The sequence below is a fragment of the Neovison vison genome, chromosome 12 (assembly GCF_020171115.1).
Source record: "Neovison vison isolate M4711 chromosome 12, ASM_NN_V1, whole genome shotgun sequence".
NCBI classification, from domain to species: Eukaryota; Metazoa; Chordata; class Mammalia; order Carnivora; family Mustelidae; genus Neogale; species Neogale vison.
In genome coordinates, this window is record NC_058102.1 from 97,883,562 (window position 1) to 97,955,650 (window position 72,089).

General features: G+C 35.0%; 3 protein-coding genes and 2 pseudogenes across 3 annotated transcripts; all 5 read right to left on the minus strand.

Annotated features, from left to right (window-relative positions):
* Window positions 1-5,626: 5,626 nt before the first annotated feature.
* On the minus strand, window positions 5,627-6,547 carry LOC122892079 (annotated as a pseudogene).
* Window positions 6,548-21,499: 14,952 nt separating this feature from the next.
* Window positions 21,500-22,439, minus strand: LOC122891301 (olfactory receptor 6C2-like). Its single transcript, XM_044226853.1, is given in 2 exon segments — window positions 21,500-22,138; window positions 22,140-22,439. Coding segments are annotated over 2 exon segments (939 nt in total).
* A 6,856-nt stretch (window positions 22,440-29,295) lies between these two features.
* On the minus strand, window positions 29,296-30,230 carry LOC122891317 (olfactory receptor 6C2-like). Its single transcript, XM_044226874.1, is given in 2 exon segments — window positions 29,296-29,813; window positions 29,816-30,230. Coding segments are annotated over 2 exon segments (933 nt in total).
* Window positions 30,231-41,800: 11,570 nt separating this feature from the next.
* On the minus strand, window positions 41,801-42,734 carry LOC122891762 (annotated as a pseudogene).
* Window positions 42,735-67,804: 25,070 nt separating this feature from the next.
* LOC122891293 (olfactory receptor 6C2-like) lies at window positions 67,805-68,743 on the minus strand. Its single transcript, XM_044226841.1, has one exon. It carries the CDS (start codon window positions 68,741-68,743, stop codon window positions 67,805-67,807), a length of 939 nt encoding a protein of 312 aa, XP_044082776.1.
* Between the last annotated feature and the right edge of the window lie 3,346 nt (window positions 68,744-72,089).

A 72,089-nucleotide genomic window follows, 5' to 3' on the forward strand; every position in this document is an offset into this window, starting at 1 on the left:
AAAGACAGCCTCTTCAATAAATGGTGTTGGGAAAATTGGACAACCACATGCAGAAAAATGAAATTGGACCATTTCCTTACACCACACACTAAAATAGACTCAAAACGGATAAAGGACCTCAATGTGAGAAAGGAATCCATCAAAATCCTTGAGGAGAACACAGGCAGCAACCTCTCCAACCTCAGCCGCAGCATCATCTTCCTAGGAACATCGCCAAAGGCAAGGGAAGCAAGTGCAAAAATGAACTATTAGGATTTCATCAAGATCAAAAGCTTTTGCACAACAATGGAAACAAAAACCAAAAGACAACTGACAGAATGGGGTATAAAGGGCTAGCGTCCAAAATCTATAAAGAACTTAGCAAACTCAACACCCAAAGATCAAATAATCCAATCAAGAAATGGGCAGAAGACATGAACAGACATTTCTGCAAAGAAGACATCCAGATGGCCAACAGACAATGAAAAAGTGCTCCATTTCACTTGGCGTCAGGGAAGTACAAATCAAAACCACTAGATATCACCTCACACCAGTCAGAATGGCTAAAATCAACAAGTCAAAAAATGACAGATGCTGGCGAGGATGTGGAGAAAGGGGAACCCTCCTACACTGTTAGTGCGAATGCAAGCTGGTGCAACCACTCTGGAAAACAGCATGGGGGTTCCCAAAATTTTGAAAATAGAACTACCCTATGACCCAGCAATTGCACTACCGGGTATTTACCCTAAAGATACAAACCTAGTGATCCAAAGGGGCATGTGCACCCGAATGTTTATAGCCGCGATGTCTACAATAGCAAAACTATGGAAAGAACCTAGATGTCCATCAACAGATGAATGGATAAAGAACAAGTGGTATATATACACAATGGAATACTACGCGGCCATCAAAAGAAATGAAATGTTGCCATTTGCAATGATGTGGATGGAACTAGAGGGTATCATGCTTAGCGAATATGAGGAAGTGGAGATGCAACATGGGGAGTTAAGGGGGTAGGAGAAGAATGAATGAAACAAGATGGGATTGGGAGGGAGACAAACCATAATCTCACAAAACAAACTGAGGTTTGCTGGGGGAAGGGGGTGTGGGAGAGGGGGGGTGGGGTTATGGACATTGGGGAGGGTATGTGCTATGGTGAGTGCTGTGAAGTGTGTAAACCTGGTGATTCACATTCCTGTACCCTGGGGATAAAAACACATTATATGTTTATAAAAAAAAAAATACAAGGGCACCTGGGTGGTCATGATCCCAGGGTCCTGGGATCAAGCCCTGCATCGTGCTCTCTGTTCAATGGGGAGCTGCTTTCTCCTCTCTCTCTGCCTACTTGTGATCTGTCTGTCAAATAAATAAATAAAAATATTAAAAAAATACATTCTGTTACATCTTCTAAAAAACAAAACAAATCAACCAACCAAACAAAAACAACAACAACAACAACAACAAAAAAAAAACCAAAGAGGCTAGCCACGGAATGAGAGAAGATATTTGCAAATGACAGTGCAGAGAAAAGACTGATATCCAGGATCTATAAAGATCTTTTCAAACTCAACACTCACAATACAGCTAATCATATCAATAAATGGGCAGAAGATATGAACAGACACTTCTCCAATGAAGACATACAAATGGCTATTGACACATGAAAAAATTTTCATCATCACTATCCATCAGGGAGATGCAAATTAAAACCACATTGAGATACCACCTTACACCAGTTAGAATGGCCAAAATTAGCAAGAAGGAAACAATGTGTGTTGGAGACAATGTGGAGAAAGGGGAACCCTCTTACACTGTTGATGGGAATGCAAGTTGGTGCAGCCACTTTGGAGAACAGTGTGGAGATTCCTTAAGAAATTAAAAATAGAGCTTCCCTATGACCCTGCAATTGCACTACTGGGTGTTTACCCCAAAGATACAGATGTCGTGAAAAGAAGGGCCATCTGTACCCCCATGTTTATAGCTGCAATGGCCATCGTCACCAAACTGTGGAAAGAACCAAGATGCCCTTCAACGGACGAATGGATAAGGAAGATGTGGTCCATATACACTATGGAGTATTATGCCTCCATCAGAAAGGATGAATACCCAAATTTTGTATCAACATGGATGGGACTGGAAGAGATTATGCTGAGTGAAATAGGTCAATCAGAGAGAGGCAATTATCATATGGTTTCACTTATTTGCAAAGCATAACAAATGACATGGAGGACATGGGGAAATGAAGAGGAGAAGGAAGTTGAGGGAAAATGGAGGGGGAGATGAACCAGGAGAGACTATGGACTCTGAAATACAGCCTGAGGTTTTTGAAGGGGCAGTGGGTGGGAGGTTGGGGGAGCCAGGTGGTGTGTATTATGGAGGGCATGCACACATGGAGCACCAGGTGTGGTGCAAAAACATTGAATTCTGTTATGCTGACAAAAAAAAAAAAAAAAAAAAAAGAAGTGATAGATTTCGGATAAAGAAGTACATGGGTTTTGAAGAGCAGGATCCACACTGATGACTGTGATGATAAGGAAGTTGCCCAACAAAGTGACTGTATAGATGACAAGGAACAAAATAAAGAGGGAAACTTGCATCTCAGGGTTATTTGTAAAACCGAGAAGAATAAACCCAGTGACTCTGGTGTGATTTTCAAAAATCACATCTTAGAGTATTTTCTCTGTAAGAATCAAAAAATATATATCAAAGGATAATGTTTAAATACATATATAACTTTAAAAATATCAATAAAAGCCATAACTGCATCCCTGTGCTTGCATTTCTCACCATTCTATTTCTCTGAAGCAGAAAGAATGTTTGAAATAAGGTAAGATTAAGAAAAAATATCTTTTTTTTTCATTTTATTTTATTTTATGTTATTTCTTTTCAGTGTTCCAACATTCATTGTTTATGTACCACACCCAGTGCTCCATGCAATACGTGCCCTCCATCATACCCACCACCAGGGTCCCCCAACCTCCCACCCCCACCCCTTCAAAACCTCAGATTGTTTTTCAGAGTCCATAGTATCTCATGTTCATCTCCCCCTCCATTCCCTCAACTCCCTTCTCCTCTCCATCTCCCCATGTCCTCCATGTTAGAGTATATCTTTTTTTAATGGGTTATATACATTTCTATAATATATTTCTAGTCATAATATTCAATGTTTTGTTATTTATTTATTTATTTATTTATTTATTTCTAAAGATTTATTTATCAGATGGAGGGAGAGAGTGAAAGGAGTGGCAGAGGGAGGAGTGGGAAAGAATCTCAAGCAGACTGTGGGGAACCCAACATGGGGCTTTATCTCATGTCCCTGAGACTATGACCAGGGTCAAAAACAAGAGTTGAGCACTTTACTGACTAGTCACTCAGTTTGCTAATCTATGAAACAAAGATTAAAAACCAACTCCAGTGGTCTTTGGAAGATTATCCATAAAAAAAAATATGCATGTGCATGTGTGTGTATTAAAGTAAACTCATAAAAAAATAAAGTAAATTCATAGATAGATAATATTGTAGCTCATGTAAAGTTAGCCTAAATTGATCTCTCAGTAAATGACAACTTTTGTTAATTTTTTTCCCTATCTTAAAATCGAAATCAAATGTAGCAGGGTAGTTAAATCTTGATTTAAAGTTCTTTAAAAACCTATAGCATATTTAACCCATTTGATTCTTTCATGAAATTTTTTGACAGAAATTATCATTTTTCTTTAATAAGTAACAATTTTTTTCAGTAATTGTGATGCTTTCTCATTCAGTATATTTGAAAATAATATATTCAATATCATTTATTTACTAGGTTTTATATATAGTAAAGTATGCATAAAAGTAGAGTTTGCCTTTCTAGAAGATTTTAGATACACAATATAAACAATATTTTAGTGAATTAGTACTAAAGAAGAGAAAGTTTAGGTCAAAACAGCATGTAGGATAAAGAGTTTCTCCAGATTTAGTTTGTATGTTTGTGTGGTGGGACAGGAAGAGATAGCCTATAAATAGATGACATTCATGTTGAGACCTAAGTGAAAAATAGAGGAAATGGAATGAAAAAAATGAGGAAGAGAGACTTGTTTTTTTTTTTTTTTCTTTTCTTTTTAACAAAGGCAACTGCAAGTGCCATATTCTAGAGATACCAGTCCAAAAGAATGGTCATTAGACCTGGATGCCAGAAAGCCAAGAGAAAACTTACCAATATGAAAATTTACATAGTAGTTTTATGAGCTTTAATTTAAAAATAGAAGAAATTTTAAGTAAAACTAATGTACATTTTGTGGACTTCTAATCTATATGCCATTTACTTCATGAAAAGAATGTAACTTTTATTTTAATTATAACTTTTCATTTGGAATTCCTTTTCAATTATCTTAGACTTCCATGTATATTGATAATTTGTTTTCTAGATTTCTTTTGAAATTCTGTTTTCATAATATAAAAAATTTATTGGTTAATTTAACTACCAATAATTTAACTAATTTAAGTACAATATTTGTACTTTAAACAATTGAATATTTTTCATAATTTTAACAACTTCTTTAATTCCTCAATAGCAATTAACATTTTGACACTGAACTTACCATAACTTTTTAGAAAATAGCTTTTTCTCACATTTAAAACATTATGTATTTTGTATAGTCTGTGAATCTTTTACTTTTAAAATTTTAGCATTTTATATGAGTGTGTGTGTATTTACAAATAAACTCCAGGATCCTAGATATCAAATTCTACTTCCACTTAAGACACATTTATTTGGAATGTATTTATTCTTATTTTCTTTACTTTTCAATTATATCATATTAGTTTTTGCCAGTAGTGCCTTTTTTTTCTTTTTCAAGTTTTTATTTAAATTCCAGTTAGTTAACATATAGTGTGATATTAGTTTCAGGTGTAGAATTTAGTGATTCATCACTTACATATAACACCCAGCGCTTATCACAAATGTCCTCCTTAATACCTGTCACGCATTTAACCCCTTCTCCCACCACTCACCCCCAACTGCTGCTTTAAAAAAAGAAAAATACTGAGCTAAGTACAATCACGTATATTACTAATTAAAAATTTCTACATAGAGCAGTGGTTTGGTGGCTCAGTTGGTTAAGCCTCTGACTCTTGATCTCAGTTCAGGTCTTGATCTCAAGGTCATGAGCTCAAACCCTGTGTTGGGCTCCATACTGTGCATATGACTACTTAATTTTTTTTTTTTTTTTTGCTTAGAACTTGACCTGCCAACACTAGGTACTCAATAAGTTTTATTAGTCAATTAAAATTCAGCAATACTTAGATTAGATGATTAGAAGAGTACTTCAAATCAATTATTTAAATATAAAATAAACTATTTATTTCCTTGCTTGATACTCATTTGTTTTATTTTTCTATATTGCAATTTTGTTTGTGAGATTAGAAGTAACATCAGGATTATAGTTAATAGAAAATTATTATCATGTCTTCTGATTGGGATTCTTGGGTTTGTTTGCAGGGTGGGGAGTTAAAGGAGTGAACTCAGGTGGTGAAATATATTAATTCCGGAAGAAAAAAATGTTTGAGAAAGTTAACCTAAATAGAGATCATGTTAAAAAGAGACAAAGAGATTAAGAGTTTGATGGTTTATGCTTAGCTTGTTATTTTATTTATGAACTTGAGCATTCGTTTACTTTTTTGAGACTAATGCAAATTTTCTGAAGGACTCACTGAAGGCTTGTCTCACTTGTTTGTTTCTTAGAGTGTAAATGGATGGGTTCAACATGGGAGCTATGAATGACATTAACACTGCCACTACCTTATGAATAGTCATCGATTCCTTTGCTGAAGGTTTGACATAGATGAAGATACAGCTTCCATAGGTGATGGAAACAATAATCATGTGAAAGGAACAAGTAGAAAAAGCTCTTTTCCTTTGTTGGGCAGAGGGGAATTGTAGAATGATCTTAATGATGTGAATTTAAGATAGAAGAACACACAGAAGGGTCAGAATGGAGGTCAGCACAGCACAAACAATAACCAACTGCCCTATGAGCCATGTGTCTGAGCATGAAATCTTCAAGACTGGAGATGCATCACAGAAAAAATAATCAATGACATTTGAATCACAGAATTTCAAATTTAGCAACAGGGTAAGTGGTGGGAATATGATCAACAAGCCAGTCATCCAACAGCAGAGGACAAGCCTCTTGCAGACTCTGTTGTTCATGATGGTCACATAATGCAGGGGTTTGCAGATGGCTACATAGCAGTCATAGGACATTGTAGCTAAGAGAAAAAATTCTGTTACTCCAAAGATGTTGATGAAAAAACTTGAATAACACAAATATTATATGTAATTGACCTTGTCACCTGTTGCTATGTTGTACAAGTATCTAGGGATATGAAATTTCTAATAAAGCAAAATTCTGTAGGAAAAAGTACATTGTTGTTTTAAGGTGAGAGTCAACTAAAGTGAGGGATATGATGGTCAGATTGTCAGTTGTACTCAACATATAAGTGAGAAATAGAAATATAAAAATTGGAATTGAAGTTGAGGATCATCTGTCAGTCCCAATAAGATGAAGGTTGTTACTGTGTGGTTTTTCATCACTGACTACTAATTTTATTCAATTTGATGTAAAATTTAGAGATATTTTATTTGAATGGAGTGTGTCAAAGCTAGATGGCAATAAACAGTGACTACCAGAGACAGCATACAAAGGAACATGTGGTTTCTTCTATAAATTAGTAATTGATATTGCCAATACTCTAGCTACTTAATTGTTTATTTTATTTTATTCTTTTGGCAGTTTTGTGATAGATTTTTAAACATATTTAAAAAAAATTATTCTACCATCTCATTTTCTTTTCCCTCACAGCTTTAATCTATACCCAAGAATGGATTTTCTCATGTGATTAGATTGTGATTCAACAAAATTATGATTTATTCTTATATCTAGCATTTCTTCTTTATTTCAAAGATGAATATCTCAATTTAGTTTGTTTTATGCCTTTTCTTAAAGATTTGATCATGATAAAATGTAAATCTATAACAGCTGATCTGGGCTCCATCAGGGCTGCTGATCCATCTGTGACTTGTATTTTGCATCGTGGCACAATGACGAAGCATGTGTTTATGTCTTGTTTCCTGTTTCAGCTTCTAAATTGTTGGATCACTCCTCTGACTCTCTTAAGTTTCTCTGGTGGTATGTAATTTAGACTCAGCATCCACCGGATACATGATACAGAGAGTATTTTAATGCACAATTTATCTGCTTCATATGAAGAAATGTTGGGACCAATGATACACAGCTGGAAAAAACCCTCACCTATTTCAGTCAGTTTAAGTATGGAAAACATTGTAATACCTCATTATCACTAAGTTCAGAATCAAATTAAAAATACTGAATATACTCCCTACACACCTGTCTATACTCTCATTCTCACTCTAAGCTGTAGTGGCAGCATCATGCTGATTAAGAGCACACCTGTTGGAGACCTCCATCATGCAATACCTGGCTTTCCTGCCCACATTTCTATGACTTCAGGCAAGTTTCCCAACCTCTCAGGCCTTCCGGGTGTTTTAATCACTAAAATGGAGATAATAAGAGTATCTACCATATACAGTTAAAATGATTAGATGAGGTAATGTATTTATGATAAAATCGGATGCATAGTATATGCTTCATATATGTCAGCTACTATTATCTCTGTCCTACAGATAATTCATGTGACATGACCTAAAATTCACAAAATCTTAAGTGGGATTTATGGTCTGTGTAAGTGATACCTTCTTTCTACTCCACATTTCTTATAGTAAGAGGAATAGATTATATTTACTGAGAATTTATCATGTCGTAGGTCTTGTGTTAAGTGGTTTACAGGTAATCTATCTGGGAAAAAAAAATCTCTCCTTCCACATCTCTCTCTGTCCTTCCACATTCCATCTTTACTTCCTAGTCTCCAAAACAACCCAGGTACAACTCCTTATTTGTGATTTTCACTTTGAGCATCATTTCTACTGAGAAGTTTTCTCAACTTCAGGTCTGTATTGACTGGTCCTTATTTGTGCTCTCATAACAAATAATTGTTACTTCCATTTTAGCACTTTCAGTGAGAAGGTTAAGTTTGTTGAAATCGGGGACTGCTGTCTTTTTTACTGGGATAGCTCTAAAACTAGCAATCTTAGACTTATAGTCAATGGTAAGACATATTGTTCTATAGATACATATATATCTTATTCATTTGCCTACATATTCAAAGCTATCTTCTGTCCTATTTGGGTTTCATCTTGAAACTGCTTTCTAGGGCACCTGGGTGGTGCAGTCGGTTTAAATGTCTGACTCTTGCTTTTGGCTCAGGTCTGATCTTGGGGTTGTGGGATCAAGCCCCAGGTCAAACTCTGCACTCAATGGGAAGTCTGCTTGAGATTCTCTCTCTCCCTCTCTGCCCCTACCCCCCATTTTCTCTCTCTCTCAAATAAATAAATAAATCTTAAAAAAAGAAACTGCTTTGTCACTAATTTTAATTATTAAACTTTTATATATGCCAGTATCTAACATTAATAGTTCAGGCAGCATGAAAGGTAATAAAGCAAAGAGGGTGGTGATTTCATGATATGCACGAATGTTATTACCTTTCATGTTGGCTGAACTATTAAATGGCATCTGTGACTTGCTTTAGCTCTCAAACAGGTAAATAGTTGTATTTTTCTTGGTAGTTGTTTGGCTTTCTTGAGGACTCTGTCGGTAAGATATTCAAACTGGAGGTAAAAAATTTACATATTTAAATAATAATTTTTCACATGTTATTTTTCTTAAAATATAAATATTTTGACATTTCTATTATAAAATATACTTCATTTAATTCTATTTAATTTCAGTCCACTGTATTTATGTAATTCCAGTTTTTAAAATTTAATGTAATTTAATATATATATATTTTTTGGTGTTCCAAAATTCATTGTTTATGCACCTCACCCAGTGCTGCATGCAATACATGCCCTCCTTAATACCCACCACCAGGCTCACCCAACCCTTACTCCCCTCCCCTCCAAAATCCTCAGTTTGTTTCTCAGAGTCCATAGTCTCTCATCATTTGTCTCTCCCTCCAGTTTCCCCCAACTCACTTCTCCTCTCTATCTCCCAATGTCCTCCGTGGTATTCTTTATGCTCCACAAATAAGTGAAACCATATGATAATTGACTCTCTCTGCTTGACTTATTTCACTCAGCATAATCTCCTCCAGTCCCATCCATGTCGATACAAATTTGGGTATTCATCGTTTCTGATGCCCTTTATTTTGGTAAATTCTTATTATTTAAAAAAACTTGCATGAAAATAGCTAAAGTTTTGAGTCAATTTCCAACACCCTTTTATGAAATCTTTGTTTTCTACAAAGGTTTAAATGTCTCCAAAAAACAGGTTTTTATGAAAATTATTGCATGATTTTGTAATAATTCCTGCAAATGAAATTTCAAGGAAAAAGATACTCACTTAGAAATTTTGTATACATTTACAAAGGTATCATCTACAAACTTCATTCCTATCGTGGTTTCCTTCAACTCACTATGCCACTTTAATTGTATCTGTGCTAAAATTACGGTAATGTACTGTGTCTTTTTTCAAGATTATTAATGCATATTTTATAAAGGCCATTGGGTGTTAATTCACACAACTTACACCACAAAATAGTCAACTATTCAGTTTACATTTAAAATTTTTTTTATTTGTATTTATTTGACAGAGACAGATCACAAGTAGGCAGAGAGGCAGGCAGAGAGAGAGAGGAGGAAGCAGGCCCCCCGCCGAGCAGAGAGCCCGATGCGGGACTTGATCCCAGAACCCTGAGATCATGACCAGAGCCGAAGGCAGCGGCTTAACCCACTGAGCCACCCAGGCGCCCCTTCAGTTTACATTTAAAACTATCATTCTTGTCTTCCGCAGAGAAAGATTTTTTCCTCTTAAATTTCCATTTATGTCTAATGCATATTTTGAAACTGAGGTTTAAGAACTCGCTAATTTTTGCATTGGCTTAATAGTTGTTCTATAGTTTTTCATTAGCTATCACACTTAGTGTTACTAACATCCTTAATAACTTTTGGTTTTGAGTATCTCTTATATAAATGGATAGAAGGCAATATGCTTTTCAATTTCCTGGCAAAAATCAGTTAGATTGTGCTGTAACTGGCTTTCATTTGTCCTGTAAAATACTCACTTTCTCCAAAGATGAGGGCAGGATCATCTCTCACTGTATGCCCAGTTACTACAACTAAACCCCAAGGTTTACTGTCATCTTCACTGGACTCCAGTGACAATGATTTTTTGAAGAACTTTGATATTCCAAGGAACTAAAGGGGAACACCATAATAACTATAATAGATAATTTTAATGAAGTGGAAAGATACCCTCAAGCCTGCTTAACTTTCTCAATCTGTTATTCCTCACTCCAGTGGCTCCTAGAGCTTTACATGGTACCGAGCTCTTTCCTGTACCCTCTAGGTGGTAACCCTTGTTCCAAAATGTTTTTCATTTATTCCATTCGTTAATGCTGTCTTTAAGAGACATAGTTTAAGGGGTGCCTGGGTGGCTCAGTGGGTTAAAGCCTCTGCTTTCAGCTCAGGTCATGATCTCAGGGTCCTGGGATCGAGCCCCGCATTGGGCTCCCTGCTCAGTGGGGAGCCTGCTTTCTCCTCTCTCTCTGCCTGTCTCTGCCTACTTGTGATTTGTTTGTCAAATAAATAAATAAAATCTTAAAAAAAGAGAGAGATAAGGTTTAAGAAAATAGTTTTCATCTTTAAAAATATAAAATAAATAATATAAAAGATAATATAAAAAATAAAATAAAAAATAATATAAAAATAAAAATATAAAAGAAAATAGTTTTCATCTTTTATATTTTAGGGGCATATAGGTGGCTCAGTGGGTTAAGCCTCTGCCTTTGGCTCAGGTCATGATCTTGGGATCCTGGGATCAAGTCCCTCATTGAACTATCTGCTCAGCAGAGAGCCTGCTTTCCCCTCTCTCTCTGTCTGCCTCTCTGCCTACTTGTAATCTCTTTCTTTGTCAAATAAATAAATAAAATCTTTAAAAAAATAAAAAAACAAAAGAGTTTTATATTTTAAAAAAGATCTAGGATAACAAACTTTGTCAATATTATGTAAGTTGTTGTATCAGTGATTTTAATGTAATATACATTTTCTCTTTAAAGAGAAAATGAGAGTGTGGCAGAGATAACTTTTCACCACACATAACTCTACATTATCTTTATGTAAACTATAAAAAGCAGCATCGAAAAATACATCTCAGAAAGATCTGTGTCTTTATATAATAAATATTTTTTACATCTGATTTTGGTAAATCATGTTACATTTGCTTTTCAGAGAAAAATTAACTTGTAAATTTACCAAAGATGGAAAAAGATGAAAGTACAGATAAAAAGTAAAATGAAGTGTCCCCTATAATTACCATTCTAAGGGTTAATTTTGCCTTCAGTTAATTATTTAACAATGAGCCCTAAAAGCTCATTTGATGAAGACGATCTATTAGAAAAGGTTTGTGTGGGATTTACTAGGTTCTCAGTTTATGAATCTCCGTACCCTGACTGATGCTCTGGGAGAACCTGGAACTCCTTGTATTTTTCATCTTCAACACATTGAGATTTTCAGACCAAGAATTTCGGTTCTCTTTGTGCCTAGGAAGTATTTTCTAGCTCTCTCTTGTTTGAACATAAAATGTAGTTAAAACATTTCCCCCTCTTGTTTTGAAGTTGCCATTATGACTTCTCTGGAAAGGATAAGAAACTTTTACACTATCAAGATTTATATTTGATTTATTTGCTAAATTTCGAACTAAATAATAAACAACTAAGTCCTTGGTGACCCAGTTTCAAACATCACTAATTAGCTTTTGTAATGAATCTGGGCAAAAATCCTAAAAGATGCCCCAGTGGGGGCAGTGTCCTTAGAGACACAAAGATAAACAATAGCAACAGACACAGGTCAAGAGTAAAAAACCAGATGGTCAAGAAGTAGTCTGCATTTTCTGCCTTTCTTCCCTAAAATATATGGAAGGTGAAAGATCACAACTATAATCCAGTAATTATTTTTTTTCAATCATTACAAAAGATAAAATAGGAAAACATTAGAAAACTCAAAGCAACTAATTCTTTTTAATATTTTAAGGAAACAAATGAACATACATGAATATTTAAAAAAATAAAAATACATTTTTCATCCTCCCCTTTCAGCACTTCCTAAGTTGGGTATATATAGAGTATATATAGTTTTTTTTAAATTCATGTAAAGATGTGTTTTCTTTCCATAATAAACTTAATTATTTAAGTTTAATTAATTAAGTTTAATTAGTTAACTTAATTATCATATATAGTTATCACATCAAGCTACTATATTTACACAATAAACAGGTTTGGGCATTCACTACTGCTTTTCATTTTCATATTATTTCCTTGGATTAATCCTGTGCACTTAGGAAAAAAACTATAGTTTATGCTCTAGTAATTTCTTGAGATCTGGGTTGTAATGGTAACTTTTCTTTCATCTTACAATAATATGTAACATATCAAAATGTGTGCAGTATAATTGCGTAGAGGGAAATTTTTACTTAAATATAAAATTTAGAAAATTTAATATATTGGAAAACCAGTGACCTAAACATTCACTTTAAGAGACTATAAGAAGAACAAGCTAAAATAAAATAGTTAGAAGGAAGAATAATAAAAATAATAATCAGTTCTATAGATAATAAATATAAAAATATAAATGCAATTAAAATATTTTTTAAGAAAATTAAACTTGTCGGTATAGTCAAGAAGAAGCAAAAGAATAAAAATGGGAAATTATCCAAATGAAAAACAAGAATATCAATACAGATGAAACAAATATTAAAAGAATAATAAAGTATGTCATAAAGAACATTAAGCCAGTAAAACTGCTTACCTAAAATAGCATACTAATTTATGTTAAAAACACAACTAAAAGAATTAGAAAGAAAAAGAAAATATAAAGATATGTCAATGTAAGTCAAAATCATTGAATCCATAATTAGTAATCTCACAAAGAAAATTCAGGGCCAAATGGCTTCACTAGTAAATTATTCAAAATATTTAAGGAAAAATTATACTAATTTTATATAAACCAATCCAGAGAAGAGTAAAAGGAAAAATAATTCTCAACTTGGTTATGGGGGCAGAATAACTTTCATGCCAAAACTGGAAACAATTTTGCAAGAAGTTAAATTACAGGTTGATTTTAGTTATAATAATGATAAAAGTCCTTAAATATGAATTATCAAGTTAAACAGAGTGTTAGAAAATGATATGTGTAACCATAAAGTGAGGTTTATTACAGAAATTCTAGGTTGGTTTAATCTTTGAAAATCCAACACAATCCACCACGTTAGTAGAATGGAGGAAAAAATATGATAATCTCAGTAATGTAGAAAAATGCATTTTATAAACTATAATTACCACTCATTAATAAACATTCTCAGCAAACTAGGATTAGAGACAAAGTTTGTTAGTCTGATAATGGGAATCTAGAATATATGTTATTAATTTTTTTAGTGATATATAATTGACATACAACATATTATTATTTTTCTGGTGTAAATTACAGTGATTCAATATTTTTATATATAAAAAATGATCCTCATGATAAATTTAGCTATCATCAGGCACTTTACAAAATTATTACACTATTTTTGGCTATATTGCCTGTGTTGTACATGGCCATGATTCATTTTATCACTGGAAATTTGTACCTCTTAATAAAATATATAATTATATGTATTATATAAATAACCTGTAATGGATTATTACCCAGCCATAAAAAAGAATGAAATCCTGCCATTTGTGACAACATGAATGAACCTGGAGGATATTACACTATATGAAATAAGAGAAGGAAAAATACCATATGATTTCACTTATATGTGGAATCTAGAAAACAAATGAACAAAAAAACAAAACAGGGGTTCCTGGGTGGCACAGTCAGTTGAATGACTCTTGGATTTGGCTCAGGTCATGATTGCAGAATTGTGAGATCAAGCCCCACATTGTGCTCTGTGCTCAGCACAGAGTCTGCTTGAGACTCTCTTTCTCTCTCTTTCTGCCCCTGCCCCAAGTCCTCTCTCTCTAAAATAAATTAAAAAGTCTTAAAAAAAAAATACAAACAGACTCATAGATAGAAGACTCATAGATAGAAGAAGTTTCCAGAAGAGTTAGGGGTTGGGTGGCAGGTGAAAGAGGTGAAGGAAATTAAGTTATATAAATATAGTAACATGTATATATAATATATATTATAAATAATATATCATTTCATACATTATATATATCCTACCTTCTTTATCCATTCATCTATCAGTGAACACATAAGTTGCTTCTATATCTTGGCTATTGTAAATAATGCCACAGTGAACATAGGGGTGCAGTAACATGTCTCTTCAAATTGGTGTTTTTATTTTCTTCAGATAAATACTCAGACGTGGAATTGTTCGATCATTTGGTATTTCTATTTTTAATTTTTTGAGGAACCTGCATTCTATTTCTAAAGTGGATGGACCAATTTACATTTCCATCAACAGGGAACAAGTTCCCTTTTCTCTATAACCTCACAAATATTTGTTACTTTTTGTCTTTTTGATGATAGCAATTTGACTGGTATGAGGTAGTATATCATTGTGATTTGGTTTGCATATCCCTGATGATCAGTGAAGTTGAACATGTGCCTGTACATCTGTACATCTTTGGGAAAATGTCCATTCAAGTTCTCTGTCCATTTTCTGACTGGGTTGTGTATTTTTTTTTATATTAAGTTGTGTAGCTTTTTTACATATTTTGGATATCAACCTCTTATCAGATGTATGATTTGTAAGCATCTTCTCCTATTCAGTAGTTTGTCTTTTTGTTTTGTTGATATTTACTTCACTGTGCAGAAGCTTTTCAGTTTAATGTAATCCCATTTGTTATTTTAACTTTTGTTGCCCTTGACTGAGGACCCCTCCCTAAAATTGCTGAGACCAATGTCAGAGAGCTTATTGCCTTTGTTTTCTTCTAGAAATTTTATGACTTTAGGTCTTACATTTGAGTCTTAAACCCATTTTACATTTATTTTTGTATATGGTTTAAGACAGTGGTCCAATTTTTTTTGCACATAGCTGTCCAGTTTTCCCAACACTATTAATGAAGAAATTTCTTTTCCTCATAATAATATATTCTTGCCTCCTTAGTCATAGGTTGATTAACCATTTGTTTGGATTTATTGCTGGGCTTTCTATTGTATTCCATTGATCTTTTTACCTGTTTTCATTCCAATGCCACCACCCTATTTTGATAACTATAACTTTGTAATATAACTTGAAATCAAGGCATATGATACTTATAGGTTTTTGTTTGGTTGGTTGTTTTTGGGGGGGGTTAAATCGCTTTAGTTGTTTGGGGGCTTTTATGGTTCCATACAAATTTTAGGATTTTTTTTTTTAACTTTTTAAAACTTCTTTTCAGTGTACCAGAATTCATTGTTTATGCAACACACCCAGTGCTCCATGCAATACGTGCCCTCCATAATACCCACCACCAGGCTCACCCTACTTCCCACCCCCGCCCCTTCAAACCCTCAGATTGTTTTCAGTTCTTTGCTATAGTTCTGTGAAAAATGTCATTGGTATTTTAATGGGGATTGCATCGAATCTATAGATTGCTTTGGGTAGTATGGGCATTTTTACAATATCATTTTTTTCAAATCCATGAGCATCAAATATCTTTCCATTTATTTGTATCTTCAATTTATCTTATCAGTGTTTTATAATTTTCAGAGTACAGACTTTCACTTCCTTGGTTAAATTTATTTCTAAGTATTTTATTCTGAATGCTGAAATCTTTTCTGTTTAGTTGAGGAATATAAAAGGATGTCCACCCCCACCATTTCTATAATTAATGAAGTTGCTAACACTTCACTAGTTTTTTTTTTTTTAAAGATTTTATTTATTTGACAGAGAGAGATCACAAGTGGACAGAGAGGTAAGCAGAGAGAGAGAGAGGAGGAAGCAGGCTCCCTGGGGAGCAGAGAGCCTGATGTGGGACTCGATCCCAGGACCCTGAGATCATGACCTGAGCTGAAGGCAGAGGCTTAACCCACTGAGCACCCAGGTGCCCCCCACCATTTCTATTTATCATTTTACTGGGAGGACTTAGAGCAATAAAGAAAAAAAAATATAATAACCTGTCATTATTTGCATATTATTTGATTGTGTGTTGACATATTTAAAATATACCACATGTAAATCACTAGAATTAATCACTAAATTTAAGAATTAGTAATTACTAAATTTGGGAAGATTACTAGATAAAAGTCAATATTAAAAAGCAAGAGTACCTCTAAAACTAGAAACAAACAATTAGAAAATAAAAATTAGAAAAGTACATGTAAAATAGCAACATATTATCAAAGGCTGAGGAATGAATCTATCAAATACCAGTAATATGTCTATCAATATTGTGCATGGCCTCTATACAGTTAAAATGAAAATATTTTTAAAAGTAATTAAAGACACAAATGAGACTGTTTTAGTGGATTAGAGTTCTTAATGTTACAATGACATTAATTTCCCCCAAATTGGATAGTTGGTTCAATGCGATCTTAAAATCACTGAAGATAATTTTTTACTTGTAGAAATTGCCAAGGTTTTTAAAGTTTTATGAAAAACAAAGGACTGATAAGAACAAAGTAAACTTGAGGAAGGAGAAGACAGTTATTTGGATTACACTACTCAATATGAAAACTTATAAAGCTACTATAAATAGAATAGTATAGTGTTGGTTCAGAGATAAGCATATCAGTGGAATTAAATGATGAAACCTCAAAAAGATTCACTCACATATCAACTGATGATGACAAAATTGCCACTGAATTCAAGGAGAAAAAGGAATCTTTTCAAGAAATAATTCTGTTATGTTGATATTCAAATGGAAATATAGACCATCATTCCCTATCTCAAACCATAGAAAAAGTCAATTTCACATAGGCCATTAACCTTAGTTTGTAAGAACTGTGAGTGAAACTTATAAAATAGAACATAGTTATCTACCTTTATGATGTTTAGTTAACAAATATTTCTGAAACAACAAAATCCCCAAAACAAAACAAAAATACAAAGAACCCTCTATCAACAACAGAAATGAAAGGATGGATTGGACTTCATTAAAGTTAAAATCTTTTGTTTTACAAATTTAATATAAACAAAATGAACAGGCAAGACATGGATAAGAGATAACTTCAGCATTTGCCACTGACAAAGGACTGACATATAGAAAATTAATAAAACTCCTAAAAATAAATTCAAACAAAGAAATCTAATAAGGACAAATTATTTGAATAAGCATTTCACAAAATAGGATGTCTGATATCTGAAAAGCATATAACAGGGTATTGAACATAATATGGCTAAATTTAATAGGTCTGACAAAGTTTCATGTTGGCAAGAATATGAAGCAATTATAGTCCATATATATTGCTGATAGGAAGATAAATCAGTACACTATTTTTGAGTGTTGTTTGACAATGTCAACTAAGCTAAACATAGGGCTAACAGATAGCCTAGCAATCCACTTTTAGTTCTATATTCTACAGATATGAGTGTTTATGTCTGCCAAAAAAAGGTGTACAAGAATGTTCTTTGACCTTTATTTATAAGAGTCACATATAGGAAACAACCTAAATATTTATTAATAGGAGATGGCTAAATTAATTGTGCTATATTTCTATAATTGACCAGAACTTATAAATTGCTAATACAACTTGGACCACTCTACAGACACGATGTCAAACAAATGAAACTAGACCTCGCAGAGTATGTTCTGTGTATTCCTATTAATTTGATGGTCATGATTATACAAAACTGAGCTTTGGCATTGTAAGTCAGCAGAGCAGATGCATTTGGGAGGATATTGACATTGAGTGGTATCAAAGAGATGTCTTGGGTGCTTAAAATGTGCTGTATCTGGATCTGTGTGATGGTTACATGAGTATCAGTGCTTAAGAAAACTCATCAAGATGTACACAATGAATTATGTGCTATATTACATATTATCATCAATGTTTAAAAATTTATATTTTTAGAGAGTCATACTGAAATGTATATAAAATAATGTATGTATATGTTTCAAATAATCAAGTAGGGGATGGAAGGAATAGACCTGTTTATAGATGAAATAAGTTGGCTATGAATTGATACTTGTTGATGTGATTGAGACAGTACTGTGCATTATGAAATTTTCTCTATGTAAGTTGAAGAGAAATGAAGTGTTTAACATACAGCTTGGGGTAGAATAAGCACTCAAAAATATTTGTTGTTGATATTAAGATTTTTTAAAAGATATTTTTAACATTTTGGACATTTTAAGGAATTTAGGAGACTAGTTGTAATTACCCTTGGGCTGAAAAAGCCTTAGAACAAGACCTATTGTCTAAGAACAAGACCTGGAGGACTATAACTTCTCAGTCTGGGCCCTCAGGTAAGCTACTATTAATGGGCCTGAGCAGTAGGGACTTTTATTCCTATAATGCAGGCCTCCTCTAGCAACTTGTCTCAAGACAGGTGAGGGTTATTATTGCAATCTAAATTCCCAGAAACTAACAATTTCTAATAACTTAGTCATTAAGTCCACTCGTCTCTGGAAACACCCAGTTTGTCAGATCAGGGGCTCTGGACGAGGAGAATATAATTCTTAGTATTGTCTCCTTGGGAGTGAGGGCATCTACTAGACCAATGAAGGAAATCAGAGAAGGCTGGGCAAAGGTGAAAAAATGATGTGGAAAAAATGATTCCACCGGAGTCAGATCTTTTGTATGAACTGGAGTTAATGCTATAGAATAATTGATACAGTGAGTTGCCAAAAAGCTCTGCCTGCATTAGAAGGAGCTTCCCAGGGTTCCTGACCTCATTGCATTCAGCAGTCCTTCCTGCCTACTCAATGCCAAGGAGTATTGCTCTAAAAAACCACATTGCTTACGTATTCAGATTTCCATTTTTTAATCTTAATTTATATATATTTAAAAGTTCAACACTTTTTAAAGGAAAATTAGAGTTATGTTATGCTAGTGATCACTACATTTATATTTTCTTTTGAAAGTTCTTTTCATTCTTAACCCACAGATTAATTTCATTTGTACATTATTAATCTTACATTAAAAAATGTAATGCATTTTTTTAAGATTTTATTTATTTGACAGAGAGAGTGAGAGACACAAGCAGGCAGAGCAGCAGAGGGAGAGGGAGAAGCAGGCTCCCCACTGAGCAGAGAGCCCGACACAGGGCTTGATCCCAGGACTCTGGGATCATGACCAGAGCTGAAGGCCGTCAGTTAACCGACTAAACCACCCAGGCACCCCAAGATGTACTGAATTTTATAGATTAAGCCTATATGAGTGTTTTTTAATATTAGAGTTAATAATTTTAAATGTTACTTATACTGATTTCATTCCATGTAGGTTTGGCTTGAGAAGTCTCTTGAAAATATCTTTTTTGCTGAAAGTGTTTCTTTGGTGAGGTTTTCTTAAATCAAATACAGAATTTTGGGTCTAATAAACAGAATGAGTCCACTACTAACCAGCACTGCTTAAATATCTGAAGCATTCCAATAGAAAGGTGATGTAAGCCACGTATTTAATTCAGACATTTCTATAGCCATATTATAAATTAAAAATAAATCAATTTAAATGGTATATTTTATGTAATCGAGTACATCAAAATATTATTTCACAATCAAGGTCCATGAAATGTTATTATAATTTTGTTTTACTTCCTTGTTTCTCAAGGTGTCAATGAAGGGGTCCAGGAAGTAGTTCTAAATGTAAGAAGTAGGGATCCTGTCATGCCCTTATTAACAGCCACTGTTTCCATGGCTGACTGTGTAATATAGATGAAAGTACTGCTTCCATAGATTTTCTTCGAGTTGTAGTCATTTCTGCGCCTAATTTAGATACATTTCATGTTTTTACTTGTTTTCTCTTTTTTACATGTTTCTCAACAACCAGTGCATATAGTTATAAAGGTATAGAAACCAATAAAGATGCAGATATATAACCACTGTCTTTAGAATTTTACTTGTCTTTTAAGAAGAATTGTTAGCACTTTTACTTCAAATTAACCTGCTAGTCAGTGATGTGTTGAGTATTCAAAATTGAAAGAGGTTACATTTTATAATTCAGCTTTGGCATTAAGAGGCAAACATTTGTCATAGCTTCCTTTTTTTTCACTTAAAGATATTTTTGTTGTTTATAATTGTGAAAGGTGAAATAAAATGGAGTCATTGATGTCAAGGGGTTCTAAATCTGGGATGCCATTAAAAAGATGGGCTGTATGCTTGTCCTCATCAGGTAGAACCATGAACTTCTGAACTGGGCCTAATCCCAAATACCTCAAGGACTCTGCAAGAATATTTACAACTTGCTACAGTAATGGACATTTGCTTAGTGATGGCCTTAGCAACCAGTTATGTTCAGCCAAGATTACTTTTCTGCTGCTAACACCAATCAAAGTTTCTGTAGACAACTTATACAAGCATTCCCTTTTTGTCTTTAAAACCCCTGGTTTTTGCTTCCTAGTGGGACATTGCTGCCCAGCTCTGGTACCTGAATTATAATTCTTTGATCCCAAATACACACTTTTGCTTGACTATTGCTTCCTGACAATTGTAGGTTGACAGTGATGTTCATATTTTATTTAATGCACTAGTCACATATCCCTTCTAAAGTGTAAGGCATTTAAGGGCAAGAAACCTGTAGGTTTTCTATTCTATCTCCAGTGCCTGAAATGGTCCCTGACATCAAAAACGCTCTTAAAAGCTAGAATTATAAGGGGCGCCTGGGTGGCTCAGAGGGTTAAAGCCTCTGCCTTCGGCTCAGGTCATGATCCCAGGGTCCTGGGATTGGGCTCCGCATCGGGCTCTCTGCTCAGCGGGAAGCCTGCTTCCTCCTCTCTCTCTCTCTGCCTGCCTCTCTGCCTACTTGTGATCTCTGTCTGTCAAATAAATAAATAAAATATTAAAAAAAAAAAAACCTAGAACTATAAAATGCAATACACAATTACTCTATCCAAAATACACAATTAACTTATTGGTTCTGCTTATTTTGTCTTGTTTTGTTTGCAGTTTTGTAAAGACTTGTTAAGATGTGAAGCATTCTTTTGTTTCCTAGAAATGTATCACATTTTCTTTTAAAGGGAGCTTTGCATGTGTGGCTCAGTTGGGGGTCTGCCTTGGGCTCAGGTCATGATAGTCCTGGGATCAAGCCCTAGTCAGGCTCACTGCTCAGCAGGGAGTCTGCTTCTCCTTCTCCTCTCCATCTACCCCTCCCCTAACTTGTGCGCTCACATGTGCTCTCTCTCTCTCTCTTAAAAAAATAAATTAAAAAAAAATGTTTTTAAAGAAAGCTTTCTGAAATAGACTCTTTGCTAGAAAGAAATGACTTAAAAATCTAAAGATATATGCTTAGGAACTAATGATATTTTTATGAAAATGTGGTTCCCTACTTGAGCAAATTCTATTACTTCGTTGAGAATAATGCAATTCTTTTGATTGAGTCTTTGACAGCTTGTTTTACTTGCTTGTTTCTCAAAGTATAAATGAAGGGGTTCAGCATAGGAGCAATGGATGTAGTAAGGACTGCCACACCCTTATCAATGGCCACTGATTCCTTTGCTGAAGGCTTAACATAGATGAAAATACAGCTTCCATAGGTGATGGAGACTACAATCATGTGGGAAGAACATGTAGAAAATGCCTTTTTTCTTTGCTGGGAAGAAGAGAATCGTAGAATAGCCTTGATGATGTATATGTAGGACAGAAGTACACATATGAGGGTCATAATGAAGGTCAACACAGAACAGGCTATGACCATCTGCTCTATAAGCCATGTTTCTGAACATGATATTTTTAGGAGGGGGGATGCATCACAGAAAAAATGGTCAATAACATTACAGTCACAGAATTCCAGATTTAGGCCCAGGCTAAGTGGTGGGAGAATGATCATCAAGAAGCTAGCTGTCCAGCACCCGAGGATGAGTCTTCTACAGACCTTCTTGTTCATGATGGTCACATAACGCAGGGGTTTGCAGATGGCAACATATCGATCATAGGACATGGTGGCCAGGAGAAAAAATTCTGTTACAGCAAAAATATAAGTTAAAAAAAATCTGAAGGACACAATTGTCATATGTGATTGTCTTGTCATCTGTTGATATGTCGTACAAATATCTAGGAATACAAGCAGGGGTAAATGACATCTCTAAGAAGGAGAAATTTTGTAGGAAAAAGTACATGGCATTCTGAAGGTGAGAATCTATGAAGGTAAGGGAGATGATGGTCAGGTTCCCAGTTATGCTTAACATATAGGTGAGAAATAGAAAGATGAAAACCATAATCTTCAATTGTGGATCATTGGTCAGTCCCAACAGGATAAACATTGTTATTGTGTGGTTTCTCATCATTGACTTCTGACTTCAATTCAATCTGCATTTAGAATTCAGGTATATTTGATATACATGCGTTGGTAATTAATGGGAGAAAAAACTAAGCAAATAATCACATGCATTTACAAAATTTTCATTTACAAATATTATCAATACACTGGTATTCTAGGTTCTACAATTGGGTGTTGTTTTGGTAAATTCAGGAGATATTTTAAAAAATCAGAAAAATCTGTATCATACTACAAAATATTATGGGTGCTTCCTTCTCATTACATTTTATTTGCAATTTATATATTTTTTACTTATACCTGGAATTTGATTTTTCCTGACAGATAGATTTGACTGCTTATGTTTTGTGAGATCATTTTGTCCCTGTTCAGAGACTGAATCTTAAAGGTGAATCTTAAACTTTCATTATCACCTTCCTACGTTTCCTTGAAGTTTTGTTTTAATAAGGAACAGATCACAAATAGTTTGAGACTCATTATATAGGCTCTGCATATCCATTACTGAAGACGATGAGCTCTAGTATTATAGTTTTAAAAATATGTGTTTCCTTAAACAACTCCTTCCTCACTCACCCATTTCCCTGACTTTCATATTTTCTGTTTAGAATTACACTAATTTCCCACTGTGGTATGGGAAGACAGGAAGTATTTTGATGACAAATATATTGTATCGAATGAAAATATGTATGTGTTGGATGTAAGATATATAGGGATGTAAAAAATAATTATAGATTTTCTTAGTTTTCCAACTGTTAGTTGAGGTTGAAACACATTTCAAAATATTGTTATTAATATCACTAACTACAAAAAATTTCAGATTGAGCTATTAAACACATTCTTCAAGTATGGCTTGCTTTAACTGTGACTCAGTTTTTATCATCTACAGAATGGAATAATATTTTCCTTCATCAAAAAATTAAAGACTAATATATAAAGTACTTAGAAAGTACATGGCTGATAAAGAGTGTGATGTCTATTTTAACTACTTCAATTACCTTGTCCAGAATGATTTTCCTTTTAGTTACCTTACATTCAATCATCAATATGCTATAGTCCTGTTTTGTTCTCAAGAACCTACTGAAATACTATGTGCCAGAATTTATCACTTTTGGGTTTTTTTTGCTTTTAAAGTTTAGGGAATTTCTAAGCAGAATGTGTACCTTCAACCACCCACTATTCATAGCATTCTCTCTTAACTTATCTTAATACCACATACATGTTTACTTGCCATCTTTTTGCTTTCTAATCTCTCTCTCTCTCTCTCACTCTCTCTCTTTGATGTGGTACTCAATTCCAGGACTCTGGGATCATGACCTGAGCCAAAGGCAGATGCTTAATGGATTGCATGAACCATGTGTCCCAGTTGTTAATACTTTTTTACTTCTTTTTTTTTTTTTTAAGATTTTATTTGTTTATTTGACAGACGGAGATCATAAGCAGGCAGAGAAGCAGGCAGAGAGAGAGGAGGAAGCAGGCTCCCTGCTGAGCAGAGAGCCCAATGTGGGGCTCGATCCCAGGACCCTGCGATCACGACCTGAGCTGAAGGCAGAGGCTTTAACCCACTGAGCCACCCAGGCGCCCCAGTACTTTTTTACTTCTTAACACAATGCTCCCTTTGAGTGTTTTCTTGAACTCCTAATTTCTAAAAATGATTGTGCTTCAGTTACATAAACAAATGCACTCCAGACATAAAAAGCCAAAATGAAACTCTTAATTTTCTATATTCTCATCCTATTTCTCCCCCTGTGTGTGTGTGTATTTTTTTTAATAATCTAACTTGTGTATTTATTGAATTTTTACTATATGTTAGATACTGAAACAAGCATTTTACATGGATGATCTATCTGGAATAATCTTCCCTCCACTGTGCTGTGTTTCCCCACCCAATCTCGGTTTCCTGTCTCCAGTTTTGATGGGCATGCACATCCTCAGCCAGCCGCTGGTTAATAGTTTTTAGTTCCCAGAATTTGCATTTGTGAGACCTATCATTTTGTCATGGCATTCAAATTATGGAACTCTTAGGTGACGTTTTATTTATTGTTGCTTAAACTAATCTTATCAGTAACTATATACTATCCAAGAATAAAGTGCTCTAAAAATGATGTTTAATACCCAGATTAGAACTTACATTGCTAAATTTTTTAAAAAACATTTAATTTATTTTAAAGAGACAGAGAGACAGTGTGTGAGGTGTGGTAGGGGCAGAGGGAAAGGAAGAGAGAGAGAGAGAGAATCTTAAGCAGACCGTGCATTCAGCACAGAACCCAAGATCCTGAGATGATGACCTGAGCCAAACCCAAGAGTTGGTTGCTCGACTGACTGAGCCACCATGGTGCCCTTCCATTGCTAAATTTTATACAATGAATGTGACTCAAATCTCAAAACAAATGTAACTGAAATGACAGAATTCATAATACTTACACTCTGGCAGTTAATCATAGCTTCTCTCTATTAAGTTAACTACAGTTATTCTTATAGCTACAACTTGAAGATGCATATAATGTTGAAAACTAGCAAGAAGACTTCTGGTCGTTAATGGCTGAGTCTGGCCACTCCTGCAGTAACAGCTCTCAGGAGTATACATAATTTCCTTGCAGTTTTTATCTTCAGGTGATTGTATCAATTCCCGCACAATAGCTGTAATGCCATCACAAGCCTAGGAAATAGTTTTGTTTTGTTTTTTAAACTCTCAGACATTGAGAAGAAAAACAGGTTCAAGGGCACGAAAGAGTGGATGTTATGAACTGCTTTGCTGAGAGAAGAGAATTTTCCAGTTTCCTAACCTTGATATTTATTTGCCATGTCTGCAGCAAGAGTCCTTGGTGACCCAGGTTCAAAAATCGCTAATGAGTCATCTGTGTAATCATCTCATATCATTTGACCTTAGGGTAAAAAAAAATAAAATAAAATAAACTTAACTAATGCGTAAACAAATTTTTCGACATTTGTTTACAATCAAATAAGCTCATGTTATCTCAGTGTTCTATAATTTGTCAATGAGACAAATAACAAAATGGTGTTTAGCTGTTTAGTGTTTAATCCAAATATAAATATAATTGTTATGTTAAACAAGTTATTTAAATTAATATAAGATCAAAGTTTATACTAAGTTAAACTAAATAATGGATATTTGTTAAATATTTAAATTACTTACAAATCAGAGAAACATTAACTGTTAAACATAAGTTGATTTACTTTTGTCTTTTAATATTTACAAAAAATGTATTATGAGGAAAATATATTTCTAAAAATTTCAGATGTTTTTAAAAGTTTACTAATATACTACAGGATGCTAATTTATTATGGTCCCCAATTGCTGGTTTCCTAGTTTTCACTGAAAAGGAAAGATTACAAATAGTTAAAAAGGTTGGAAAAAGAGCTAATATTACAAAATGAACCAGAGAAAATGTTAAAAGAGAGTAATAAGCATAAATTAACTCTGTGCAAACTGTGTTCATTGAGGCTGAGAGAACGCAGACAAGGCCACAGGCGCCTCTTTAGAAGATAAGGCACATTGAACTTCCACAGAGTTTTCTCACCCTGTGGAAGGATTTGCTGTAACTTCTCATTTTTCAAACTAAGGTCACAGACCATTGATGAGTTATGGTTAATATTTATTTAAATAAAAAATACACAATACCTATCAATGTAGATGGATGGATGATATATGTGTCTTTAATTTTACCTATAATTTACAGATATTATTATAGATTTATTACCTTTATATAAATAAAAAAGAATAATTTTATAGAATGGAAAATAGAGTATGCATGGCGTATACTGAAAATATATACATGTCAGGAAATACTTCCTGAAAATATTTCCACGTCCATTTATTGAACTTTTATTTCTGTTACTTATATGGTTTTAATGTGTATGTATGTCCTGGGACATAAATATATACTATTTCTTGCTGTGAAATGATCCAGCATGTTTGAAAGCTACTGGTTTTATACCACAGTTAAATGAGCAACAAAAAGGTCTGTGCAGCTGGCTGAAAAAGTCAGTATAAGAACAATCACTCTTCTGCCCTGTACACACACAGTCGTAACTTCTTGAGGCCAAGCTGTAATCACTCTTTGATTGCCTCATAAATAGATTGTCTTTTCAGACTTACAGCCACCCAACAATCTGTGTTCAAAAGAACTCCCTTCATTTTTTTCCCAGTTACTTGCAAGGCTGGGAATTCTGGTCATGACATCACAGATATTGATAGTTCTGTCATCAGTTCTGAAGTTGGCATCCCATCTTTCAAGTTTTTACTCTCTGAAAACCTTCTTCAATAGTGATACAGGGATCCTGTTGCCTCTGCTTATTGCATCATTTCTAGTCTGGATAAAACTTAATATTTTTAAGTTTTGAACAATGTCAGGATAAAACTTAATATTCTCTCATTTGCTAAAAGGACAAAGTTTTCCTGTACTATTGGTCTGCTTCTGATAAGAGATTATGAAAGAAAAGCAAAGATTTTGTGTTTTATTGGAGTAATTTTCTGTGCTTTATTAGGTCTTTGATAGGTTTTTCACACAATTCTGTAACCTTCTGGTATTTGCCTATAAAATCTTTATTGTCTCTGGTCAAATACACAGTTAAGTATCTTTTATAATAATCTGTGAGAGTATTTACTCAAAAGCTCAAAACTTTTTGGTATTTTTGACAAAATTCTGTCTGCATTGGCAATTATCAAGACTTTTGGACATTCAAAATTAGATTTGTTGCTTTTAGTTTCTTCTAATTTTGAATGTCCAGAAGTCTATTGTGCCATTCTGGCAGCCCTAGAAATATCTCCCACCAGTATTGCTTCATGACATTTACAAGTTTATCAGCTTCCCAGTGGGTCATCTGATAAGTCATTTCCATCAGAGGTCACCCAATTACCCCATCCCCCCACTACTGTCCCCTCCAGCAACTTTCAATTTGTTTCCTATAGTTCAAAGTCACTTGTGGTTTGCCTCCCTGTCTGTTTTCTGAGTCCGACTTATAATAATCAAACTCATTATTGTTTTATGTATATAGAAAAATAAGATGCTCTTATATTCAGTCACACAATTCCAGTAAATCAGATTATCATGTACTCTGTGAAGATGATTACATTTTGATCATGGGATTTCTTCCTTTGAAACTGAGAAAAGAGTCTGGACAAAGGGACCCACTTATGCTGTGTCCCTAGAAGGTTCTGGATTTTTGTGTGTCCATGGCATCAGTATTTACTTCGCTCTTCTTATTAAATGGAAAGGACATTATGGGATTATTGATTTTGCCTGTGATGCTACCATTAGACTTGTCCCTCCACTGCTCCTTTAACCAAATCTGGGATCCTTCTTATAAAAAGACCTTGGTGAAGCTGGGAAGGTTATAATTTTGAATGTGTGCCCATTAATAACTCAATCTAAGATAGAAGGCGGCTTGGTTATACTTTTGCCCAAGCCTTTTTTCCCCTTGGACTGGAATAATAGACATAGAAAAGGCAATATGCACCTTATCCATAGTCATCACCAGCACCTTTAAAACTGTTCAATTCGAATTATCAACAAACTGAAGTTAGTAGCCTGGCAGAAGCTGTCTTAGAGACTTTCAAGGGCACTTGATATCTTAATGGAGCAACAAGAAAGCTCTTGTGCCTTAGTGGGAGAAAAATGCTATTTCTATAGTAATTGATCTGTGAAGTAACATAAGAACTAAAATTTAGGGCACCTGGGTGGCTCAGTGGGTTAAAGCCTCTGCCTTCGGCTCAGGTCGTGATCTCAGTGTCCTGGGATTGAGCCCCACATAGGGCTCTCTGCTCAGCAGGGATCCTGCTTCCCTCTCACGCTCTGCCTGCTTCTCTGCCTCCTTGTGATCTCTGTTGGTCAAATAAATAAATAAAATATTAAAAAAAAACAAACTAAAATTTATAGAGGATAATATCAATGTATTAGGTGAAGTAGGACATAAATTGGACTTGGAGATTATTTCAATTTCTTCAATTGTTTACCATCAGAAATAGGATCATGGTTAAGAATGATAGGACAGACTCATTTATCACTATTAATCTTAATTATATGTGTTCCTATGTTAACCAGATGTTTACTAAAAATTGAATCTTATGCTGTAAATTGCCCAATTGTGCAGCTTATGTCTGCACAGAAGACTATGTCAGATAATTTTAATTGGCATGGATTTTATAGACTAGAATACTTGGAGAAATTAGTCACAGGACCTCCCCTTACTTGATCCCCAGAACTCTGTCACATAGGGACTAGATGGAACCAGGGAAGGTATTGAAACTATACTGGCCTTTATTTTTTTAAATAATTTTGTATTTGTTTTATATGTACATTAACATATAAGGTATTATTAGCCACAGGGGTATTTTCTTTCTTTAATATAGAATTGTATCTGTTTTGCTCTGAGGGTACATGGAAGTAAATTTCTGATTTATTCTCTGTTGTTAGTGCTTAACATAGTACCTTACTCAAGGAAACTACCAAATTCATATTCATTAAGTGAGTCAAGGGATAAATCATTTGAAAGCTTTGGATTGGAAGAAACAATGACAACCATTACTTAGTCTTTAACTGGAAAAAGTAAAAGTTTTAAACTATATTTTCCTCTTTTAATATTTTCTGATTTGAAGATATACTTCTGTTTAATTTGTTGTGTTTTGTTTTTTGATTTTCCTAATTTGGAGGTAAAGCTAGGATTTAAGTTTTTAAAAGCTAGTAACATGCCTGTTTGTGGAAGGATCTTAAAAGGTATTTGTGATGAAGATGTTACTAGAATAGGATGAATGAAAATGTATTGAATAAAATAACTTGACTATGAAATTTGGCCCATTATATTTGGTTCATTATATTTATTTATTTATTTGGCTTTACATTCTCTTATTTCCTGGAAAATATCACAATTTTTTTGAGTGAGTTATTGAAGGCTTGTTTGACTTGCTTATTCCTCAGTGTATAAATGAAAGGGTTCAGAACTGGAGCGATAGAGGTAGTGAGCACCGTCACGCCCTTATTAATCGCCACTGATTCCTTTGCTGAAGGTTTGATATAGATGAAGATGCAGCTGCCATCAGTGATAGAAACCACAATCATGTGGGAAGAACAGGTAGAAAAGGCTTTTTTCTTTTGCTGGTCAGAAGGGAATCCTAAAATTGTCTTGATGATATAAATGTAAGACAGAACTACACATGTAAGTGTCATAAGGAGGGCCAGCACAGCACAGATTATAACAGTCTGTTCCATGAACCAAGTATTTGAACAAGAGATTTTCAGGAGGGGAGATGCATCACAGATAAAATGATCAATGGTATTAGAATCACAGAATTCCAGATTTAGGCCGAGGCTAAGTGGGGGGATTATAATCAACAGACCAGCTACCCAACAACAAAAACACATCTTCTGCAGACAGTACTACTCATGACGGTCACATAATGTAAGGGTTTGCAGATGGCCACATAACGGTCATAGAACATGGCAGCCAACAGAAAAAATTCAGTTACACCAAAGAAATCAGTAAAAAATACCTGACTAGCACAGGCATTGTAAGTAATGACCCTGTCACCTGTTGCTATGTTATATAAATACCTGGGAATACAAGCAGATGTGAATGAGATCTCTAAGAAGGAGAAATTTTGTAGGAAATAGTACATGGAAGTTTTAAGGTGGGAATCCAGTAAGATGAGGCAGATGATTGTCAAGTTCCCAATTATACTCAACATATAAGTGAGGAAGAGAAAGATAAAAATTAAAACCTGCAGTGGAGGGTCATCTGTCAGTCCCAGCAGAATGAATGTTGTTACTGTACCATTTCTCATTGCTGATTCCTGATAATCTGTTAAATCTGCATGTAACATTGAGACATTTTATTATAGATTATTTTAGCAATATGAACTCTATCATAGTCAGGTTTTTATTTAATATTATTAAAAATGTTTGCAATTTAAGTGTACACTCTGTAATGGACTACTTTTGACTCTTATGGGTCTCTCATTTCATAGGAGAAAGATGTTTTTGCTTTTCAAGAATTCTTTGATGTATTTGCTTGACATATTGTTCCTTCTTAAAGTACTAATATGTCAGACACGTTGGGTTTAATGCATATTCTGTAGTCACTTGAAGTCTCTGTTCCAGCTCTATGATTAAAGAATTTTGCTTTCTGTCTTTATTGCATACAAGCTTTCTCCCATGCATATCTCTAAACTTCATCGTGCATGCAGTTACACACACTCACCCATACACACACACACAATGTCTTTACCTCTGTCTCTAAGATTTGTATGTCCCTAAGTAATCACCTATAATTCAGAGTGGAGCAGAATATATAATGTCTTAATGTGCAGTATACTTTGCATGAGATACTTTTATACTTTCACAAAGTGCTCTGATCAACCAACTTCAAAGATATTACAAATGATCTGTTTTTCTGATCCTTGTATATATATATCGGTGTTTTCTTCATTTCCCTTCATTTCTTGCCATAATATTTCCTCCGTAGTTGCATCAGTTCCTATGTTTTGAAATACTTCAAGTGGTCTTCACTAAATCTGTATCTTTAGTTTATAATTGTTCTTTCTCATTCTCAGATGCAACCTAACATCTGTTTGGATATTTCACATGGACTTGTATCACAAATGAAATATAATCTCCTTCTCTCTTCCACCTCATCTTAATATGTCTTTTTTAAGAAGGATAATACACTACATTTATTGAACACATTCCATGTGATCAGTATTTTAGTAAACATTTCTCATGAAACATCTGTTCTGTCTTCAACTCACTGAGTAATTCCCATTCATCCTTAAGCCCTATGGAGTTTCCTAAAAGTCTAATGACTATGCTGTCTTTCAATCTCATCACCGTGTTCCCATAGAAAACAATGCTTTCTACTATTTTTAACACTCAAAAGAGAATACTAATCTGTGAAGATCATAATGTGTTTTTTTCACCATACAGTTAACACAGCTCTATATACATTGTCAGCCATCTAATGTTTCTAAGTGAATTTAATTATAGTGTGCTTTCCAGACACCTATGCAACTATTTTCCTATTTGGATTTCTAATTCAAAGCACTTTGATAATAATTTTGTTCATTGAAATTTTCTATTGGAATCTATTATTGGAATTTTTTTTTTTTTACTTTTAAAGAAGATCAAGTTTTTTTTTTTTTTTTTTTTTTGCTTTTGTTTATTACTTTCATAGAGGATAGAAGAGAAACTGCCTTCTCTTTGCCCTATCTTCTTGTAAAATTCTGTTGATGCAATTTTTGGCATGGGAAGCAAGATATTAATTCCAGAGGGAATGAAATTTTTTGATTGAGTTTCTGTTATTAGATCTTCCACAGATTGTTTTAAGGCATTGACAGTTAAATAGTGAAGACTCAAATATTTTCATTTAAAGTTAGTGTCTCTAGGTTTGAAATTTCCTACTACAGTGAATTATATTCAATTATTACAAGTTTCCCCTGGAGACTCCAATTTACTTATATGTGGACTACTCACTTTTGCATGTAAACTAATGTATTTTAAAAAATTAATTTTGTCCAGTTAGCCACTGTATATACAACATTAATTTTTGATGTAGTGTTCAATGATTCATTAGTTGCATATAACACTCAGTGCTTATCACTAGGGTATTGTTTTACTGATGTGAAACAGGGTTGGCTCTGACTAAGGAACAAAACCAATTAGGGCCTCAGGACGATGATATCAAACACAAGAAAAAACTGAACTAAGCTCATGGTTGTTCTGACAGAACACTCTAAGGGAATCAAGAGATACATTCAACTACTGCAGTAAATCTAACTGATAACATGGGAGAAAAATTTCTGTGCCCCATCTCTTACCTTCCTCCAACCCAGTTTCTAATTGCTTAGCAATGCATACACCATGGTATTGACTAAATGTACTCAGCCCTATCTCCATAGGATATTATTTTATACTCTAAAAAGTTTTTTTTTTTAAATCTGAGGTGTCATAAGGTATAATACAAGGCTTAAAAAAGACTCAGTGAAATGTGGCTAATTGGTGTTTGTTATTCTGCCTTCAAAACATGTTTGATGTGTGCTTGCTTCGGCAGCACATATACAAAACATGTTTGATGTGGGTTTAAGGATCTCTAATGAGGATGAAACTTTGGTTGGTGTGTCATTTTTCTGAGAAAGTAAGGGAATGTTTATACAATTATGTGAATATATATGTCTTATTTTTTGGTGAGATTGATGATACAGGTAATATATTTCTGAATAGCTATCAAATTTTAATCCTTTTAAATGTCAGTATATTCTTGTACGTAAAAGTCTCTCAGAAAATTACATTTATGTATCACTCTCATTTATAATTTTTAAAAGATAGGTAAAACATGCTTTTTTAGAGCATAATAAAACTCAGGTGACATGAAAGTAAATATAACTAAAATGACACTTTTTCTCACTTACTGTTATGACTGTGAATCATAGTTTCTGCTGGTTGTTGAAACACATGAAGCTTTAAAACTCCTAAACTGAAGATGGTAGTTGGGGTGAAGATTTTTATCTGAACTTCTGGCCACTTTTGCTTATGAATCCACTGTCACATTCACAACTCCAAGATGCACAGTAGTATCCATCTTCAACCAGTTACATGGAATTCCTTGTTTGCTATTAAAATCCCCCTCACAAAAGGGATTAAAAAAACAAACAAAAAATAATACAGTACAAGGCTGTGGAATGTCAGTAACCTTCTCCAGTTTCAAGAAAGTTGCAATTTTGACCTGTCAGGGCTGTGAGAACAATTGCTATATCTAACTTGACATTTGCGTTATCTGATAAGAATGCAACTAAGTGAATAAACAAAAAGTCCCTGATGACTAAAGAACAGAGTCATTAATGAATCTTCTGAGAAATAAAATTGGGGTTAAAAAAAAAGTACACTAACTGTGGCTTCTTTGGAGACACTGTCCTTGGAGACAGGAGGGTGCAGCAGCAGATAATAGGCATAGGACAACAGAAAAATCTGGTTATAAAACAACTTTAGCTCCTTTTGCTGTCATATCACATAAACTGAGAGACAGCACAAGGAAGGGTCATAAAAAAACCACATTCTTCATTTACTGATTTGTTACATAAATTATATTTGGAAAATTTAAATACATAAATTATATTTGGGAAGTTATACTTGGAAAAGAAAAAGGAAAAATATATAAAACCATATAACCCACAGTGCTTAATTATAGCATCAAAACTCCAGTCTTTCCCCCCCAAATATATCAATATACCTATAGGTATGATTTAAAAATAAACATTAGTAACATAATTGTTATATTTGGACATCTACATCTGTGTTCTTCTAAACATATTCTAGATTAATATACATATCATTATATTTGAATCATTTATTGTTATCAACTTACGTTCAATATTTTAATGTTCCTTCAGCTCTTGGAATCAAATTACTATAGATCCGTGTCCTTAAAATTTTTCCATGCTGCCATGGTCTATTAATTTATGACAAAAGAACCAAGAACATACACTAGGAAAAGGAAAGACTCTTCAATAAATGCTGTTGGGAAAACTGGACAGCTACATATAAAATAATGCAACCATACACAAAAATCAACTTGAAATGGGCTACAGACTTGAATGTAAAACCTAGAACCATGAAATTCCCAGAAGAACACATAGGAGGTATCAGTCTTGATATCTTTGATACTAGTCTTGGCAGTAGTTTTGGATTTGACCTTTAAAGTGAAGAAACAAAGAAAAATAAACAAGTGGGTCTACATTAAACAAAAAAACTTTTACCCAGCATAGTAAACCATCAACAAAGTGCAAAGGCTCCCTACTGAATGGGAGAAAATATTTGGAAATCATTTATCTGATAAGAGATTAGTATCCAAAATAATATAAGGAACTCATACAACTCAATAGCAAAAAAGAAAAAAACAAAACAAAACAAATAAAATTAAAATTGGGCAAGGGGTAGAAGATCAGAGTAGATATTTTTCCAAAGACATACAAATATCCAGAAGGTACACAAAAAGGTGTTCAACATCACTAATCATCATGGCAATGCAAATCAAAACTAGAATGGGATATTACTTGATACCTGTTACAATGGCGGTTATCAAAAATGCAGGAGATAAAAATTGTTGTAAAATATGGAGGAAAGAGAATCCTTATGCACTGTTGTTGAGAATGTAAATTGGTGCAGCTACTGTGGAAATAGTATAGAGGTTCCTCAAAAATTTAAAAATAGCACTGGGGCACCTGGGTGGCTCAGTGGGTTAAAGCCTCTGCCTTCGACTCAGGTCATGATCCCAGGGTCCTGGGATCAAGCCCCTCATGGGGCTCTCTGCTCTGCAGGGAGCCAGCTTCCCCATCTCTCTCTCTCTGCCTGCCTCTCTGCCTATTTGTGATCTCTTTCAAATAAATAAATAAAATCTTTAAAAAAAATAAAAATAGTACTAGCATAGGATCCAGCAATCCCTATTCAAGGTATATATCCAAAGGAAATGAAAACAGGGATTGAAGAGATACATGAGTTGTATTTTTGTTGCAGCCTTATTCATAATAGCTAGGATATGGAAACAACCTATAAGGTTATCAATATATGAGTGGATAAAGAAGATGTAGTGTATATATGTATAATAGAATATTATTCAACCATAGGGAAGAAGGAAATCCTGCCTTTTGTGACAACATGGATGGTACTTGGAGGCATTATGCTAAACAAGATAAGTTAGACAAAGAAAGATAAATATTGCATGATATCACTTATATGTGGAATCTAAAAACATTAAAAAAATCAGTAACAGAGTGTAGGAAAGTTGTTGCTGGGACTGGGGGATGAGGAAAATAGGCAGAGTTTGGTAAAAGCATAGGAACTATAAGGTGAATAAAGTCTGAAGATCAAATGTATGTCATGGTGACTATATTTGATAACACTGTATTGTATAACTAAAATTTGTTGAGAGTAGAACTTAAATGTTCTCACCAAAACAAAACAAAACAAAACAAAACAAAACAAATAATCCCCAAAAGCCTTGAAACCAAAACCAAAAAGTCAAACCAAAACATTTGATGTTATATAAACTGTGATGATTTGATATATGCAGATAGCCCACTGTTCCCATGGTGGGAGCCATTTTGGAGGACACAGTCTTGAGAGAGCAGTGTGTCGTTGAAATCATCTAGACAGTATGTGATTAAACCCAGCTAAAGCTCTTACATAAACTTTTACATTCTGGAGGAGATGGGTGTAGAGATTTAATCAACTTGAAGCCACTGATGACAAGCCCCATATATAATATATTCTCCTGATTGTTGAAACTACAGTTTATCAGTCTGGAGTAGCCTGCATCTTTTGGTCCCTCCTTGCCCTTTGTGTAATGGGACCAGTTTCAGATTTCACCAGGAAAACTTCTGAAATTGTGAATCCACAACTTTTTAAAATTTAAAAAAAAAATTATAAAAGGCCATTAGTTTCCACAGCGGTACATTTAGATAATTTCAAGGTATATTAAGAAAATCAGATTACTTTATTTATAGGGCACTCTAATGACAAATCATGATTCATTTATTCCCAATTTATGTTTTATTTTTATTTGCACATTGGGTTAGAATTACTTGTATTTATATTTTACTGCTGACTGAAGATATATCCTAAAGTTAAACTTGTAAAGTTTTAATTTTTCTTTATAGTTTGGTTACTGGTAAAATGCAAATATATGCAAATAGTTATGGGCTTTCTGTATCCATTACTTAAGATTACTTAAGATTTTGAGATTTAGCATTATTCTAATTTTTGAACCCATGTTTTATTCTCTAAACAACTTTTTCCTGACACATTTCTTTTCCTCTCTCTCCCTCATGAATTTTTTGTCTAAACTTTATGTTCATTGTCTATTGCTATTGGTGAGAAATTTGTTGTTTGAAATGTTAAGATATGTTAAGTGTGACATTCACAGGATTGTATGACAGCATCACAATTTTTTTTTTTTTTTACTTTTAATTTGTTTGGCTAAGATTTAAACATTCCAACATCTTGGTTCCAATGTCATTAAGTAAAAAAAAAAAAAAAAAATTCAGATTTAAAATATTAATCACATTCCCCAAGCACTATTTACTTTCACTATTACTCAGTCTTGTCATCTGTGAAGTAGAAATAATAGTAATGTCCTTTATATGCCATTTAAAAAAACTAAACTCTACATATCTGAAACTTAGAAAGTGCCTAGCTTGTTATAACTATATGCTCCCTATTTCAGTGTTCTTATTCACAGTAATTTTCCTTTTGTTATTCACCCTCTATTATTCTTTACCACATTGTAATCATACATTGACCCCATTGTTCTTTTTATAAAATTTTCTGTTTATTTATTTCAGTGGGGAAGGCAAAGGGAGAGGGGGAGGGAAAGAATCACAAGCAGACTCCCTCCTGAGTGCAAAGTCTGACACGGGGCTTGATTTCATGACCCTGAGATCATGACCTGAGCTGAAACCAAGAGTGGGATGCTCAGACAACTGAACCATCCAGATGCCCCACCCCTGTTGTTCTAATAAAACCATGTTTATCAAAGTTTATTAAAGACCCCATCTTTTGATATAAAATAGTAGAAGACATCTATGTAGAATGGAACCCAATGAAATTATGATATGTGGATTGGATGTCATTCAGTGTAATCAATTCTTTCTCCTATTCCAGTATCACCCTGAAAATGTACATTATTTTGAGGCTAATGTGGTGCTTTTTATCTAGAATAGCATCTATAAGTAACACAGTTCCATATATATTCAACACCTAAAAAATTTACGGGCAAAATTTTTTTAAAAAGATTTATTTATTTATTTGAGAGAGAAACGGAGAGAGGAAGAGAGAGATAGAGGGAGAGAGAGGAAGAAGAAAGGGAGAAGAACTAGCAAACACTGTGCTGAGTGAGGAGCTCCATCTCATGATTCTGAGATCATGACCTGAGCCAAAATCAAGTCCTTATTAGTAAAAATTTTAAGTCAAATTTTCCACCCGAAGCTACATTATTCTTATTTGGGATATAGCTAAAACTGCTGGGTTATTGAATTTACTTATTTAATTTCCTATATTCTGAGTCTAACATTTTTGACTTTTGTTTTTGAAGATTTTTTTTTTTCTGGCTAGTGTAGTAAGTCTTATCATGAAGAAGCACTACTCTGATTATATTCATCATATTCACTCCTGAAAAAATAGTAATTGCCTTCTCTTTACCTTACCTGTCAATCAGAGGAATAGTAGTATGTTCATAAGGAGTAATTGTATGTTTATTGATACTGGTTTTGCTTTCTTGATTAATCTCTCAGTGGGATATTAAACCCAGAAACCAGGGTCTTTGAAATTCTAAATTTATGACATTATGCTTAGATTTCCCCCCCTCAACTAACAGAAACTAAATACTATGTTGGCTTTTTTTTTTTTTTTTTTACATTTCTTTTCAGTGAACCAGAATTCATTGTTTATGTACCACACTAATGCTGGCTTTTAAAATATTTTCAAAACGAAATCAGGGTTTCCCAAAATAGTAGATTTCCTACAATTTGAACTGGAGGCTCCAGCTCATTTACTATGTGAAATGTTTTGCTATATTGCTTTATAATATTTTCTCCATATTGAGACGGGGCCAGTACCAGCTCTGATCATGTGCCTAAATGCCAGAGTTGAATCCCAGGGATGACAGTCACTATCAAAGACAAGGGGCATGGACTTGCTCATGGTTTGCTTGAGAGCTAGAATGCTCCCATAAATGTAGGTCCACTCCTAACATTTGGGGACCATTTCTGCAGCCCACCCCCATCCCTGAATCTATTCTTCCCAATGTACAAAGACTTGGGCTTCTCTGGAAACTAATACAACCTAACTGACTCTGAGAATCATTTTTCTTCCAGTCATTAGAACTATACTTCTGTAAGAACTCTGACATTACAATGCAAGTGTTGAGTATAATTGATCTGAATTTTTATTGACTGATTGCTGTTTGTATGATATGTAAAAGGTTTTAAAATTTGATTTCTAATAAGATAATGCAATGTGGGACAAGTTGTTAAGTGTTTTTTTTTTTTTTTTCATTGAGCAGTGCATCTTCATGTCTCTCAAGTTATGCTACTTTTGGATGACTTCCTATTTATTGGTACATACAGATGATCAATGAGTATAAGCTATCCCAAAGTAATACATTTAAAAAATAACATTTTGTAAATATCCATATTAAAACTCACATCTCTCAGCTTTATACAGTCAAGGAAAATCCATTTCCCAGAAACAATATGACCCAATTATCACCAAAAGGGAATATAACTGAAAGGACAGAATTGATCATATTTATTTATACTTCTAGCAATTAATTGTAAACTCTCTTTGTTTATCTACAGTTATTCTTACAGCTACAAATTTGAAAATAAATGTAATGTTGAAAATCTGCATGACAGCTTCTGCTCACTGCTGATTAAGTCCATGGCCACAGTTACAGAATCTTTGTGACTTAATCAATTGCATAAACTTCCTCAAGATAGATGTGCTGTCATAAGCCCAGGAAATATTTCCTTTTACTTTCCATCACTAAAAAGAAAGGCTAGTACAAAGGAATTTCCAGTAGCTTTGGAAAATTTGATGTTTTAAAATCTTTGCTAGTATATAGAAATGCAACTAATTTTTGTTATTGATCTTATATACTGCAAACTGGCTGCACTTATTAGTTCTAATAGTTTGTGGATTTTCTATATACTAAATATGTCCCTTCTTCATTTACTGTCTTTTTTTCTTTTCTTTCTTTCTTCCTCTAATTACCCTGGGAAAAAACCCTCTAGTACAATGTTGAGTAGAAATGGTGAAAGCAGATATCCTTTTGTTACTGATCCTAGGGAGAAAACATTCAATCTTTTCCCATTAACTATGGGTTACCTATAGATGCTTTTATGAAGTTGAGGAAGTTACCTTCTATTCCTAGTCTTTCAAGTGTCTTTATCACAAAAGGGTGCTGGATTTTGTCCAGTGTTTTTACTGTGTCACTTGAGATAATCATGTGTATAATATGTAACATTTATACATTCAGAGAGATTTTCTTTTTTGCATTTTATTTTTTATTGATCAGCAGTTAACAAAAAACCATGCAATGTATTTTTTTTTTTGGCTTGGTAATAGACATTTAATATTCTACCATTTTGTAGATGAAAATCTATTTGAAAGAAATTTTATTTTCACCCAAATGTATATATACCAAAACCTTCATATATAAGTGGGATTATATGATCTGTGTTTTATTTTGATTTTTTCCTTTGTCTCATTCTACCTATTCTTCTTTCTAATTACATTGTTTAGTTTCTGCTTCAGATAACCTTCATTAAAATTTGTTTTCCTTTAATATTTTATATGTTCAGTGGTTATATGAAAATAAATATTCTGCAATACATAAATAATCTATGCATTCACACAGACACATGCTTATACTAAAATTTTCCAGCCTGGAATATTGGCTGTCTTTCTTTTGTTCTAATTAAATTTTATATTCTTTTAAGAGATTTTATACTTTCTTTATATATATACTGCACTTCTATGTTAAATTTATTCTCTTGGTAATTAAACCAAGATAACATTTTATGACCAAAATAACATTTGCTCATTGATTTCCTATTGTTTTTTGCTATTATAGTCTACTTCTTAAGAATTAAAACATTTTCCATTTTTTCCCTTACTAGTTCCATTTTCCATTTTTTCCCTTACTAGTTCCATTAGTTTCCTCTTAGTTCCTTGAGTTTTTCTTGTATGTAAGAATGCCCTCAATATAAAAAAAGATATATCAAGTTTCATCAACTTTAAGACAACATCAATTGTAAGGCATGCCATTATACTATTTATCACCATTGAAAAGAAAATGTTGACAATTAGTCTATGAACAATGGTAGATGCCATCCATTGTATGAAATGTCTGAATTTCCGAAAAACAAAATATGAATAATACTTTAAAATCAAGGAAATGCCATTGTTTCCTATATATATCACGATTATTTTGTTTTCTTATGTCATCGTCCAAGATCTAATAAAATATGGGGCATTTCTGATTTTTACTCATCACATTCATTGGGGTGGGGTTTATCTCTGCTATTAGAGTTTACAAAGAACTGGCTTTTGAATTTTTTTGAACTTATTTAATAGATTTGAGTTTCTACTTACAGTAACATTTTTCATTTGTTTTTGTTTTCAATGTTTTTTTTTTTTCAAATTCACTAGTATAAATTCCTCACTTTTGGTCCAATTTATATATTTTTTAAAAATGAATTTATTTAAGATAACGGGTTCTTCTAACTACAGCTTTTTCAGTACTCCAAATAATTTATGATGGCATGTCTGCATTTCCTTACTTTCCAGATAACAGTTAATTTGATGTAAATTCCTTAATTTCCAAGGAATTATATTATGTGGACTTTTTTATTCTTTACAGGTAAAACTCTGTATATTATGGTTATTATGGCAGAATTTGGACTATGAGAACTTAATTTGTATTAGATGTAGGCATAGGCTATCAAACACACTGGGGAATGTTATCCCCTTGACTCAGAGCTTTATAAGCAGCAGATGATATATATATATTTTTTTTTTCAGAAAAAAGGTAATCTTTCTGTGAAAATGAACTTGGTTTTCTAGTTCAAACTTTCACTGAATGTGCAGCTATTGTGTTGTTCCAAGTACTTTCCACATTAATCCTGAGACTTTAAGCCTAAGCGTTTGTGATCCATAATGCGATGTCCTGTGCCCACCCTCCAGTCTATGCTCACCTCAGCACCCAGTAGTCATTTTGTAAATTATTACTGTGCTTTTAGTTGAATCTTTATTTTTGATACCTCCTGTTGACCACTTTGCAATGATTTCAGCTATAGAGTTAAGAGAATATTTATCCAGTGCTTCTGTGTGTTCATTATAGTGTATTTTCATCTATTTTCTCAGTATTGGAAGTGCCATTACTCTTTTTGACATGCATTTTAAATTATGTGATTATTCATCCATTTTAGGTATTTTACCTATAATTACTCTTATTGCATGTGTTTACACATCATTATTGTGTATATTGAAGAGCTACAAACAATTTTACCCTATATTTCCCTGAGGAATAACTCATTATATATTGTAACAGAATTAAGAAGTTAATTTCTCTTCAGAATGGTTTTTTAGAAATTGATATGCAAAACTATCAAATATTGGTTTGAAAAATCTAAATACAAGAATGGCATGAGTAGAGCTCAATGTAAGGTTGGTTAAAAAAGTGTTGAGAAAATTAATGTAACAGAAATATATGTTATTAAAAAACAAGATTATAGACTTCAAAATAAAATGCCAGTGGACATTTATTCTTGTTTTTGAGATATTTTAAAAATAATATTTCTTTTACTTAATTGAGAAAAAGGCAAATTCTTTTGACTGAGTCCTCAAAGTCTTTCTTAACTTGATTGTTTCTCAAAGTATAAATAAATTGGCTCAATGTAGGTGAAGTAGAGAAAATGAGCAGTGAAACCACTTTATTAATGGTCACTTTTTCCTTTGCTGTAGGATTCATATAGATGAAAATGTATGTGCCATAGGTGATGGAGACCACAATCATGTAGAAAGAACGGGTTGAAAAGGACTTTTTCCTTTGCTGAACAGAAGGGAATCTAAAAATTGTCTTGATGATATAAGTATATGACAGAACCACACATGTAAGTGTCATATTAAAGGTCAGCACAGCACAGATTGTAACTGTCCATTCCATGAACCATGTATTCGAACATAAGATTTTCACTAAGGGAAATGCATCACAGCCAAAATGATCAATTATGTTAGAGTCACAAAATTTTAGGTTTAAACCCAGGCTAAGTGGTGGGATTATTATACATAAACCAGCCATCCAAGAACAGATGACGAGAGTCCTGCAGGCCCTGTTGCTCATGATGTTCACATAATGCAAGTGTTTGCAGATGGCCACATAGCGGTCATAGAACATGGAGGCTAGCATAAAAAACTCTGATACCCCACAGAGGTCAGTAAAAAACACTTGGATGACACAAGCATTATAGGTAATAATGTTGTCCCCCTGTTGTTATGTTATGCAGATATCTGGGAATAATGGCAGATATGAATGAGATCTCCAAGAAGGAGAATTTTTTTAAGAAAAAGTATGTGGGTGTTTTAAGGTGGGAATCCACAAAAGTGAGTGTAATGATGGTCAAGTTTCCAGTTACACTCAGTGTGTAGGCCAGAAAGAGAAAGCTAATAATCAGAACTTGTAGCTCAGGGTCATCTGTAAGTCCCAGCAGAATGAATGCTGTTATTATGCCATTTCTCATCAATGACTTCTGACTTCTCTCCAATCTGCATGTGATACTCAGATAAATGTTCTCATTGATTATAGATTATTTTAACTGTTCTAAAATATAATGTATTCAAGCTTTTATATTTCATTTTTTAACATAAATATATATTATATGTATATTTACATTTTATGCCTATCCTGTACTTAGGATTTTCCCATGTGACCAAGTAGATTATGAGGGAGTGTAATTTTAAGGGTAAAAAAGTTCTTCCCTATTGAGAAACTGAGTCACAAAATTTCACACTCGATTTAGTGTCTTTTCTTGACACTTTGGGTCTTTTTAGAATAATAATGCTAATATAACTTGGGTTCACTATGTAGACACTAGAGCAAAACAAGAGGTCTTTAGGGATACCTGAGTGGCTCAGTAAATTGTGCATCTGCCTTCAGCGCAGGTCATGATCCAAGGGTCCTGGGATCAAGTCCTACATTGGGCTCTTTGCTCAGCAGGGAGCCTTCTTCTCCCTCTGCCTGCCTCTCACCTGCTTGTGTTCTCTCTTTCTCTCTCTGACAAATAAATAAATAAAATCTTTAAAAACAAACAAACAAAAAAAAACTGGAGGTCTTTGTTCCAAAAGAAGATTTTTGTTCTTTGGTGTGTTTTTAGGTTAAGCGAGCTTAATTCTTATGAGCAACTTCACAACCCGATGTTTCCCCCTACCTCCTGCTACATAGCCTAGCTATTTATCTTTCTGAATATTTGCATTACTGACTGAATTTGTGTTACCTTTACTGCTGATACAGGTAATGATGGCCTTCTTTTCCCTCTCTCATCTTTCAGTGAATGAATTATTTTATTTTCATTGATGCCATAGCTGTAGGGACTCAGATATGTCCAATACACAATGAAGATCTTAAACGTTGAAGTTTTCTGGCATACTGAGTTTCTTTGTATTATGAGCAAATTCAATTTATTGTTTAATTTACTGTCTTCTCTTCTCACTGAGACTGGGAGCAGAATTGTTTTTGGCAGAATTGTTTGGGACTATTTGCCTTATTCTAATATATAGAAAAATTGCCAAGGATCAAGGTTTACTCAATAGTTGGAATCCTCTTAAGAAATTTAGTTTTTTATTCAACAACTATAAGATAGTTCTATCAAATCGAGATGCAAAAGGAAAATTTGTATATTTATATACTTGCAGCCTACCCACTTTCCTTTCAAGTTTTATGTGAATCTGAGATAATGTGTATTATTGTGAAATCTTACTCAGCCCCCAAATGTTGAACATTATCCAATTTTCAAAATATAGTCATTTTCCCCCCAAGATATTACACCCTACTTTATGATAGAAGCTAGTAAGTTGACATGAAAGTGTAACTAACTGATTTTGTTTATTCTGTCTTTCTAATGAGTTTTCAAAATGAGCACAGGACTCTATCATGAGATGCTGTTGTTTCAGTCATTATGGTGTTCTTTTCAGGGAAGAAGAATACGGGTACATGCTTATACACTTCTTCTTTTTTTTTTTTTAAACCATATCTTTTTTTAAAAGATTTTATTTATTTATTTGACAGAGATCACAAGTAGACAGAGAAGCAGACGGAGGTTGGGGGAAGCAGGCTCCCTGCTGAGCAGAGAGCCCGACATGGGGCTTGATCCCAGGATCCTGGGATCATGACCTGAGCTGAAGGCAGAGACTTTAACCCACTGAGCCATCCAGGTGCCCCTGCTTATATACTTCTATATATAGGAAGACACTTTATTTTATTTTATATCTTTTTCAGTGTTCCAAGATTCATTGTTTATGCACCACACCCAGTACTACATGCAATACGTGCCCTCCATAATACTCACCACCATGCTCACCTAACCCACCTCCCCTTCAAAACCCTCAATTTGTTTCTCAGAATCCACAGTCTCTCAGAATCCACAGTCTCTCATAGTCTCTCTGGTTTCCCCCAATTCACTTATCATTTCCTTCTTATAGGAAGAAACTTTATTTTAAATTTGAAGTTGAATATCTATCCAAAATTACCCTAAATACTTCTTACATTAAGTTAGATACAGATTTGTTTATGTATCTTATGCATACAATACTAGTGGCAATGATATTTATCTACACAAGGGAGATTCATTCTTAAAAAAATGACATCTCATACATATATCTTAGATACATTGAAAATATTAAAATTACCACTGAAAATCTATTTTCTTTCTTAGAGGTAATTATAACCTAGATCCTATAAAGGGGATCACAGTCAAAGAGCCAAACATTATTGTATTTACTATTCTGTTAGTAGATCAGAGCTTCTGTTGCTTGTTTGACCATAGCCAATATCAAGACCACAATGTTAAAAGTGGTATTTTTATAAAGCTATTTATGTCTTCATATTCACTGACATGTCTGGGATTGCATAGAACTCCCTTTGCTTTCTCCAACTTGGACAGATTTGGTAAGGGGCTTAATGCTGTTAGAAGCCTCTAAATATTTTCTTACTATCTCCATCATTGAAAAATAAATTACTCAAAGGGCTGAGAAACTCTCTCCACTGGTGGAAGAAATGAATTTTAAATCATAACAGCAGAGAAAAATGCATACACTATGTCAAATGTGACTTATCTTTTTAATTGGCAGAAAATGTTAAGAGTGAAAAAAATAAATGGTCTTTGGGGACCTACAGTCAAGAGTCATTGGTTTTCTGAGTAATGAAGTTTGGCAAAAACACAAGTAACACTGGCTTCAGTGGGGACTGTGCCTTTGGAGATAGGAGGATGTTAGAGCATCATTTGATACAGGTCAGGAGGGCAACTGTATCATTTAAATTACATAGTTAATTCTTTTAAGCTTTCACATCCACTAAGGCATTTAGAAGATTATAATCCTTTATTTATGCATGAAATCCTTTATTATATAAATGTTTTATTATCATTGGCTAATTTTAATCAGATAAGCACAAGGAAACATTTATGTAATTATATAAGGCTACCGCTTGCATTATAGAACTTAACCTTTTCAGATTTTTTTCTTCAAATATATCAATTACATTATAAGTATTAGTTATGAGTGCATAAATATTTTTGGTCATATTTTATAATTGGATGCAAAACATATGCTTCATGGCTGCATAGTAACACAGATATACTTAAAGCCACTAATTTTGCTCTTCAAAATGGTCAAAATGGTAAATTTTATGTTATGCGCATTTTACCACAATAAAAACATATGCTTTCATATATTTAAACATTTATTAATTTATTCCATGATATGCCTTTGCTTTTTTTCCAATTATTCAGTATTAATAATGTTGGCTGTATGAATATTTTGGCAATTTTAAACTAATGCCTGTATTAAGTGTACAGTGTTCTTTATTTTTTATAGTTATCAATCATTCTATCAAAAGCATTTTCATACAAATATTTTTGCATGTGTGATAATGATTGGTGGAAGTGAAATTTCTAAATAAAAATATTATTCTGCTTTTAGAAAATTTGTATAATCAGAGTCATAAGATTATTTTAGATCAAATATGTGTCACCATAATTAGATTTTAGTGTACATTGTTCTTATTTTTATGCTTATTTGTATCTTGTTCTTTTAAATAAGTTAAATATGAATTTTAAGATTTTAGTGAATCTTTAAAAGTGTCATTGCTGGGGAATGAATAAAGATGGTGGAGAAGTAGCAGGCTGAGATGACATCAGGTAGCAGAAGATCAGGTAGATAGCTAATCAAACCATTCTGAACACCGACAAATCCAACAGGAGATTTGAGAGAAGAAGAGCAACAATTCTAGAAACAGAAAAATCCACCACTTTCTGAAAGGTAAGACCTACGGAGAAGTGAATCCAAAGCCATGGGAAGATAGACCGCGGGGGGAGGGGCTGGCTCCCGACAAGCAGCAGAGCAACAGAGCACAAAATCTGAACTTTTTTTTTTTAAGATTTTATTTATTTATTTGACTGAGATCACAAGTAGGCAGAGAGGCAGGCAGAGAGAGGAGGAAGCAGGCTCCCCGCAGAGCAGAGAGCCCAATGCGGGGCTCGATCCCACACCCTGGGATCATGACCTGAGATGAAGGCAGAGGCTTTAACCCACTGAGCCACCCAGGGACCCCAAAATCAGAACTTTTAAAAGTCTGTTCCACTTAGGGACATTGCTCCAGAGGGTAAGCTGGGGTGAAGCCCATGCGGGGACAGGGTGGTCTCAGGTCCCATGAGGTCACAGAAGGATCTGAGTGTCACAGAGCTTGCAGGTATTAGAGTAGGGAAGCCAGCTACAGAGATGCAGCCAAGGAGTGAGCTCTCAACTCAGGTATTACCTTAAATTGTGATCCGAGGTACCGGCCACTGCTCTGTGATCAGGGACTCCACAAGATCCAGGAGACCACCATGGAAGAGTGTAGTGACCTGTCAGGTTTGGAGACTCCAACTGCAGGTGGGGCTGTGTGCCAGAGACAGACATGCTTGTTCACAGGCTGGGTGAGCTTGGAGCACAGCCAGAGGCTAGGGAGATGGGAGTGATTGAGCACTTTTCTTCAAGGGCGCACTGGGCAGTGGGGTCCCGAGCTCTTCGTGTTCCAGGCGGGAAACTGGAGGCAGCCACTTTCATTCCCATCCTCCAGAACTCTACAGATAATGTTCAGGGAACAAAGCTCTCAGAAGCAAACCTGAGCAGATTGCTTAGCCTGGACCCTGGTAAGGGTGGGGCAACCTCCTCAGGTAAAGACACTTGACAATCACTGCAGCAGGTCCCTCCCCGAGAAGTTCAGCAAGAAATCCAGCCAAGACCAAGTTCACTTACCAAAGAGAACAGCAGAAATCCAGAGGAGAAAGCAAAGGCGTGGAATTTATAGCTTTTTCCCCATAATTCTTTAGTCTTGAAAAGTTAATTAATTTTTTTATTTTATTTTTTTCTTCTGCTAAGTTTTTTTTTAACTTTCACTCTTTCCTCTTTCAGTGTTTTTTAACTAGTTTATCTTAATAATACCTTTCATAAGAAATATTTTCTGAACTTTCATTGTTATATTCATATTTTATCCTTCATTGTATCTAGCTTAATTTTTTGTATACATATAGGGTTTTTACTTCTAAAAAAAAATATGGGATACAGGGGGAGGAGTCAAGATGGCGGAGAAGTAGCAGGCTGAGACTACTTCAGCTAGTAGGAGATCAGCTAGAGAGCTTATCTAAAGATTGCAAACACCTGCAAATCCATCGGCAGATCGAAGAGAAGAAGAATAGCAATTCTAGAAACAGAAAAACAACCACTTTCTGAAAGGTAGGACTGGTGGAGAAGTGAATCAAAAGCGACGGGAAGATAGACCCCAGGGGGAGGGGCCGGCTCCCGGCAAGCGGTGGAGCAACGGAGCACAAAATCAGGACTTTTAAAAGTCTGTTCCGCTGAGGGACATCGCTCCAGAGGCTAAACCGGGGTGAAGCCCACGACGGGTCGGCGTGGCCTCAGGTCTCGCAAGGTCACAGAAGGATCAGGGGTGTCTGAGTGCTGAAGAGCTTGCAGATATTGGAATGGGAAAGCCGGCTACAGAGACAGAGCCAACAGTAAGCTCACAGCTCCGTGTTGCCTTGAACCGGTCGCAGGCTTAGTGAGCTCAGAGCGCGGCCCGAGGTTAGGAAGACAGGAGTTTCTAGGAGCTGTTTGCTGAGGGCGCACTGGGGAGCGGGGCCCCGGGCTCTCGACTCCTCCAGGCTGGAGACCAGGAGGCCGCCATTTGTATTCCCGTCCTCCGGAACTCTACGGAAAGTGCTCAGGGAATAAAAGCTCCTGAAAGCAAAGCCGAGCAGATCACTCAGCCCGGCCCCTGGTAAGGGCGGTGCAATTCCGCCTGGGGCAAAGACACTTGAGAATCACTACAACAGGCCCCTCCCCCAGAAGATCAACAAGAAATCCAGGCAAGACCAAGTTCACCTACCAAGGAGTGCAACAGAATTCCAGAGGAGGAGAAAACAAACCACGGAACTCATGGCTTTCTCCCTGTGATTTTTTAGTCTTGCATTTAATTTAATTTTTTTCTTTTTCATTTTTTTTTCTCTTCTTCTGCTAAAATTTTTTTAACTTTTACCCTTTTCTTTTTTAACGTTTTTTAACTAGTTTACCTAATATATATATATATATATATATATACTCCTTTTTATACTTTTCTTTATTCGTTTTCTTTTTTTTAATTCTTTTTTTTCTTTCTTTATTTTTGAACCTCTTTTTATCCCCAAATCAGAAGAGATCCCAATATCTTCAATCTCTTTTTTTAATTCTTGATTGATTTTTAATTCAATCTCTTTTTTTAATACTTTTATTTTTCTTTTTTTTCTTTCTTTCTTTTTGAACCTCTTTTTATCCCCAAATCAGGAGAGATCCCAATCAGAAGAGACTGGGAAATCCCAATCAGAAGAGATCCCAATCAGAGGAGATCCCTCACCCAATCGTGAGGGGGGAGAAATCCCCCCCTCACGATTTGGGATCTCTTCTAATTTGGTTAAGCATATTTTCCTGGGATTGTTGCCACCCTTTGAGTATTTTACTTGCTCCTTCATATACTCTTAGCTGGACAAAATGACAAGGCAGAAAAATTCACAACAAAAAAAAGAACAAGAGACAGTACCGAAGGCTAGGGATCTAATCAATGCAGACATTGGTAATATGTCAGATCTAGAGTTCAAAATGACAATTCTCAAGGTTCTAGCCGGGCTTGAAAAAAGCATGGAAGATATTAGAGAAACCCTCTCCAGAGATATAAAAGCCCTTTCTGGAGAAATAAAAGAACTAAAATCTAACCAAGTTGAAATCAAAAAAGCTATTAATGAGGTTCAATCAAAAATGGAGGCTCTCACTGCTAGGATAAATGAGGCAGAAGAAAGAATTAGCGATATAGAAGACCAAATGACAGAGAATAAAGAAGCTGAGCAAAAGAGGGACAAACAGCTACTGGACCATGAGGGGAGAATTCGAGAGATAAATGACACCATAAGATGAAACAACATTAGAATAATTGGGATTCCAGAAGAAGAAGAAAGAGAGAGGGGAGCAGAAGGTATACTGGAGACAATTATTGGGAAGAATTTCCCCAATATGGCAAAGGGAAGGAGCATCAAAATTCAGGAGGTTCAGAGAATGCCCCTCAAAATCAATAAGAATAGGACCACACCCTGTCACCTAATAGTAAAATTTACAAGCCTTAGTGACAAAGAGCAAATCCTGAAAGCAGCCCGGGAAAAGAAGTCTGTAACATACAATGGTAAAAGTATTAGATTGGCAGCTGACTTATCCACAGAGACCTGGCAGGCCAGAAAGAGCTGGCATGACATTTTCAGAGCACTAAACGAGAAAAACATGCAGCCAAGAATACTATATCCAGCTAGGCTATCATTGAAAATAGAAGGAGAGATTAAAAGCTTCCAGGACAAAAAAAAACTGAAAGAATTTGCAAACACCAAACCAGCTCTACAGGAAATACTGAAAGGGGTCCTCTAAGCAAAGAGAGAGCCTACAAGTAGTAGATCAGAAAGGAACAGAGACAATATACAGTAACAGTCACCTTATAGGTAATACAATGACACTAAAATCATATCTCTCAATAGTTACCCTGAATGTTAATGGGCTAAAAGCCCCAATCAAAGACACAGGGTATCAGAATGGATAAAAAAACAAAACCCATTTATATGTTGCCTCCAAGAAACTCATTTTAAGCCTGAAGACACCTCCAGATTTAAAGTGAGGGGGTGGGAAAGAATTTACCATGCTAATGGACATCAGAAAAAAGCAGGAGTGGCAATCCTTATATCAGATCAATTAGATTTTAAGCCAAAGACTATAATAAGAGATGAGGAAGGACACTATATCATACTCAAAGGGTCTGTCCAACATGAAGATCTAACAATTTAAAATATCTATGCCCCAACGTGGGAGCAGCCAACTATATAAACCAATTAATAACAAAATCAAAGAAACACATCAACAATAATACAATAAGAGTAGGGGACTTTAACACTCCCCTCACTGAAATGGACAGATCATCCAAGAAAAGATCAACAGGGAAATAAAGGCCTTAAATGATACACTGGATGAGATGGACATCACAGATATATTCAGAACATTTCATCCCAAAGCAACAGAATACACATTCTTCTCTAGTGCACATGGAACATTCTCCAGAATAGATCACATCCTCGGTCCTAAATCAGGACTCAACCAGTATCAAAAGATTGGGATCATTCCCTGCATATTTTCAGACCACAATGCTCTGAAGCTAGAACTCAACCACAAGAGGAAGTTTGGAAAGAACCCAAATACATGGAGACTAAACAGCATCCTTCTAAAAATGAATGGGTCAACCAGGAAATTAAAGAAGAATTGAAAAAAATCATGGAAACAAATGATAATGAAAATACAACGGTTCAAAATCTGTGGGACACATCAAAGGCAGCCCTGAGAGGAAAATATATAGTGGTACAAGCTTTTCTCAAGAAACAAGAAAGGTCTCAGTTACACAACCTAACCCTACACCTAAAGGAGCTGGAGAAAGAACAAGAAAGAAATCCTAAGCACAGCAGCAGAAGAGAAATCATAAAGATCAGAGCACAAATCAATGAAATAGAAACCAAAAAAAACAATAGAACAAATCAACGAAACTAGGAGCTGGTTCTTTGAAAGAATTAATAAGATTGATAAACCCCTGGCCAGACTTATCAAAAAGAAAAGAGAAATGACCCAAATTAATAAAATCATGAATGAAAGAGGAGAGATCACAGCTAACACCAAAGAAATACAAACTATTATAAGAACATACTATGAGCAACTCTATGCCAACAAATTTGACAATCTGGAAGAAATGGATGCATTCCTAGAAACATATAAACTACCAAAATTGAACCAGGAAGAAATAGAAAGCCTGAACAGACCCATAACCAGTAAGGAGATTGAAACAGTCATTAAAAATCTCCAAACAAACAAAAGCCCAGGGCCAGACGGCTTCCCCGGGGAATTCTACCAAACATTTAAAGAAGAACTAATTCCTATTCCCCTGAAACTATTCCAAAAAATAGAAATGGAAGGAAAACTTCGAAACTCATTTTATGAGGCCAGCATCACCTTGATCCCAAAACAAGGATCCCATCAAAAAAGAGAGCTATAGACCAATATCCTTGATGAACACAGATGCGAAAATTCTCACCAAAATACTAGCCAATAGGATTCAACAGTACATAAAAAGGATTACTCACCACGACCAAGTGGGATTTATCCCAGGGCTGCAAGGTTGGTTCAACATCCGCAAATCAGTCAATGTGATACAACACATCAATAAAAGAAAGAACAAGAACCATATGATACTCTCAGTAGATGTTGAAAAAGCATTTGACAAAGTACAGCATCCCTTCCTGATCAAAACCCTTCAAAGTGTAGGGATAGAGGGCACATACCTCAATATCATCAAAGCCATCTATGAAAAACCCACTGCAGATATCATTCTCAATGGAGAAAAACTGAAATCTTGTCCACTAAGGTCAGGAACACGGCAGGGATGTCCATTATCACCACTGCTATTCAACATAGTACTAGAAGTCCTAGCCTCAGCAACCAGACAACAAAAGGAAATTAAAGGCATCCAAATCGGCAAAGAAGAAGTCAAATTATCACTCTTCGCAGATGATATGATACCCTATGTGGAAAACCCAAAAGACTCCACTCCAAAACTGCTAGAACTTGTATAGGAATTCAGTAAAGTGTCAGGATATAAGATGAATGCACAGAAATCAGTTGCATTTCTCTACACCAACAACAAGACAGAAGAAAGAGAAATTAAGGAGTCCATCCCATTTACAATTGCACCCCAAACCATAAGATACCTAGGAATAAACCTAACCAGAGAGGCTAAGAATCTATACTCAGAAAACTATAAAGTACTCATGAAAGAAATTGAGGAAGACACAAAGAAATGGAAAAATGTTCCATGCTCCTGGATTGGAAGAATAAATATTGTGAAAATGTCTATGCTACCCTAAGCAATCTACACATTTAATGCAATTCCTATCAAAGTACCATCCATCTTTTTCAAAGAAATGGAACAAATAATTTCATAATTTATATGGAATTAGAAAAGACCTCGAATAGCCAAAGGGATAGTTGGTGGCATCACAATTCCAGACTTCAAGCTCTATTACAGAGCTGTCATCATCAAGACAGCATGGTACTGGCACAAAAACAGACACATAGATCAATGGAACAGAATAGAGAGCCCAGAAATAAACCCTCAACACTATGGTCAACTAATCTTTGACAAAGCAGGAAAGAATGTCCAATGGAAAAAAGACAGCCTCTTTAATAAAATGGACAGCCACGTGCAGAAAAATGAAATTGGACCATTTCCTTACAACACACACAAAAATAGACTCAAAATGGATGAAGGACCTCAATGTGAGAAAGGAATCCATCAAAATCCTTGAGGAGAACACAGGCAGCCACCTCTTCGACCTCAGCCGCAACAACATCTTCCTAGGAACATCGCCAAAGGCAAGGGAAGCAAAGGCAAATATGAACTATTGGGATTTCATCAAGATCAAAAGCTTTTGCACAGCAAAGGAAACAGTTAACAAAATCAAAAGACAACTGACAGAATGGGAGAAGATATTTGCAAACGACATATCAGATAAAGGACTAGTGTCCAAAATCTATAAAGAACTTAACAAACTCAACACCCAAAGAACAAATAATCCAATCAAGAAATGGGCAGAGAACATGAACAGACGTTTCTGCAAAGAAGACATCCAGATGGCCAATAGACACATGAAAAAGTGCTCCATATCACTCGGCATCAGGGAAATACAAATCAAAACCACAATGAGATATCACCTCACACCAGTCAGAATGGCTAAAATCAACAAGTCAGGAAATGACAGATGTGGCGAGGATGTGGAGAAACACACTGTTGGTGGGAATGCAAGCTGGTGCAACCACTCTGGAGAACAGCATGGAGGTTCCTCAAAATGTTGAAAATAGAATTGCCCTATGACCCAGCAAATACTGGGTATTTACCCTAAAGATACAAACGTAGTGATCCAAAGGGGCACGTGCACCCGAATGTTTATAGCAGCAATGTCCACAATAGCCAAACTATGGAAAGAACCTAGATGTCCATCAATAGATGAATGGATAAAGAAGATGTGGTATTATACACAATGGAATACTATGCAGCCATCAAAAGAAATGAAATCTTGCCATTTGCGACAACATGGATGTAACTAGAGCGTATCATGCTTAGCGAAATAAGTCAAGCGGAGAAAGACAACTATCATATGATCTCCCTGATATGAGGAAGTGGTGATGCAACATGGGGACTTAAGTGGGTAGGAGAAGAATAAAGGAAACAGATGGGATTGGGAGGGAGACAAACCATAAGTGACTCTTAATCTCATGAAACAAACTGTGGTTTGCCGGGGGATGGGGGTTGGGAGAAGGGGGGTAGGGTTATGGACATTGGGGAGGGTATGTGCTTTTGGGTAAATTGGAAGGGGAGGTGAACCATGAGAGACTATGTACTCTGAAAAGCAATCTGAGGGGTCTGAAGTGGCGGGGGTGTGGGAGGTTGGGGTACCAGGTGGTGGGTATTATAGAGGGCACTGCTTGCATGGAGCACTGGGTGTGGTGAAAAAATAATGAATACTGTTTTTCTGAAAATAAATAAATTGGAAAAAAAAAATGTTAAGACAGAACTGAAGTCCAGAGTGTGTTGATTAGAAAGGATGAGGGTGTGACCTAAAGGCAATAGGGGGGAAGGGATGGATTAAAGATAAAATTTTCATGCATCTAAGGACATTATCAAGATAAGTGAAAAGGCAAACTACAGAATGAAAGAAAATATTTGCAAATTTTGTCTGACAAAGAGTATTCAGAATGTAGGAGGAACTTCCACAACTCAACCACAAAAAAGATAAATGACCCAATTAAAAAGTAGGCAAAAAATCTGAATGAACATTTCTTTAAGAATATACAGATGGCCAACAAGCATATAAAGAGATGTGATTAATTACTAAGGAAATTAAAATTAAAAATACAATGTGAGGGGCGCCTGGGTGGCTCAGTGGGTTAAGCCGCTGCCTTCGGCTTGGATCATGATCTCAGGGTCCTGGGATCGAGTCCCATGTTGGGCTCTCTGCTCAGTGGGGAGCCTGCTTCCCTCTCTCTCTCTCTGCCTGCCTCTCTGCCTACTTGTGATCTCTCTCTGTCAAATAAATAAAATCTTTAAAAAAAAATATGGGATACAAATTCTTCTAATAGGTCAAAATATACCCTAAATCTAGCACAGGGCTTTGTTCTAGAGTCAAGCCTGAGCAAATTCTCTCCACTTTCTTTTTCTTTATTCTCCCAACCAACTTATCAACTCCTTTTTTAGAAATTAAAAAATATATATCTTTATAGTCATATTCCATTCCTTCATTGTGTTTACCTTTATATATGATTTTCATTCTTTAAAATTTTGGGAGGTAGTTTCCTCTAAGAGACCAAAATACTCCCAAAATTAAGTGGGTGACACTGTTCTATTCACCACTCTAATATATATACTTTCTTCTTTATATTTTTTCTTTTTTTTTTTTTTTTTGAACTTCTTTTTACTACCTTTCTTACCCCCAGATTTGGTGTCTATTATGATTTGGTTAAAGAATATTTTACTGGGGTCTTTTACACCCTTTTAGTATTTTATTTACTCCTTCATATATTCTTATCTAGATAAAATGACAAGGCAGAAAAATTCACCATAAAAGAAAAAAAAGAAAAAAAAAGAACAAGAGGCAGTACCAAACGCTAGGACCTAATCAATATGGACATTGGTAATATGTCAGATCTAGAGTTCAGAATGATGATTCCCAAGGTGCTAGCTGGGCTCAAAAAAGGCATAGAAGATATTAGAGAAACACTATCTGGAGAAATAAAAGCCCTTTCTGGAGAAATAAAAGAACTAAAATTTAACCAAGTTGAAATTAAAAAAAAAAAAAGCTGTTAATGAGGTGCAATAAAGAATGGAGGGTCTTGGGGTGCCTGGGTGGCTCAGTGGGTTAAGCCGCTGCCTTCAGCTCAGGTCATGATCTCCGAGTCCCGGGATCTAGTCCCGCATCAGGCTCTCTGCTCAGCAGGAAGCCTGCTTCCTCCTCTCTCTCTCTCTGCCTCTCTGCCTACTTGTGATCTCTGTCTGTCAAATAAATAAATAAAATCTTTAAAAAAAAAAAAAAAGAAAGGAGGGTCTTACTGCTAGGATAAATGAGGCAGAAGAGAGAATTGGTCTAGAAGACCAAATGACAGAGAATAAAGAAGCTGAGCAAAAGAGAGACAAACAACTACTGGACTATGAGGGGAGAATTCGAGAGATAATTGATACAGTAAGATGAAACAAGAATAGAATAATTGGGATTCCAGAAGAAGAAGAAAGCGAGAGGAAAGCAGAAGGGATATTAGAGAGAATTATTGTAGAGAATTTCCCTAATATGGTAAAGGGAACAAGCATCAAAATCCAGGAGGCACAGAGAACCCCTCTCAAAATTAATAAGAATAGGTCCACATTCCATCATCTGATAGTAAAACTTACAAGTCTTAATGACAAAGAGAAAATCCTGAAAGCAGCCCAGGACAAGAAGTCTATAACATACAATGGTAAAAATATTAGATTGGCAGGAGACCTATCCACAGAGACCTGGCAGACCAGAAAAACTGGCATGATATACTCAGAGCACTAAACAAGAAAAACATTCAGCCAAGAGCACTATATCCAGCTAGGCTATCATTGAAAATAGAAGGAAAGATAAAAAGCTTCCAAGATAAACAAAAACTGAAAGAATTTGTAAACACCAAACCAGCTCTACAGGAAATATTCAAAGGGTCCTCTAAGCAAAGAGAGCCTAAAAGTAGTAGATCAGAAAGGAACAGAGGCAATATACAGTAAAAGTCAACTTATAGGCAATACAATGGCACTAAATTCATATATCTCAATAGTTACCCTGCATGTGAATGGGCTAAAGGCCCTAATCAAAAGACACAGTGTATCAGAATAGATTAAAAAAAAAAAAATCCATCAGCGTGCTGTCTACAAGAAAGCATTTTAGACCCAAAGACACCTCCAGATTTAAAGTGAGGGGGTGGAAAACAATTTACCATGCTAATGGATACCAAAAGAAAGCTGGGGTGGCAATCCTTATATCAGATCAATTAGATTTTAAGCCAAAGACTATAATAGGAGATGAGGAAGGACACTATCATACTCAAGGGTCTGTCCAACAAGAAGATCTAACAATTTTAAATATCTATGCCCCTAACATGGGAGTAGCCAACTAGATAAACCAATTAATAAAATCAAAGAAACACATCAACAATAATACAATAATAGTAAATTAAAACCAACCACTAATATCATTCTAAATGAAGAAAAACTGAGAGGCTTTCCGCTAATATCAAGAACACGGTAGGGATATCTACAATCACCAATGCTATTCAACATAGTCCTAGAAGTCCTAGCTTCAGCAATCAGACAACAAAAAGAAATTAAAGGCATCCAAATTGGCAAAGAAGAAGTTAAACTATCACTCTTTGCAGATGATATGAAATCATATGTGGAAAGCCCAAAAGACTCCACTCCAATTCTGCTAGAACTTGTACAGGAATTCAGTAAAGTGTCAGGATATAAAATCAATGTACAGAAATTAGTTGCATTTCTTTACACCACCAACAAGACAGAAGAAAGAGAAATTAAGGAGTCAATCCCATTTACAATTGCACCCAAACCCATAAAATACCTAGGAATAAACCTAACCAAAGAGGCAAAGAATCTATACTCAGAAAACTATAAAGTACTCATGAAAGAAATTTAGGAAGAAACAAAGAAATGGAAAAATGTTCCCTGCTCATGGATTGGAAGAACAAATATTGTGAAAATGTCTATGCTACCTAAGGCAATCTACACATTTAATGCAATCCTTATCAAAATCCCATCCATTTTTTTTTTCAAAGAAATGGAACAAATAATCCTAAAATGTATATGGAACAAGAAAATACCTTGAATAGCTAGAGGAATATTGAAAAAGAAAGCCAAAGTTAGTGACATCCCAATTCCAGACTTCAAGCTCTAGTACAAAGCTGTCATCATCAAGACAGTATGGTACTAGCACAAAAACAGACACTGTTTTTGTTCAATGGACACTGTTCTGTTCAATAGAACAGAATAGAGAGCCCAGAAGTAGACCATAACTCTATGGTCAACTAATCTTTGACAAAGCAGGAAAGAATGTCCAATGGAAAAAAGACAGCCTCTTCAATAAATGGCGTTAGGAAAATTGGACAACCACATGCCTCATTGAAGTTCCTCAAAATGTTGAAAATAGAACTGCCCTATGACCCAGCAATTGCACTACTGGGTATTTACCCTAAAGATACAAACGTAGTGATCCAAAGGGGCACGTGTACCCGAATGTTTATAGAAGCAATGTCCACAATAGCCAAACTATGGAAAGAACCTAGATGTCTATCAACAGATGAAGGATAAAGATGATGTGCTGTAGGTACACAATGGAATACTATGTAGCCATCAAAAGAAATGAGATCTTGCCATTTTTGACGATGTGGATAGAACTAGAGGGTATAATGCTTAGCGAAATAAGTCAATCCTCTGAGAAAGACAACTTTCTTATGATCTCTCTGATATGAGGAAGTGGAGATGCAACTTGGGGGAATTTGGAGTAAGCAAAGAATAAATGGGATTGGGAGGGATACAAACTATAAGAGACTTAATCTCAAAAAACAAACTGAGGGTTGTGATGGGGAGAGTGTAGGGAGAGGCTGATGGGGTTATAGACATTGGGGAGGGTATGTGCTATGGTGAGTGCTGTGAAATGTGTAAACCTGGCGATTCACAGATCTGTACCCCTAAGACTAATAATGCATTATATATTAATAAAAAAATTTAAAACATTTTTTAAAAGTGTCATTGCTGATTTTTGGCATCTAGTTCTGGTTTTATAGAGCCAAATCTATCTTTTGTTTTAAATTTTTAAACAGCATTATTGAGATATAATTGACATTCAATAAGCTTTACATATTTAAAGTGCACAATTTTATACGTTTTGACATATTGTATGTTTCCAAGAAAATAACACCATAATAGCAATCATAAATATATCAATTATTCTTCAAAGTTTTCTTGTGCCCCTTGTCAAATCCTTCCTTCCTGGCCCCCACCTCCCTACCCTCACTGCTGCTATTTATAACCAATTATTTTTCATCTGGCTTATTTTATTCAATGTGAGTTTTTGAGATTCATCCACATTATTATGTGTATCTATAACTCACTCCTATTTCTGAGAAAAATTCCATTTGTGGATATATCATAATTTGCTTACTATTCACCTGATAAAATATATTTTGTCATTTTAGTTTTAAGGCACTTACAAATAAAGCTGCTATGAGCCTTTATGCACAAATTTCTCTAATGACATATCCTTTCATTTCATTGTAGATTGGATAAAAACCTAGGAGTGGAATGGCTGGAGCATACAGAAAGTATATGTGTAACTTTTTTAGAAACCAGTTTTCCAAAGTAGTCACATGATTTTACAGTTCCACCAGTGGTGTAGGATTCTTTTCCTTCCCTCCTTCCTTCCTTCCATTTCTTTCTTTTCAAGACTTTATTTATTGGAGATAAAAAGAGAGAGACAGACAGTGAGAGAGAACCAGAACAGGAAGGAGAGGGAGGGAGCCTAACTTGGGACTTGATTCCAGCACTCTTGGGTCATGACCTGAGCTGAAGGCTGACACTTAACTGACTGAGCCACCCTGGCACCCCCTATGGTCCACTTACTTTGTATGATCAATTTTTTTTACTTTTAGACATTCTAGTAGGTGTTGTGGTATTTCCTTGTGATTTTAATTTTTGTACACGTAATAGCTAATGTGTTCATTATCTTTTCGTGCTTTTAGTTGCCATCTGTATATTTTCTTTGGTAAGGCATCTGTTTAAATCATTTGCCTATTTTTAAATTAGGTTGTGAGTTTTCTTATTTTTTTATTAACATATAATGTATTATTTATTTCAGGGGTACAGATCTGTGATTCATCAGTCTTACACAAATCACAGCCCTCCCCATAGCACATACCCTCCCCAATACTTTTTTTAATTAAAAATTTTTTTTAGGATGCAGTTTCCTTGTGGAGATGTAACATGAGGGCTGGATGGATGTTCATGTTCAGTTTCACATTAAACCCTGCCAATACCAATACGGCCTGGTAAAATTGGGGCACTGAGTCATTTTGCTGATGAATGGAATTTCAAGTCCCATCTCAGCCCCACTGATACCTTTCCAAAGGAAGAAGGGCAGTGGCTTATACAGTCTCATTGCCTGAGTAGGGATGGATGATTACCTCCATTCCAGGCCTCACTGCCACCAGTGAGGGGTGTGGGTAGGTATAGTTCTTACCACTTTGTTGCTCTAGGCTCCTAGTAAGGCTCTGCTGATAGGAGAAAGCTCTTTATAAGCATTAGGTTATATTTTTACAGCTCTGTGGCACAGCTGTAATTATTATTACTGTTTGCAGATAAATCAAAACACTAGAGTCCTGCAACTTGTGTAGTGTGGTGCCTCTGGGAAGTGGTGAAGTTTGGATTGAAATGAAGATCCCTGACTCTAGTGGTTGTTCTCTAGTTTTCATCATTGTACGGTTGTATTTCATGGTTGTATATGCAAGCTGTTGAATGTTAGGTACACCGAGTAAAGCAAGGTCCAGTGTTAAAGAGACACCCTGATCTCCTTTTGCTACCCTGAAAGCAGAAGTGATTATTTTATGGGGGAAGAGTAAATATCTCTGATAAAATTCCACTTAACATCAGTAATGCTGATATACTAAATTCTCTGTAACAAGTTTGCTATTATTTTTCTTCAAACTCATAGAGAAGTATAGCTGTTATTAATTGGTGCTGTACGACTCAAATATTGTTTTGGGGTGCCTGGGTGGCTCCATTTTTTGTGTCTGCCGTCAGGTCTGGTGATGATCCCAGAGTCCTGGGATTATGCTTGCATTGGGCTCCCTGCTCAGCGGGGACCCTGCTTCTCTCTCTCCCTCTGCCTGCCTCTCTGCCTACTTGTGCTCTCTATCAGATGAATAAATAAAATCTTAATAAAAACACAATCAAGTATTGTTTGGAGGATAGTTATGCTTTTCTCTTATAGGGTTAAACACATGGTAAAATCAGAAAGGATCCATACTATTGTACATTGTCATAAACAAAAAAAAAAAAAACAAATCTGGATTTAGTAAGGAGAGAGTTTATTCTAAAAAGATTATTGTAAGTATGAAAGCGTACTACAATAGGGGTAACTATTGCAATAGGAAGAATATTGCAACCATGAGATTTGCCAAGTGTCTCAAAGGTAGGGAAAAGTAGCTTTTCTTGTGCACAAAGGAACCTCACCAGCAGGATGTGGGAAAGTGGGGTGATAGGTATGGGGAGATGGGAAGAAAAGTTGGCTGTCTGATTAGGCATAGATTGGGAAATGACCAAAGAAAGATTGCCCAAGGCAGTGACAGTTATGCTGAACTCTGAAGGATGGATAAGATTTATCTAAAGTACCAGCAAAAAACTAAAAACATACAAACAAACAAACAAACAAACAAACAGCATTTCTAGGATGAAAAAAACATTTTTAAGGCACTGTGACAGTCACTCCAACCATCAGCAACCACCACCCTATCAGCTTAGCAGCTATTAACTTTGAGAAAGAACAATCTACCAGCAAAAATGTTATAACTCACTGAAAGCTAAATGGTTAGCTTTTTATTAAAACAATAAAGTGTTTTTATTCATTTATTTAAAAATTTAAGAATTTATGTATTTTTTTAATTTTTAAAAATTTTCTCTTTATTTTTAAAATTTCTTTTCAGTGTTCCAGAATTTATTGTTTATGTACCACACCCATTGCTCCTTGCAATACGTGCCCTCCATAATACCCACCAAGGCTCACCCAACCTCCCACCCTCTGCCCCTCCAAAACCTCAGATTGTTTTCCAGAGTCCAAAATCTCTCATGGTTCCTCTCCCCCTCCAATTTTCCCCAACTGCCTTCTCCTCTCCATCTCCCCATGTCCTCCATGTTATTTCTTATGCTCCACAAATAAGTGAAACCATATGATAATTGACTCTCTCTGATTGACTTATTTCACTCAGCATAATCTCTTCCAGTCCTCTCAATGTTGATACAAAAGTTGTGTATTCATCCTTTCTGATGGAGGCATAATACTCCATAGTGTATATGGACCACATCTTCCTTATCCATTCATCCATTGAAGGGCATCTTGGTTCTTTCCACAGTTTGGCGACCATGGCCATTGCTGCTATGAACATTGGGGTACAGATGGCCCTTCTTTTCACTACATCTGTATCTTTAGGGTAAATACCCAGCAGTGCAATTACAGGGTCATAGGGAAGCTCTATTTTTAATTCCTTAAGGAATCTCCACACTGTTTTCCAAAGTGGATGTACCAACTTACATTCCCACCAACAGTGTAAGAGGGTTCCCTTTTTCCACATCCTCTCCAACACACGTTGTTCCTGTCTTGCTAATTTTGGCCATTCTAACTGGTGTTAGGTGATATTTCAATGTGTTTTGATTTGAATCTCCCTGATGGCTAGTGATGATGAAGATTTCATCGTGTGTCTGTTAGCCATTTGTATGTCTTCATTGGAGAAGTGTCTGTTTATGTCTTCTGCGCATTTTTTGACATGCTTATCTGTTTTTTTTTGTGTGTTGTGTTTGAGGGGTTCTTTATAGATCCTGGATATCAGCCTTTTGTGTGCGCTGTCATTTGCAAATATCTTCTCCCATTCCATGAGTTGCCTCTTTGTTTTGTTGAAAGTTCCCTTTGCTGTGCAGAAGCTTTTGATCTTGATGAAGTCCCAGAAGTTCCTTTTCACTTTTTGTTTCCTTTGCCTTTGGAGACATGTCTTGAAAGAGTTGCTGTGGCCAGTTGTGAAGAGGTTACTGCCTATGTTCTCCTCTAGGATTCTGATGGATTCCTGCCTCACATTGAGGTTTTTTACCCATTTCGAGTTTGTCTTTGTGTGTGGTGTAAGAGAATGGTCGAGTTTCATTCTTCTACACATAGCTGTCCAATTTTCCCAGCACCATTTACTGAAGAGACTGTCTTTTTTCCACTAGATATTTTATCCTGCTTTGTTGAAGATTATTTGACCATGGAGTTGAGGGTCCATATCTGGGCTCTCTACTCTGTTCCACTGGTCCCATGTGTCTGTTTTTATGCCAGTACCATATTTTAAAAAATTTTTTTCAGTGTTCCAGAATTCATTGTTTATGCACCACAACCAGTGCTCTATGCAATATGTGCCCTCCATAGTACCCACCACCAGGCTTACACAATCTCCCACCCTCACCCCTCCCAACACCTCAGTTAGTTCCTCGGAGTCCGTAGTCTCTCAAGGTTTGTCTCCCCCTCCAACTTCCCCCAACTCACTTCTCCTCTCCATCTCCCAATGTCCACCATGTTATTTCTTATGTTCCACAAATAAGAGAAACCATATGATACTTGACTCTCTCTGATTGACTTATTTCACTCAGCATAATCTCTTCCAGTCCTGTCCATGTTAATATAAAAGTTGGGTATTCATCCTTTTTGATGGAGGCATAATACTGCATAGTATATAGGATTTATGTATTTTGAAAGAAAGAGAGAGAGAGAGTGGGAGATGGGGGAAAAGCAGAGAGAGAGAGAGAGAGAGAGAGAGAATGTCAAGCACACTTCCCACTGAATGCTGAGCCCAATATAGGTCTTGATCACATGACTCCAAGATCATAACCTGAGTTGAAATCAAGACCTGGACACTTACCAGGATGAGTCACCCAAGAGCCTCTTATTTATTCATTATAAAGACTTTTTATTTGAGTATAGTTGACACACAATATTACATTAGTTTCAGATGTACCAAACTGATTCAATTATTTGAAATTTTTTGGGTCAATTAGTATTACATATTTGGCCCTTTCTCTGATCTGATTACTTACATAGCAACTAACTCAAGTACTCCCCGTCTTTAATCATTGCATACTTTGTCATTTTCCCACATTGCTGTATTAAAAGCATTTACTTTAGAGGCCTCAATTAGATGGCTACATGGAGTTTCATTTGGTTGCTGTAAAAAATTTCCTTCTTAATAATTAGAAAGGACAGTTATCATCTTCCTCTTTGTACCTAGTCCCATAGTTTAGCCTAAAGAATATAGAAGAGCAAAATGAGAGTAAGAATAGGTGACAGTTAACTGTGGCATGTCAATACTAGGTTAAGGGACAACACAGCATTTCCAATGGTGGTATAGAAAAGAACTGGATCTGCAGCCCAGACACATCTTCTCCATTCCCATCACCACAATTCCAGATAAGTAACTCATACAGAGGCACCTCATTCAGCCTGCCTGTATGGAAGATGTTATCTTTTCTTAAACACACACACACACACACACACACACACACACACACACCATTTTCTCCCCGCTGTTAATTATTTGCATTATTAAGAACACTGTCATGAAACTGACATTGAAATTAAAATACAGAGATTAAAAATAGTCTTTACATTAAAATGTAAATGACTATTAGAGAGCAAGATCACCCACTGGTAAAATGTCAGCAAACAAATCTCTCAATGGAGATAAAATTTACACATTTTATGCATAGTTTTTGTTAATTTTTTATTTTTATTTTTTGCATAGTTCTTGCTTAAAATGAGGGTGAGACTGTGGCAGAGGATGCTTAAAAGTGTCCTCCCAAATTCCATGATGATCTTCATTCTAGATTATCTTCATTGTATTGATACATAAAAACAGGTTGTCAGTGACTGTCATATATTTGTCACTCATACTGAAAAGTCACACTTCATTAATGGTTGTCAAAACTTTCATAAATGATTAAAATAACACATCATATCCATTATTTTGTTTTAGACACTTTCCCCAGAGAAAACATCATTCTAGAGTTCAAGGAAGAAAAAAAAAAAGCCTAAAAAAACCTTTTCTGATAGTCATGATCTCAGATGTTTAGTGAATCCTAAAGTTGCAAAGAGTGAAAAAAGTCATCCAGGAATGTCTTATTATGGAGATAGGTGAGTGGACTCTGACTGCTCATTCTGTGAATACAGACTTACACAGAGAGCTTAGCAATTGCAGTTTTCACTAAGTGATCCACCATCTACAAAAGATGAGGCAGGCTTCAACAGGAAGCCTGCCTCCTTGTGAGCCCAGGAAAAATTTTCTTTACCTTGTTAACTACAGAGCTTATAATAGTTAAATGGGTAGCTAAGGATCTCTGTTTCTGTAAAATTGGTATTCTGATATTTCTAGCATAGGAAAATATTTCTGAATTGGCAAAATTGATTCAATTTTCATTTAAGTGAAATAAACATATATGTCCTTGGTGGTTATGTCCTAAACATTACTAATGAATCTCTTATGTAAGGCTTTGGAAATACAGAGTGGAACAAACAAAGCTGGGCAAAATATCCTGAGACACAGATATAAATAACATTAACATCAGAAAAGGCCAGGTATGCAATAATAAATACCAGATTACAAGGCAAAATGTGACTTTCTTTTCTTTTATTTCAACATCATTTTAAGTATTTGTAAGATGATAAGGACAATTTTTCTAATGTATTAATCTTGTAAAATGTAATTAATGTAATTAATTCTTAGTGTAAATATAGCTATCCAGATAATAAAAAAGAAAAAATATCTTAAAAAAAGGCAAAATGATTACTATTGATAGTTTTCAGAAATACCTCCCAGATGTTTATGATTCTTCTGTTTTTATAATACATGGGCCTATTTCTATTTTTATTACTAATTGATTATTTTTTGTATATAGGTGTCTGTTTTTTCCTGATTTATTAGGAATAATTGGCAAATAAAATCAAATATAATGATTTAATACACATAGACATTGTGAGATAATACCATAATCAAGTGAATTAACACATCCATCACTTTATATGTATATCATTTTTAATTTTGTGGTGAGAATGCTTAAGATTTCCCAGCCAATTTCAAGTGTATAATATGGTATTATTAATTATTATCCACATTGTAGTTAGAGCCTCACAATTCATTCACCCCCTTCAGGATAATTATTTTAAATTCTACTTCACATAACTCATAGATTTCCATTTCTTTGTTCTCAGTACTGGAAAGCTATTGTGCTTCCCTGATAGTGTCATATGGCTTTACCTTCTCATGTTTCTACTGGTTTTGCACTGATGTCTACAAATTTGAGGCAACAGTTGCCTCTTGCAGTTTTTTTTCAAACTGGCTTTGGTGGAAAAAGACTTGAGTTTCCAAATGAGTGTAAGGGTGCCCACTAGATGGGGGGCAGTGTTTCCACTTCTAGGGAGGGAGCAGTAGTGCCCCAGTGGGCTGGGCATAGAACAGTGCAGTCTAGTCATAACTGCATTTTAGGCCCCAGGGTTGGAGTGCAGAATGGTGACAGCCTGGCCTTAGTTGTGTTGGGTCAAAGCTGTGATCAAAGACCCAGAGGGCAGGGTGTATGGTAGCAGTAAAGAAGATATAACCTGGTGAAGTCCCCTTAAAAGGGATTAACTAATGACAGATCTTCAGAGAAACATACTTTCAAAGAATAAGATGAATAAAGATCAATTATTAAAATGTCACTGAAGATCTGCTAGTGAAATGTCAATTGTGATGTGTGAAAAAGCCACTTTAGCTCAACATGCACATCTTATAATGCTCATTCAGATTTATTCAATTTATCTTACCTTGTTAGAGTCTCAAATGTAGTGAGGATTGTGATTTAGAATGGCAAACCTTTGTACAGGGGAATAAATTTAAGCTTAGGGAATCTGCAAGAGATTGAGGGACTACATCTATTTGCACAATCCCTTGTAGAGTATATGGAATATATTCCTTCTGATACAGTTACATATTGTACCAATGTACACAAAGGGCCAAGAAAAACAAAATATTATATAGACATATTATATTGCATAATGTTCTCAATGCAATGGACTCCTTGAAATTTGGAAAGGGCAGTTAAACACTAGTTATTTAAAAAAAAAGTGGTTGACAAAATTTACATAAAAATAAAATTTTATTTAAATAATTGTCTCCTCACAGTGAAAATGAGAGGAGGTAAATAGGCACTTAACTGGAAAGGTTTATAGGACCAGGAGATGTGAAAGAGGGGTGGGTAGTATTATAACTTAACAACTTTGTACATTTTTTTGGTGTATATTATTTTTAGTACTATTTTCCTCATATGGTTGTTCTGGGCTAGATTTGAATTTATTGGTGTCCGAGGAGGAGGATGCCAATAGTCAAGACATAATATTCATACCATTAAATTCAACAGTACATACTTCTAGCGATTCTTTAGTAGAGGTCATAATTTCATCCATTTAGCTAAAATAGAGGAAACTCTGAATGTGGTTCCCTTAACTAAGTGACAGGGATAGTTCTGTAATACTTTACCTGTCCAAACTGGTGACAACTGCGTTGAGGTGGGGCAAGGAAGAAGCTTTATCAAGTTTTCTGTCACTGCCTATCTTTGGATGAAGACTATATCTGAGATGGAAAATCAGCTTCATTCATCACCAATGTGAAACTTCCAAAATCATTAAAACTGGCATCTCGCTGGTAGGTGGGGAAAAAAAGGGTTGGTGAATCACGTATAAGATATTTTATAGGCCAGGTTTAAAAATGGTGCACATCACTTCCATAGCCATTCTTTTAACTATAACAGAGGCTACATAGTCACACCTGACAGTGTAGAAATATGGCAAAAAAAAAAAAGTAGTCTACTGTGTTTCCAGGGATAACATCCAACATGTTTGGCAAACATCAATTTCTGTCAGACACTAAGAGCAAATAGGCACAGACTTTGGTTTTAGCGGATAGTTAAAGTGGAATAGTGCTTACAGTAAGCTGTTTAAAAAGAAAGTGAGAGTGTCCGTATGACTGGAGAATAAATGATATACAGACGAACTGTTTTAGAAGCCTCTTTGTCCTTCCTTTCAGCTGGATTCATAGACTCATTTCTCCTTTACATCTTTGAAAGGAATGCAATTTTTTTAATTGAGTCATGGAAAGCTTGCTTCACTTGCTTGTTTCTCAGTGTGTAAATAAAGGGATTCAACATTGGTGAGACAGAAGTAATAAGAAGTGAAATCCCTTTATTAATAGCTACTTCATCCTTGGCTGAAGGTTTGACATAAATGAAGATGCAGCTTCCATAAGTAATGGAAACAACAATCATGTGGGAAGAACAAGTGGAAAAGGCCTTTTTCCTTTGCTGGGCAGAGGGAAACCTTAGAATGGTCCCAATGATAGAAATGTAGGAAAGAACTATACACATGAGGGTGATGATGAAGGTCAACACAGCACAGACGATAACCATCTGTTCTATCAACCATGTGTCTGAGCAAGAGATCTTCAGGAGAGGAGATGCATCACAACAAAAATGATCAATGATGTTTGAATCACAGAATTCCAGGCCCAAACCTAGACTAATTGGTGGGAGAATGATGATCAGTGCTGCTACCCAACAGAAGAGGATGAAGTTCTTGCAGACTCTGTTGTTCATGATGGTCAAGTAATGCAGGGGTTTGCAGATGGCTACATAGCGGTCATAGGACATGGTGGCCAGGAGAAAAAAATCTGTTACTGCAAAGAGGTCTGTAAACAATAGTTGACTGACACAAGCATTATAGGTAATGGACTTGTCCCCAGATGATATGCTATATAAGAATCTGGGGACACAAGCAGTTGTGAATGAAATTTCTAAGAAGGAGAAATTTTGGAGGAAAAAATACATTGGTGTTTTAAGGTGGGAATCAGTCAGAGTGAGGGTGATGATGGTTAGGTTTCCAGATATACTCAGCAAGTAGGAAAGAAACAGAAAGATAAAGAGCAAAATTTTCAGTTGAGGGTCCTCTGTCAGTCCCAGCAAGATGAAAGTTGGTAGTGCTGTTTGGTTTCTCATCCTTGACTACTGTTTTTTGCCCAGTCTGCTTGAAACAATAAAGAAGGCTACATGAAGAACTCTAAAGTCCTGGCCAATGTCTAACTTTAAGAGAAATAACTCTGAGAGTGATTCCTATACAACTGGTTAGTTGAAAAGTGAGCACATAACACGTGACAATGTTTGAATACCTCTTGGTGTCACACGAAGTGACTTCACATTTTAATCACGTATTTATTTTCTGCTGCTGCTTCTAATAAATCTACAACTAGCTATACTTGGTGTCAGTTCAATGTATCATCTTATAAACATCATTGAAAAAAAAATCCTCCCTCCATAAATTGCTTTTGAATCAACAATTCTTCCCTCCCCAAATTTTCTATCTGCAGACATTCTTCCCGTAGAGACGATTAAAAAAAAACAAAAACAAAAACAAAAACTAACTAACAATGGTCTTTGGCAAGAATATCCCAATATTAAAGTTTACATGTGTGTTACTTGTTAAACAGACAATGAGTACTTACTGCATAGTTTACCCAGTGTCAGCTTATTTAGACCATCTTCTTGGAAGTGTGTTTTTGACACTTTTATTGGAAAAAAGACATTTTTATTGGCTATATTTTCTTAAAGATTCATTTGAATGTTTTAACAGTCCATTTTTTTCTTCAGGTTTTCACCATAGAAATTTTACTTCAAAGGTACACATTTAACATTGTACTATTTACCTTTGGCTGTATTTTCTTTCTACTTTCAGAATAGAATATCTATGTGATATATTTTGATTCTTCCTGGGATATCCTTGTGCTAAGAATTTCTCCCCAGGTTGCGAGCTGAGGTTTGGGATTGTAATGTCTCATTCTGTACTTTCTTCTAGATTTCTTTAATAGTAAAAGTCCCAACATACTCTAACTGCTACTATTTTGTATTATCTTGATCTTGAGAACTTTTCCCCCTTTTTTCATGTCAAAGGGTTCTCCTTAAGAGCAGATTCTTGATATTAAAGTTCTAAACTGAATTTCCATTGTTTTTTTCTAAACACATTTGAGAACGACATAGCATTCCTTGGATATCACATAGCAATGTGTTGGATTCAGAATTTATTACAAAGAAGTAAGGGAATGTTAGAAGTATGTTTATAGAGTTGAAGAGCCATATCCCTGGTTGTTTTTGTTTGTTTTTGGCTAGCCTTGTTTCAGTTTGAAACACCATCAACCACCTTATTACAAATGACACTTAGCAATATTAGTTTTAAGAGGTTTTAGCCATTTCTTAATTATACTTACATACATTTTCACTTAAAGTTCACCTGCATGGCAATTGTCTCCTTTGTCCTACTAACCATTTGTACATCAACTCATCTGATTATTGCAACATTTAAACTACTCTAGCCAAGGTCACCACTAGCCTCCCTTTTGTTTCGCTCATTAAACAAAATTCAGTTTTCACTTAACTCAAACTCTGTGGCATATGAGACTATAAACTGCTAATTTAAGAAACTCTTTACAGCTTTATTCCCACTATTTCACATTTCCTTGAACTTCTTCCTACTGCTTTGTCTATTCTTTTTCATTCTCTTTCATTATTTTTCCCCCTAATCCCTATGGCTGTTTATTCATCTGAAATCTCTTCGCTAGAAAATCCTTTCTTTCACTCTCTCTTATAAATGAGGTAATTCTTACAAGTAAGTTGATTTCAAATAGGCTGATAATCCCCAAATTTATATTGCCAAATTTATATTGTACATCTTTACAGGGTTCTGATTTCAACATTCAGCCTATTAACCTCTAGATCTGACTTAGAGGGTTTGAGTTTACACTTTCCCTTTTTCCTTTTGGAGTGCCTTTGAGCAAATTGCTTAATGTGCAAAATTTAGGTAAAATGATGTTTACATCTTAGGGTTATACTGAGAAATTCAGATAATATAGATAAGATATATACAGCTGCATTTGGAATACAGTAAACACTCATTATTATTACATTTAGTATCCTCATTTTGTTATCTTATTCTTATTGAGAGTCCTGTAGATGTGCATATTTCAAGATTTAAATATGCCTCTCAGATTTGTATATCCTTTCTTATCAATCTTAAGTCTCACATAAGGATATTCTTTATTGTTCCTTTTTCTTTTCCCCCATTTTCAGTTTAACACTTGGTCTTGCCATTTTGGTTCTCTTCTTAATTTGTTTCTTTTACTCTCTCACTCAAAATACTAATTTTGCTGTGGGTGTCTTTATCTCATAACTAAAATATTGCAAAAGTGTATTAACATACACTTTAACATAAGTCTTTGCTTCTCCCTTTAATATTTTAAAAATCAGTGCAATCAGAATCATTTTTTGAAAAACCCAGATATGATTAATTCTCCCTTATGTTTTGTGAAAAAATGTTTCTGAACTGTTATTAACTGACATTCATCCCATACCAGATGTTTCCTTAAAACTCGATTCATTTCTCGGTTGCATGAAAGTTAATTCATTTTGGCTTTACATAATTGAGAAGAGTAGAAGAAGGAATGTATTTATGGATTTTAAATTTCAAATGCATCAAGCATTTAGATTAATGGAATATTTTCAGGCAATAAATATTTCTTTCAGAGTAGTGACTAAGGACAAAGTTTTTAATTTTTAGAGAATTTGTGAAATTTGTTTAGCAGGGGATAAGAAAGTTGGGGGATAGTTAGAGAATTTGATGGTTCTGCATGAGATCTCTATGTTTGGGGCCCTTTGCTATCTTCCAGTGATACAGAGCCAGAATAACAGAAGGAAAGAACATGAGATACACTTAAGCAATTTTTTGTTTTTGTTTTTGTTTTTGTTTTTTTCTTGTAGAGATCTAAGGAGGAAAATAATAGGAAGTAACTAATTGCTCTTCGAACACAGGCTAAAAGGGCTTTAGAAAGTCACATAGTTTTTCCATTTTCAAGACTGGTATAGAATTAGAAGAAGGTTGTTCTCATGCCTAATGATGACAAGGAAACTAAAATGGAACACTTGATACTTCATACATTTTCCTGTATTGCAATTTGCTGCAGAAATAATGAGTGTCTTAAAGCTTATACAGAGAACTACTAGACCATAAGAGTAACATGGGAAGGGAAACAAGAGGTCGATCCCAAAGTAGTAGAGACAAAATAGGTATTTGATGACCTGAAAAGATGATGCATATTCTGGTAATGCCAACTCTGATGGATGCTGATATTTCTTTACCTCTTAATATCAGAAGTGTGCAAATGTACAAGAATTAAGGCGAAGCTGGGTTGAGGGTGGCAATAGATATACGGTAATGATTCATGAAAATGTGATAGATAGATAGATGGTGGAATTAGGTAGAGAGGGAAGACACTGATACTAAGTTGAATTAAAAAAT

Coding starts and splice junctions, on each gene's coding strand:
- LOC122891293 (XM_044226841.1), bottom strand. CDS start 68,743: ATGAGAAACCAAACAGCACTACCAACTTTCATCTTGCTGGGACTGACA.